Source organism: Trachurus japonicus, chromosome 14, assembly GCF_045865225.1.
Source record: "Trachurus japonicus isolate A0001 chromosome 14, Traja_1.0".
In the NCBI taxonomy this organism is placed as follows: Eukaryota; Metazoa; Chordata; class Actinopteri; order Carangiformes; family Carangidae; genus Trachurus; species Trachurus japonicus.
This window is the reverse complement of record NC_140920.1, coordinates 11,082,582-11,153,647: the sequence shown is the minus strand read 5'-3', so window position 1 is coordinate 11,153,647 and position 71,066 is coordinate 11,082,582. Positions and strand designations below refer to the sequence as shown.

The following is a 71,066-nucleotide window of genomic DNA, read 5'->3' as shown; positions in this document are numbered from 1 at the left end:
TTCTCACCAGTTCACAGTTTTCAAGTATTAAACCAGAGATCTCTTTCATGTCGAGTTCAGTCTTGTCCTGCAGAGCTCGCAGCTCATCTGCCATGTTCTTTTCCTTTCTAGTCGCCTGCTGCAGGGCGTTGGTTTTGGCCTTGCAGTCAGACTTGCATTTCTGCAACTTGGTCCTCATGTCCAGGAGTTCCAGCCTGCACTCCTCGTTCATTGTCACCAGTGCCATGTTTTCACTTCTAACACTGGAGATCTCTTTGTCTTTGTCCTTCATGATGAGTTCAATCTTCTCGTCGTAACTCTCCTTCAGAGCTTGGAGTTCAGCTGCAGCTTTCTCTTCCTTTGCTCTCATTTGGTTCACCCTCTTGGCAAAGAAGTTCTTCAGCTTTTTAATCTTTTTGTCTTTTTTCTCCAACTGGTTGCTGGCCCGTTTGATGCCCGCTTGGTAGTTAAGGAAATCGTTCTCGTAGCGGTGGAGTTTCACCATTGTTACATTGCTTACTCGTTTCATTTCCCGTTCATACCAAGTCTGCATCTTATTCTTTTCCTGCTCTTTGCTGAGCAGCTGTTCCTTCAGAGCAGCGTTTTCTTCCTTCAGAGCAGTGTTTTGTTCCTTCAGAGCAGCGTTTTCTTCCTTCAGAGCAGCGTTTTGATCAGACCACTCTTTTACAAAATTTGGGTTGAGAAGAGGTTTTTTGAGGAACAGCATTTGAGGGGCATTCCCCATTTGCTGGTTCCCATTATTAGGATTTGCTTGTGCGGATGACATTTTGTCACTTTCTGCCAACTTTGCTTAACACAGACAGCACGGTTGGAGAAGGAATACAAGATGTGAATTATAAATTAATTACTTAATTGTATTACTCGTTATTAATAATCACTTGTAATATCTCGTAATTAACTAATTGCGATTAATCATTTGTAACTTAACAGAGAGGTCAGACTTTGTGCCGTTCACTGTGAATATCAAATGAGAAATGTGTCTCTGGAGTCAAGTGCTAGAGATCAAAGGAACTGTATGACATCACACAGGATGATGGAACATTCTGTATGACATCATGTGTGACATCACACAGGATGATGGAACATTCTGTATGACATCATATGTGACATCACACAGGATGATGGAACATTCTGTATGACGTCATGTGTGACATCACACAGACACATATATGTGACATCAGAATGTGATGACATCATTGGAACCCAGTGATGGCTGCATCATGTGACTTTATATTTGAAAACAAACAAAAATCATCAACACATCAGTACTCTTATTTTGAAATTACAGGTTAAAGCTCTTATTTTGAAATTTTTTGTCTGAAGTTACAGTAGGCTACAGACACATTCAGATTACAGTTTTGAGATAAATCTATAAATCATTAAAAAAAAGGGATACTGGAAACTTGCCTTTAAGTATAGCTAACAATTCAACTGCCTTGCTATGCCATGCTATCATTCACGCCCACTTTCAGTAATTTGTAATTAATTTATTCTGTCGAAATTAAAGCAGAAGTAAGTGATATATTTGTGTTAATATAAGTCTTAAATAGTTATATCTTCCGACAGCAATCACTTACATAGAGTGTTTGGTCTGAAACACGGGTCTGTCAGTCGCTCTGCTCTGAGCCAAGGAGAAAACATTTATCGTATCCTACAGTTTTTATCCAATGAGGAGAGAGAACGGCATGCAGGGCTGTGTGTGCAGCCAAGGGACGCCGTGAATGTGGCGACGTAGGGACGAGGACTGTTGGTGGTGCGTTCAAGGAAACTCATATTTTTCCGACCGTGAAGTCGTACCAGTTCGATCTGGTACGAGTTCACGGGTCGGAAGTTACGAGTGGCCGTTATAGTGACTTTCACCGGTAAAACAGGTCGGAAAAACACGAGTGGGTTGCCTGGAGCGCTACAAAGTCGTAAGTTGTGACTTGAAGCTGTAATTTACGATTTCAAAAGCCTGCCTGGAACGCAGCATTAGCTAAAACGACCGGACCACTTACTTCTGCTTTAACATAATACCATGTATTTTTCAAACAAGCAACGAAAAACAGTTTTTCCAAATATTTATGTCAATGGAGAAATAATAAAAAAAATCTGTTAATGAGTTCAAATACCTGGGTGTGATATTAGATCCCACTCTCACATTCAAAAGCCATATCAAAAAAATGAGCCACACATTGAAATATAACTTATCAAACTTTAGAAACATCAGGAATTCATAACAGTTGAAGCCTCTAAAACTTATTTCAATTCCATGATTTTGTCTTATTATAATTATTGTATGTCATGTTGGTCTCAGGCAAGTACATCTGTCTTGAAACCCATCAAGTCACTCCACAAACAAGCCCTGTATCATCACTGTGAAATACTTAAAGGGATAGTTCAACATTTTGGGAAATTGGCCCATTGCCATAATCCCTATAGTCATAGCAGTAGGTTCGTTACCTTTAATTGTCGGTGTAAGCTATTTTTAGAATGGTGGAGCAGTGGCGCGAGCTGCTCAGAGCTACGCTACGGAGGCAAATGGGATTTCTTGGTTTTCCTCATCAAACTCATCAAATAGCTACACAATCCAACAACCCTAAAACGCTCTGGTGGACAAGTTGTGACCTGCACATTCACCACGCTATGAGATAATACCGGAACGTTACGAGATGGAGTTGTTCTCGGGGCAAATGCAGAGACTGCTCTCCGAAAACCTGCCCCTGTAGGCAACGCACATCTGCTGTTTGCATGAATTTACCTTGAAAACAATTCTGACTCGTAACATTCCCTTATTACGCTGTAAGTAACAACTGGAAGGTTCATTGTCTCTTTGAAATCATGCTCATATGTACATTAACATGAACAACATAACCTCAGTATGTTTATCCAGTTGGTTATATGTTTCCCACAAATGTATTTATTGTTGCAAATTATTTGTATATAAACATAATTTATGGGTAACAAATTTTGATGCTGAGACCATAGACTGTAAAAAGAATGGACGTAGCGTCCGTGACGTCACCCATTGGTTTGGGGGAGTCTGTTTTGTGCCGCTACTACGGGGGTTTGAGCCGCGCCATGTTGGATTCTACTTGCCATATTTGGAGCGGTGCGGCCGTTGGCCGGCCGAGAGCCCGCCCACTGGCCTCGTAACAGCGGTCTCCGGACCTGTCACTCAACGGTTCTGCGCCCTAATTGGCCAGAACTTTAAACCTAATAACAGTAAAACGGTAGAGTTTTAAAAAAATTCACCCCCCTCAGAGTGTGTGCGGGGGTAGAAACTATCGGTTGAGACCAAAAAAATGAAATGTACCAGGCTGTAAATATGTTTTTTTAAGCTGTAAAATCGGCTATTTTAACATGGGGCTCAATTGGAGTTGCTCCCTTCTGGAGCCAGCCCCCAGCGACAGCCCAGGGGATTGCAGCTTTTTGAACGCGGAAGTGAGCTTCACTCCTCAGACCGACAACTGCCCCCTTGGCTGAGACATGCCTATTGCCTATCACTGGCTGATTGATTTCCTGAGTTATACTCCAGTTGTTCTCCCATTAAAACCTGCAAAGCTTAAAGGATGTGCTGAAGCTCACCAAACGCTAGAAGAACAGTATGTTTCTATTTGCTGCTGTGTTGGCGTTAATTAGGCCAGATGAATCACATTTTGTATATCTTTATCTCGCTGCTGAGCACTGAACTTGAAAGGAGTTTCTTATCTTGCAAGTACACCAGCGTAGAAGCCAATCTTTGCTTCCAAAAGTAGTTTTGTGTGTATCATTAAAACCAGCCAATACATTTAAATTGGCTTCCAAATGTTTTTAGACATCCTTACTTTTCATTTAAACAGGCAGGGGCCAACCTTCAGAGTGAGACTAAATTAGCTTGAGGTCTTATTATGCTGTTGTTCGAAGTGCGCACTGACTCACCGTCTGGAAATCTGTGTGCCTGATAAAATCAGACCCTCCTATCACCACCCTCGGCCCACTGCTGGATAAGGTTTGATATTCCTTCTCAATAACTCTTTGAGCCTAGTTTTACAAATCACTTCACCACAATTGTTACAGTTGAGCTGACGACAAACAGGAGTAGATCCTATTAGCCGCTTTTATACAGCCTCCTTCTTAATTCAGCCTCACCATTCATTTATACAACGTTGTTCAGCCTTTTAAACCAGCAGCACAGGTAATTCACAGAGTCATTTCAACAATGAACCATGCAGGCATTGGTTTCTGTTGTGTTACTTACGCCTCAGCATGCACATACTGGGACCCTCAATATGCCGGCTTTGTTTGGTTCAGCGTAAACAAACAGAGCCGGCGTAACATCTAAAAGGAGAGATCTCTGTTCAAAGGGGCTATTGATAGCTTTGTAGCCGGGCAGAGAAGATTGCAGGGCACATGATCGGTGAAGTCTGTGGTTTGATGATGTCCAGCAGCTGTTTGTGAGTTAGTGAGACATCTGTGACTTGCATCACCCGGTGGCTCTGGTATAGGCCCAGTTTAACCGAGCGTAAATTGCACTTGACCATTCAATGTCAAAGCACAGTTAACCAACAAAGACATCTGTCATGCTGAAACCCCCTATCACTTGTTAAGGTGCTGTACATCCCTCACCCCCTGTGGTCCTTGACAGGAAGCATCTGAGTGAAGGATGGGAGCTCAAACCATTGTTTTTTTGTGTAAATAATGACAATGATTAGATCAGTGTAATGGATATGTTCAGTCAGAAATGAAGTAACTGAACTATTAAAGTGATGTGTCAGGATCACCTGCCTTTGAGGACTTTGATCAGAATGGCTTTGTCAACAATATCAGAGGGCTGCTCAAATCTCAATTGATTCGAACTGAACGCTCCACCGGATCTGCCTAGGACAGAAAATAACTCTCGATACAAAGATGAGTCGTCACTGCGAATTTGTCATAACAATTTCCCAGACTCAAAGACTGTTCATCTTAAGTGAGACTTTTGAGTTAAAGCTGTTGAGAGGTGGACCGTCATTTTAGATGACATCAAATAAAAAGCTTTTTAAAATGTGAAAGAGGGCAAAGTGTTGTTATTCATTTCTAATTGTAAGCTAATTGCAAAAATCGGTGACCTCTGTCAGACATCCATTAGAGTCTGTCTTTAATGATGAGAGGTGTTGTTTCCTCCACCTGATGTGGAAAGTCCAAAAACAAGAAAACAATTTGCTCTTCATTTAATGAGGCTATTATTCTTTTTGCTGCCTGATAAATGTCGACTGCCACCGTTGTTGTTGCCGCTTCTTTCATTGTTAAGTTTATGTTTTCCCAGTGAGACTGTTTTGCATAAATGAGAAACCCTGACTTATGTGTTAGTGCGAGACGGTGTGGCACACTTTGAATGTAACAAGACAGATGTATGAGAAGGTACGTGTTTATATTTGAGTGTATAATGAGGAGGTGGAGGGGTTATGGGATGGTGTTAACAGCTGGGCTGACATGTAAATGTCTATCACAGGGAAGACACTGCTCGAAGACTGTGACTATAGAAATCAGCGGCTCTTTTACACTCACCCCATGTTTCCTTTTCCAGAATTAATGTGCAAGGGCGAAGCCAAAAGGAAGCATCCTAAATGGTACAATATATTCCCTGCACCTTAAGATTCAAGATAAGGAAATCATAAATCATACAGCAATAGGCTACTAACAAAACAACAGGCGGCTACACTGAATACATGCTGCTATATATGATAATAGGCTGAATAATACATCCACCATTAGAGAAGACAAAGATCTACAGTCAGGCTAAGTAGCCTATTGGTAGGTGTATGAATTTTTTTACCTGATAATGGGGAAAATGGTTGCAAATCTTTGCGAGAGGGACCTGAATGTGGCCAACATCCATTGAGCCACCCAGCTGCTATGACAACAAACTGGCATTTTTGGTGCTGCATATATAAATATATATAAATATATATATATATATATATATATATGTTGGAGTTCATCAGCGAGAAACTGTAAAACTGAATATCAACTAACTAATAAGTACACTCATTTAGAGCCAAACCCATCCTGTCAAGGAGCCAGAATTTGTTTTTTTCAGCTCATAGCACACGTTTAATCACATTGTAGGGAGACATCCTTTCTACCAAATATTTATTTTTCCCCTCAGTGAGTTCAACAAAGGGAGGCATTTACAAAAAACACACACACAAAGGTAGTGGTAAGATAAAAAAGAGACAAAATGATGCTCTACTCTAAGAACTGCTAACCTCTGTCACATGCTAGTTTTGGGTATAAGTCCAAAAAACACTGAGAAAGTTGACATGAGCACTGTTTCCCCAGAAATCTTGACGGACTTCATAGAAGCTGCATGGTCCCTGCTTTGCTTTTTTATTATTATTTCTTTTTCCACACACAAACAGGCAAATGGCCAGATTATGCCATTTGTCCGCGCATGTTAACTGCTGGTTCGGCCCCTGTAACTGTAACAGCAGGAGGTTTTTACAGAAACACAAAGAACTCAAAGTGTCCAAATTGCTCATATTCTGCCAGCATGCATTAAAGTGTTCCCTCATTGGTATTAGTTTTAATAAGTGACTCCCGTAGAATGCATTCACCATCCAAAACAACTGTGTCAGTGACACCCCACTGATCTAATTGTATAACAGCTAAGCTAAATTGGTTTACAAAATGTAATTTTATTCCAGTCTGGAGCACCACCTCAGTAATTTGAGCCACATCACGGTGATTACCAGCGCTTCGGAATAAATAGCACACTTCATACAGATGTTAGGTGAGTACCTACAGTGTATTTGTGCTGCAACAAATTCGCCTTTGAAAAATCTCTGCTTCGATCCACTCCTAGAGAAAATCTCTCACACCCACATGCAAAAATTATGCCTCAGTTTCTCTCCTACATTAAGTCATTAAAACAGAATCCAAGCTTAATGGTTGTAAATCAAGAAAAAAAAATCATATGGCCTCGGCTGCAAGTTAAAGCTGAGCACATGTCTGAGAATTACAGACTGTCTCGGAGACCTTGGAAGAGACGAGAATAAGAGGAGGAGGCTGGTATAATATTACTGTAGGATCACTGTGCATTAATAAAATGTCTGAAAGCAAGAGACCCTGGTTGAGAACTGTTGGGGTATCACATGAATAAAGCAAAGTCATAAGCAGAAATTGAGAATACTGTAAGACCCTTAGAAATGAAAGCTGAGCTGCTAATAGGTCTCTTTCATCTGGGCAAGCGTGCAGTCTTTCTGATAAACCAACATCACATATAGTAATTAGAGCCCAGTTGATTTCAAGTCGGGGTTCAAGAGCATATACTTAAGAATCTCCAGCTAACAAGCTCAGCCATGTCTCTCGTGGACAGGATAAGATGTCAGGCCTCCGATATTCAGTCGTCTATTTGTTCACACACGTCCAGGCTGTTGCTGAGTGGTCAGACCTTCCAGTTACATTGTCATGATTGGTCCTCCTCTTCTCTGCCTGGTCCATTATAATTAGGTTCCTCCTGAGTACCGAGTGTTCTTCAACTCGTATTTCTCATGTATCTGTTTTAACAATAATTTCCAATGTAGCACAGAGGATATTTCTGAGACCTTGGACTGTTGTCTCTATTTATACTGCAGAGCAATCTGACCTCTTACAGTCGATTTTATGATTATAAATGAACCAGCAGGAGAGCAGAAGATCTTTATGTGATACAGCTACAGCTACATATTTGATGTCCAGAATCGCTTCAACTTCTCCAAAAGAAAAACTCAATACATTTGGGTTGACTATGTTGCTCAGTGAGTCACAAGTAGATTTTGTTAAGAGGTTATGTTGCGTCTAGTCAATGCAGTCTTCTCCTCGGGACCTTAAGGGCTTGGACAAAGCATTCCTCCCGAAATCCATGTAGTATCATATTGCATTTACCTAAGATGATCAGATCAGTTTATCAACTCTTCTCTGTAGAAATCCTGCGAAAAAACATTATTAAACCATCTGCGTTCAAAACTAAGCAAACCCATCTGCTGTGAGACTCCTCAACAACTCCCATAGCCAACATCTCCACGATCTCTTCCGCTGCAATATCCCCCCTCCGCAGCCTCATTTCCAATAACGTATTTCTCCTATTTCATTCCCCTGGCCTTTTTTTTTTTGCACTACACAGTGAGATTTACAGGGGACAGCTTTAAATTGTGCAGAAGTGTGGTAAGAAATAGATTAGCGCCCAACCTTCAGGCCACATTTATTTGAGTTGTGATCAAGGTGACCACCACAATAAGACACTTTTTCATCTGTGAGTACAAAAGGTGCAGCATAGATGGGGGAGTGTGCCGCCCCAAAAGACCAGAAGAGACATACTGGCAGTGAAGCCTTCTTTGGTGGCCATGAGGCCCAGAGATGGGGTTTCTCCTCTAGCTGCACTGACCAAAGAATCACCTGTCTTAAGCCTTTCTTCTTAATGCAATCATGATACATATGTACTTGTTCACCTCTCTACCTCCAATTGTTGATCTTACAGATTTCCAATTGAGCCATCTTCGTCTCCAAGGTAACATCGAAATGAGAAAACCATAATCCTAGCTGAGGTTTCTATGACTCAAATTCAACATGCGCAGACTAAAAAAAGGATCAAAATCAATGCAGCACGAACTCTTCATTCGTCTCCTTTGCTCTTCTTTTTGGTGCTCACATTGGCTGCATTGTAATTTGACTGCAGACAGGTCAGAGGGAGATGTGGGCATGTTTTGCTCGAGCAGAGATGAGTATAGCAGGATACAGAAGTCTTGATGATTTTAACGGCCGTTCCCCTTTAGAACCAGGCCAAATTGCTCATAAAGGAGGTGACACATGCTGATTGTAAATGTGTTTGTGCCTTTTATTTATTTAAGTAGGTTTTTATTTCAAACACACCTGGCCTGAGCTGGCACAGTAGAGATACTTTAAGTTGTTTTGCTCCCCCTTGACTTTTCATTCAGAGGTGGACAGAAACAGCAGGCGCAAACCTTATACATTTCAATCATCCGTGAAATTATTTAACTTGCATTGGGTTGACTCACAGCACCAGTATGTTGAGGAGGGGTCTAATTCAATCAATTTCGGTTCCTCTGCATGGAGAATTCAGCTGCCATTGCAAACTGTTCACAATGCTTTGCAACAGCAGTTACAATGTTGATCCGCAGTGATACTCATCAAATCTCTCACAGACTTACCACACTCCCACGGGCTTAGACGGTAAAAAAAAAAAAACAGGCAGCATATTTCATCAAATGTGTGACAGCAAAGAAATTCACATTTTCCGTGAAGGAAAGTAAAACCGAGCACAACAAAACAGTGGCTGTAAAGTAAAACTGGACTTTCAATGTATTGTGCCTCAAGTTTACAATTGGTTGAATGTTTTTTTTTAGCACCCACTTATTCCACGATTCAGATGCTGGGAATAAACTCGACTGCAGATACTGAATTCTCCCAATTCTACACAGTCAGTTTGCAATTATGTAGTGTTAACTTCTTGTGATGCACAGTCGCAAAGAATAATGTTTTTTCAGACACAGTAATTCAGACTGAATTTTTCAATGTCACAGACAAATGTGAGGATTTGGATTGAAGTTTTCTCTGAGTAATTCAACATAAGTCCTGCTTTTGTTCATCGGTGGCCTCAGTTCCCAACTAAATGCAGCGATGTAATGGTGTTTCGAGGTTTCAGGACACCATGGTGTCACTGTAGGTTGTGTTCACAAGTGGAACAGGGCACGCTCCATTGTTTTACTTGACGTTAATTTTTAAAGTCAGCCATTTTTCATTCTTTCCTTGCGATATTGACCTGAATACTCAATGACCCTGATTATGTAAAAAACCCTTCTACACTTGCGTTGTTCGGAAAGTTTCCTTGAGTTATTATTATTCCAATAAAAAAAATGAGCAAAGAAGCTTTTTCTCTCATATACGTGAAAGATGAAATGCAGGAATATGTAAAACATCTCTCATCAGATTGTTGGAAACGGTCAAAATCATTTTCTCTGACGGCATTTTTCAGACGTTTTGAGCCCATTATCTGCGGCAGCCATGATTCTTGGCCATTTGATTTTCTCTGTGCTCCTTCTCTGCAGCAAAGACGTCTGTAGAGGCTGTGAACTATTTTTTTTTCAGTCACAACTGAGTTTGACTGTGGCAACAGGAGGCAAGCTTTCAGAAACTCCCACAGGTTAAACTGACCTAGATGACCAACTCTAAAAGAAACACAGTAAACAGACTTGAAAACACTTATTAGCCTTGAAAAATGGCTAGGCTACAAACAACCCACAATCCAAACAGACCATCGTTTCACTGGTACTCTCTCTTTCTCTCTCATTGAAGAAGAATATCAGATGTTGTAAACGTGCAATTTTCTAGTCTTTGAATATAAGACAACCAACACTTTTTCAAATCTAAAAATAAGTCTAATATTTGGGAAACCATTAAAGTGAACTGAAAATTCACTCCAGGCAGAGGCTGATTGCTCCATTTCATTTAGAGTGTTTGATGAAGTTGTTCATTTGGAGTTGGGCTCAGTCGGCCTAGTGGAGGCCTGGGCTGCATGTAAACACAAAGTCACAGAGGGAAGCAGCCTGTTGACTCCTCTCAGCTCCATCTTATGAGCTTAGCTGGTTCCAAGTGTCTGGCCTCAGGCTGTGGTCGGCCATGCTCCATCCCTGTGTTGCTAATCAAATGAAAACAACATGCAGGTCTAATTTTTTAGCACACTGACTTCTCAGGATAGAAAATTCCTGCCAATTTATCTCCGTCTGAGGTTATTTTCAGTTCAAGAAGTTCGACTGAGTTAGTAAAAGTCAGCCTCATTAGGTGAAATGACAAGTTGCAGTAATAACAAGATTATAAAACTTTTTATTGATCCCCTCTGAAGATGAATTTATAAAGCAATTCCACACATATCTCAGGTTCACATAATTTTTTTACGCAAAGTTATGGCACCATTACTTTCTATATTTTGACCAGAAAAAATATTCATGTGGCTGTGGCCATGGTTTATTTATACAAATGATCAGGAAGTACGTGTATTGAATAGACCCACTAGAAAATACCAATTACACTATATCAACATTCCCCAAAACAGAATTCGCCAGGCCAGTATGATGTTATTTGTTTAAGCCAGTGATTTTGGGTGCAAGATAAAATATACATTCCACTGACATATCGTCTGAGGCCAGTGTATAACGCTGGCGCACAGCACAGTCATGGAAGCACAATTGGTTTCCCTCAAACAACTGATGGACAATATTAAACCCAAGGGGGGAAGCTGAATATAAAAAAAAACATATTTATGCATGAGTGAACTCCTCTGTGCCACAGCCATCTACTCTGTATCGTCGTCAGTGCCTGGAGATGTTTCTTTACCCTCCGTCTCCCCGCACCTTGTCATTACATTTATCCCTGTTCTCTGCTAAGTGCTAATACATTTACATTTTTAGTGCTGCTCAGTAATAAAAGAGGTGGAGTGAGTGGAGGCCTTTTACCTCTGCTAAAACAAACATCAATGAACTCCTCACACTGAGGATTCACTCCTCCTCCAAACTCCCCCCACCAGTCCATCCACCCACCCACCCACAGCTTGGCCGCTGCCCCACAGTGCAGGTCAACAGTGTTGCGGTTTGAGTCTCCTCAGTTGCACTCACAGTTCTCGCCCTCATTTCAAGGTTCACTCACAAGAGTCTGCCTCGCGCAGGAGGCTCCACATTAGTGTTGTGTCCAGTCTGGATTCTCTGTGAACACTGCCATCACTTTACAAATGTGGAGGAAAACATTTTTTATAACCATAAGTCATCAAATGAAGTCACAGGTTAAGCTCACAGGCACAAAATGGGAAAAGAGGGACGGTTTCTATCGTCTCAGTGGGCTGACATGCTAGTCTTTGGGTGGGGTCTAATTTTCAGATTACATATCATAAACAGTCTCAATCAAGAATCCACTCTGCTGCATTTAGGAAATCATGAACCTGGAGGCAGCCATCGGGATATCGTCTTCACGTCTTGTATTTTTCAGTTTAGATGAGCCAAATCCACAGTCTTCATCAAAGCTGGATTTCATAAGTAACGACAAACATGAGAAGTGGGAAAAAAAAAAAAGCCATTTTAGCTGAGACAAAAAACATCACATAAGGAACAAAATAAATAAATAAAGAGAGCTGTGCAGGATTTGATTACTAAACAAACCACTGATAAAAATAGCAAAGCATTTTTCAAACACAGCCCAGTCGGTATCTAAGTAAATTATCTACACGCTTGTGCTGCATCTAATCTGATGCAACACTACAATACTGATCTCAGGTGAATGATCTTGAGAGGTATAACCAAGGCCAACCAGCCCTGATAAGATCTTCAACCTGACAACTAATGAATAAGGTCATAACAAGCTTACTTTAAGACAAGTGGTTATTGGATCGTTGAAATAGAACAATTCACAGCTTTACAAAGCCCTTTCCTTGGATAGCTGGTAGGGCACATCAATATAGTTGAGGCATTTGTAACAATGAGTTGATAAGACTACATACTGTGAATGATCAGTGAGCAGGAAATGAGTACCAAAAATGTCTGTTTGTCATCATTTCTTAATCTATTTAGATTTGACTGCTGTGCCTCCGGTGTGTGGAAGAGGAACTCTACCTGTACCTACGCTGAGTTTGACCTTTCCACAGTGGATACATTCTTTGTTTACATGTCACAAGGGAAAGAGCAGAAAAGAAAACATACAGAGGCCATTACTAAGGTGGTGAAGAAATGGTCAGCTGTGCATTTTCAACCGGGTAGGGGTGGGGTGGGGGGATACTACTGGCTGCTGCTTCCTGCAGTTAACTGTTCCCACACAGTTTCAGCTCCAGTAAATCACATACAGTACTTTCAGTGCACTGAACAGCCGGTAATTTGGAATGGGTGACCAGAAGAAGAAGGCACAGAGGGGTGCTTCAGAAGTGTCCATGCGAAGGGAAATTGTGCATCTATACAGTTTACCAATAACACTGAACAGGATCTGGCACAGTACATCATGTGTAACAGTAGTCTACATCTGGGATTCCTCCTTCTCTATAGCCACGGTTGGTACCATGTCCTGCGTTAGAAACATGGTTGGCACCTTTGTAGAGGCCGGTGCCATTGGAGGGGAATATGGTATGAATGATGTAATCCTCTCGTAGCGGTTTAGGCTGCATTGGCTGGCAGGCCGCCATAGGCGTCATCTGGAACCCCGGCCCACGGATCTCCAAGATGGTATTATCCTTCTTGGTGCCTGACTCAATGTAGTCATCATAGGTTTTGCTCTTTCGAGAACTGTTGCGGGTGTAGTGGTCTCGGGAACACAAATGCCCAGTCCTGTGTCCATACCAACAAAAGATGCCAAAAATTAGAGCCAAAGATACAATGGCAGTAGCCCCACCAATAATCCCTGCCAAGGGCAGTGTTGCCATTTGATGTGAATCTTCATTCTCCTCCTCCTCCAGTGGGCTGGGGTCTGATGTTTCAGCTTTTGCACACACCAGAGCATCATCAGACTCAGCGTCTCCAGAGATCGCCCCTTTGCTCTCTGAACTGGCAGGCAGGGGCACCATGCAGATGATGTAACTCGACCGTGGTTGTAGTGCGGTCAGCAGGTACTCTCGGCGGTCTCCGTGGACCAGCGTCTCTGTGATCGACCCCATGGCATTCCCAGTGCCCAGTCGGAGCCAGCTCAGCCTGAAGGAGGAGCTAGGATGGGACACGCTCCAGGTTACACGGACGCTGTTGTGAGAGAGGGGCTTCACGTTAAGGGCCAGGCTCTTTCCCACACTACTGCTGCTAAGAGTGTAGTCTAATCCAGAGTCTGGAATCCCAAGTCCAGGTCGTTTGGAGCGAAGGGTGAAGAGAGAGCCCTGTGGAGGCGTGTGGGTGGTCGAGCTATCCATCCCACCTCCACCCATTTTGTCCCTGGTCCCTGCTGTCCTCACCAACTCACACTCCTCCATCTCGCTGGTCAGGTCTGTCAAAGCCAAATCTCGCACTCTGTCGGGTCCATGGCAGGTGAGACCTCTGACAGTGATGGAGTTACCGCGGGCATGCAGCCAATCATACAACCAGCGCAGGTTACAGCCACAGTGCCAAGGATTACCTCGCACCAGCAGCTGTGCCAGGCTATCCAGGTCCTTGAACAATCCTCTTGGGAGAGTGGTCAAGTTGTTTCCCGACAGGTCCAGCCTCAAGAGCCTTCGCATGCCATCCAAGGACCCACGTGGCATGTGAGTGATAGCGTTGTCCTGTAGAGACAGGCGCTGCAGATGGGCACTGGGCAGGTTCACCGGTGGGGTCTGGAGGGAGTTACGGACTAGAGATAGCTCAGTCAAGTTGGACAGACGGGCAAATGTGTCGTCGGCAATGCGCTGGTTAGCCAAAAGGTTCCCATCCAGGACGAGACATCTAAGTGAGGTGAGGCCTCGGAAGGCGTGGGTCGGGATGGTGGAGATTCGGTTGTCATCTAGACGGAGTTCTTCCAGCGAGGCAGGAAGTCCTGAGGGGATACTAGACAAGTGGTTGCGTGAAAGGAAGAGCAGGCGCAACCGCGGGTTGTCAGCAAAGGCCTGATCCTCGATGCTGACAGTGGAAATAGAATTATCATCCAAGTGGAGCTTCTCTAACAAGGGCATCCGACCCAGCGCACTCCGAGGAATAGTGCGGATGTTGTTGTCCTGCAAATGCAGTTCACGCACAGATGGTGGCAGGTGCATGGGGAATTCATCCAGTTCATTATCATAGAGGTAGACCACACGCACTGCAAGATGGTGCTCCAAGGAGGTGGGCAAGCCTGGATTGTTTATGTGGTTGTTCTGAAGGTAGAGGACGGATGCAGAAGGAGGCAGTGAAGGGATAGAGTTCAGGCCACGATCATTGCAGTAAATGAAGTCCTCATCGCACCTGCATACAGATGGGCATATCATGTCCCTGTCCCCAATGTACCCTTGTATCGTGGCTGCAGCAAAATGAAGCATGCCAGCGTGTAGTGTGAAGCAAAGAAAAAGGAGGAAGAGCCGAGCCCACAGTTTGGCCACTCTTGCAGGAGCCATTATGACGAACATAAGCACTGTCTCTCTTTTCCAGGTCTACGTTTAATCCTCAAATCCGCGATGTGAGCTGGAATCCTGCGACCTCCACCCTGAGAGAGAGAGAAAGAGAAATTACAGTCAGCACTGATGCACAAACGATTAGTTAATGGTGGCAGGTGTGAGACACCGAAGGTGATTTCAATGGAATACACCAGGTATCAGCAATATTATAATCTAGGCACATGCTACAATTATCATATGAAGAGAACATAAAGAGGCATTTGGCACTCAATAGCACTGCAGTTTTTTCACAATTAATAATCATATCATCAGGGAGATGTGTGCACATGGATTCTTATCACAGCTTCTGACAACATTCTGCCATCTACTCTAAGCCAAAAAGACACAAAGATTAACGCACAGCCAGCCATAATTATGTTGAATTAACAACAGCAATCCAAGATTACAGACTGTTATAAAGCTAAAGTTTGGTGTGTACTGTTCTGAATGTTCAAAGCAGAGTGAATATTTGGTGTTAGGAAAAGCAAGTATGGAATTGACAAATCCAATCCTACATTAAAATTAAGCCTTGTGCACATGAAGTCTTGAGAATACTCTCCACTTCTAAATTATTTAAGAGATCTTGAGAGGCCCCATAACTCCATTAGGAGTTGCCAGCAGATGGCTGCATTAGCCAGACAGAACCGAAGATACTTTTCATTATCAAGAAGGAACAACATGTTTTAGCTCAGAGCCCCATAGTCTTCAAGATCTAAATTCTCATCAGACAATCAGGATGGCACTGAGCACTATAAAACTTCATAAAAACTTCTCCACAAATCATGTCTTCTTAATTTAGTTACATCACAGAAATAAAGAACAATAAATTAGGAGAATAGAATCCGTAGCACAATGCAGATATTGTGACAACTAATTTACAATTTTATGCCACCACAACCGTGCGGTGGGCGTGTACGTGAGCTGTACTCACAGCTTGATTGGCATCATGAGATGCCAAAACAGTATGAATAGTATTGACTATAGGGGTTTGAAAAGTGGCAAATTACAACACTCTGTCAGTGACAACTTGAGCCCATCGTAGTCTTCAATAACCACTGCCATTAGTCAAACCATTAAGGCCCACACAGCAGCAAACATGGTCAGGCTGTAGTATTGATTTCCCCACAAATCCGAAGTGATCTGCCATAGCAAGTTGGCTCTCATGCAGATTACAGGATTCCCAGGAGTGTAAAGTTAGACGGCGCGATAATTAACCGAATGAATGGCAACTCTGCTGGGAGTTGACTTTGCTGAAAATATCATTTGCAAACATTAATCTGCGTGTACTTACTCATTAGCAAAATTCTGAACATTAGGACAACAAACTTCCCTGACATTTCACTTGTTTTTAACTCTAATTTAACACTCCAACAGTTGTTCAGCCACGGCTGGCCAGGAATCACTTGATGAAAAAGTAATTGCAAATAACAATTTGTCAATCCCAATGTTTTGAAAACACAAATGGAGGATAGCATTTATTCTCCACAGATGAGAGGAGGTTAATAATTCACCATAACATTAAATGCAATTTTGACTTTGGGTTGAACTAAACACATTTGTTCAATACGGATAGGATACTAACACTTAACACTTCAAACAATGTGTACATAAGAGCCCTTAAACATATTCAATCCAAAAAAAACCAGAGAGGAAGCACTGAAGGAGGTGACAAATGTATAAAACAATGTTTGTGGAGGCAAAATGGTATCACACATAGGAAAATGGATGTCTGTGGTCAAGGTTGGCTGATAGTAATATATATTTTGTCTGCAGAAGAATGTGCCTCATTGAGAAAAATGTAATTTTAAGGCATTGGAAAGTGTGAAAAAAACAGGTTCAGCCGTCCTCAGTGAAGAATAGAAACACATTTATAATAGCGTCACACTTTTTGGTACTTCAAAGCATTTTCTGTTTCATCCCCCTGTTCGACTCTGATGTTGGTCTGCGCATTTATAATCCTGACAGTGCAGATTATTAAAGAAATCTATACATCAAATCTCTATCATTCATACTGACCCGACTGGGACTTCAAAGTATTAGCGTAAATTATGAATAAAGCCATGTCAGCAATTGCCATGTCCAGTTTTGTAAGGTAAAGCACTATACTTCACTGTATATTACTTTAGTTAAATATCATGCTCTTTCTTAGATTTCTCCAACTCAAAGCTCAGTTATCATGAAACTCAGCCAGATCAGACAAAGTAACATCTGTACATTGTGTCTGCTGCACAAAATCTTCACATTCATCCAGTCTTTAGTAACTACAACTCACTATTCTCTTTTTTTCTTCTTCCACGTCAGTCCTATAGACACACTGAAGTAGTGTCAGTGCACGTCAAGTGGAACCTGGAGAGTAAAATTATTTCTATAATTTAAAGAGCTCATATTGTGTCTTCAAGCAGTTTGATATTGATTCACTTTACGACGAAGGAGACTTACTGGATTCTACTGAAAGGGTTTTGTGTCTACATGTGTGTCTGTGTGTGTGTGTGTACATGAGTAGTGCTAAAGAATGAATGACTTTTGAATCCCATGAGCTTCAGCAGTGAGTCTCTCGAACACTGGAGTATTTGGGTCAGTCCTTTAAAAACAAGAGAGATGTGGTGTGAGATTGAAATGGTGCAGATAGCCAGAGGGATTAATGGAGCATATTGAGCTGTGATTCTCCGGATTAAGCAGGTGCTACAAAGAATGGCAGAAAGACATTTCAGGATTTTTTTTTTTGCCTCATGGTTGCTCATTTTTCTTGCTCTATTAGAGAATGACATAAAAGCACACGGCTGTTCTTTGTGGTATGTATGTGCGAATGTTTCTGCCTCAAAAGTACAGTGTGTTTGTCTATCCATGCACGATCAAATTGCAAACATTAACCCATATGTGGACAATCTATACGACTACAGTCTACATTTCACTTATATGTAGAGAGGGGAGTAAACCAGGGATGTGGGGTAATGTGTAAGCCAGACAGCCCGCCGCCTCAGGCAGAGTACAGCACACACAACAACCCCCAATCTAATACTGGAACCCAAGACTGGATCGATTTACATAAAAAACAGCGAGGGAGTGAGAGTGAGAGTGACAGAAAGCAGCTTTGAGCAAGACCTTTGAATCCCCTCTCTCCATTAAGACCCCCACAGAGGGATAGGACAGAGAAATCTGGAAAACCGGATTTTGGATGACCGAAGGGGCCGCTGATGTATCAGGAAATCCATTTTACTGATAGCAGGGAAAGATAATAGTGGCCCACAGCTTATCTTACATGCCATGTCCATGGATCATATTTTAGATTTACAGATTGGACTTGTGGAAAGGATGACGCAAAACATGATGGTCATGGTGATGACAGAAGTAAATTGAGGGACAGAAGGCAATACAAGGCCAAGAAAGCAAGGCCTATGGATTTTGGATAATCATAAAGATTGTTGAGCCACAAAGAGGCTAAGTCTATGTCTTTGCAAAAAATGTACGATAATCTTCAAGCTATTAAAACATAAAGCTATGAAATGGAATTTAATCCCCAAAAAGCATCAAATAAGGATCCAACATCCAACGGGGCACAGAAAAAAATGGCCAAACAAAAACCCAGAACATTTTTATTTTCTACAGTTTTCTTATTTCATAAATCTTTATTGTCACTTTATGTAAAATAAACAGACCCTTCAGTCATCATCATGAGTGATGTTCAAGTGGTCTGAATAAGGCCATCTACATATTTTCAAACCAAATGAGTCCTCACATTTGTAGTGCATAATAAAACATAATTATAATATTTTTTTTGATGTCTCAATACGGTACAGTGCTTGTAAAACACTTATCATCTTCTCTGCTTTGAAAACATGCTACAGAGGCAGAATGAATAACATGTTAACAACTATATAAGTAATGGATTTGGCTCCATACTAATTCCTTTTTTTGAGGAGGGACTGGATTTGCACTCAGCAGCTTCTCATCTCAGCTGTTGACACAAAGACCCCCAAAATATGTTACATGCGAAAACTGTCACATATGACATGATCAGGATAAATTCATATATTACAAAAAAAAAAATCAAATGTTATGCATCATGCACGTGGAGTTGGATGTGGATCCATGACATTTAACTGAAAGTAGGCCATTTCGATATTCATATTCAGCTGTATGTTTATGACAGTGAACTTTAAGAGACTCAGCGTGTGTGCATGCATCCAATATGCCGTATGATTATGAAGGAAATGGGATAATGAGAAGAAACAAAGAATACAATTCAAATACAGTAGAAACAGCAGCCACAGTTTATGATACATGTTGTAGTAAAGTAATCGACATTGGACTATATGAATCACAGAGGTTTTTGTTTGCTGGTGGGTATGCAGCTCTCAGGACCCTGAAGTGATATGATATGTAGCTGATATATACAGGACAGTATAGGTTCTGTGTTGCCACTGGTCTGATTCCCTGTCCTCTCCCACTGCAGCTGCTGCCGCCACAGAAATCTTTTGACTCTCTTTCTGAAGACAGCCAGATTACAGGTAAATCCTTTCAGCGTTAACAAAAGGGCCACAGCTCCTTGCAGCGCGATGCTTCTGCATTGTGTGCAAAAAGTGAGAACAAAGCTTACATGATGCTCACAGGGTTTTGAGAGGGTTACCTTCAAAATGTGCTCAAAACGCACATGCTAACCCTGATCAATAGTTTCCCAAAGGTATCACAGTGATAGACTGAGTTGTCTTTGCTTTGATATGTTTACTGCTGAGTGTTTAATTTGCTGAATAATCTGAACAGTATTTACTTCTTAGCCACATTAGCAGCATGAAATAGGGAAGTTAATGTCATTATGTTATGTAATATGTCAACAACAGTCAGGTCATAATTTCAGTTTGTCCAGTGTATTGGTTGAATTCCCACCACCCGCAGCTGTAATTTGTGCATAATTGACAAAGCATGCTAACAAGCTAAACTAAACATAGTGATAATGATAATCACTATACCTGCTTATCGTGTCACTGCGAACATGTCGGCATGTACTGTAGACATTAGTCTTTGTTTCAAGATGCATGTGTTGGCCTGGCTGCTGACTGTCTAACCTCAACAGCTAGATCACAGTGGTTAGAGAGTGACGGGTGATAGCCTGCACCCCTGAGAGTTTTCTGAACGTGGTTGACAGTGATGGACATTTCACATTAAAATTAAATGTAACATTTTTTTTCTGCATATACGTATGTCCTGACACCGGTTTCTGGCAGGCAACTGTTACAATGTTGGCATTATGAAAGCTAGTGAACAAGCAAAGTTTTTCTTTTGTCTTGTTTCGTTTATTTCTAGGAAGTATAGGGGAGAGCATTTAACTCCATTGCCCTGAAGTAGCTTAAACCTCACAGAGCTGCTAACATTGCTGTGGACCTGTTCGACCTGTAGGACCATGCGTTCAAATTCAATTTGTACATTGAAACTGATCTTTAAAAAAGCCATTCTTATATCAAATGACTCTAATAATCTGAGGCAAGCATTATCCGCCCTTTGTTTGCTAATTAATCAAAAACACAGCTGAACAACATGCCTCTGGTTTTAAAGCAATTAAAGAAAAGGTCTTGATATTTAATGGGAGATTTGCTGTTCTGCCACAGTGGTGGATGATTCAGTGAGATAGCCCAAGCTTGGCAGACTGGCTGGTAAATAAACTTTAGATGTGTCAGTCTGTGTCAGCGGTCATAATACAGTCTTTGATCAACGCATAACCGGCTTCTGAAATCATGTGTGCTGCCTTTAACGGTGCTGTTTTTTCCAGTAATGTTGGTGTTCCATAAAATAGAGGAAACAGTTTATTCCCAACAAGGGTCTAACTCGTGGGCTTTGAGAAAACACACTTGATCATTTTAAACAGGACTTAGAAAGGCAAATTTATCTTCTGCCTTTAAGTCAAGGAGTCAAGCTGTGGTTGTCACGCTTCAGCTAGAACTCTGATTGGATTTTTGTATTTGTGAGAAAAGGAGAGCAGGGGGTTGGTTAGCTTAATTGGTTAAATTTGAATTCAAGTCTGACAAGTTGCGATATAAATACGGGGCTGTGGGAGGCCAAAGCACAGGAGTTACACGACAACACGGTGCTTTCAGGGCAAAAATTAACCTCCACATCAAAGAATAAACAGAGGCAAAAACAAAAAGATAACATCAGAGGAAATCCTCTCTGTATCCCTGACACCTTTACAGGGCTGTCAGGTTATGTAGGGCAGCCATATTGTAGCCCCAACAGCTATAAACAAACCCAACCAGCATTAAAACCCTCGCCACTGCTAAAAAAAAAAGTGGAAGAGGAGACACTAGTGCTTTTATGTGCGAGCTGTTCGCTGCTGCTGACCATCCCTGTCATGTAGTAAACACACAGCAATTTCTGCACATCAGCTGCAGCTCCTGTGGCCCTTTTATTTGTTTATTCAAATACATTACCATTTTCTGAAAGACGGTTATCACAGTGTTGACAATATAATCATAATCAACAATAAAGACATTTCCGAGCACCATCATGACGGTTATTTTTCTAGTTAAAGTGTAATATTATAAGGCTTTGCCACATACAGATTTTCAAAGCGAAGCTTGATTATATGTTAGAGAGCTAGACAGATAGAACCGACCACAACTGTGTCTCCTAGAAATTGCATTTATGCAACTGTTTTCCCAATTACACCACGGTGATGAATGTAATCGCTGGATTATGTTCAGAATAAATCTTTTTTTTGGTGGCTGAATGTTGTGCTAAATACATCAGATTTTCCAGGAGGTGATTGGGGCGGTTGGTGGACTGGTCCGGACAAAAACATAAAAATAAAAAAAACCTGTAACAATGCAAGGTGGATATTGTGCTGCAACATTAGCTATTTAATGATAAGGTTATAACATCCTACTGACAATATTTTTGCAACTTGAAAAGCCATTTCCTTCGAAATGTGTTTGCTATTGCAAATTCAATACATTTATGCATAATTTCAGTGATGTAAAATAGACAGCACCAATACAAGCTATGATTTAGTGACAATGGCATCAATATATACTATGGGCCGGATTTACTAAAGGTTTGCGTGTATTAAAACGTGTGCAAACGTGATTGCACGCGCAAACACATGTGGAACCTGATCTACTAACCGGACGCACCGAGGATTGCGTCCCTCACACGGGCAGAATAGCACGTGCGATCCATTTAGCGTGTTTGCCTTGATGAATATGTAAATATGGGCGTTTCAGCCAGAACGTGCAGAATACTGGGAGGAGTAGATGCAAATAGATTTATTTAGCGTGTGCAATGTGATTTACCAAACCAGGAAGAGATTGCGGTGGCTGTTTTTGCGTCTTTATTCACCACGTCTGAAAACCATGTACTAACTGATACAACTTGATCAATTGATTTGATACCTGTCAGAGCCCCATGATCTTACATCTCTGCATTTCCTCACGTCTGGGTAATTCTGTAACAGTTTTTCAGCTGTGTTAAAAGTCTTTTACGCGCCGTTACGCACGGGGCACGTCTGTCCTGCAGTGCGCTCCTCTCCTCTCTGCTCACCTGGCTGCTCAGCTCCGTCTCTCAGTCCCGGTCCCGGACTGAGACACGTCACCGCTGCCTTCACCCGTGTTTGATCCCTCTGGTCAGTGGTCAGAGCGTTTAGATCCGTGTGTCCCACTTGAGCTCTCTATTAATTAATCCACTGGATCATGGGCGGCACACACATATTATAGGTGTGTGATTGTCGCTGCAGCTGCTGCCTGTTCGTCACTATATGACGAGTTGGGCCCTGTAGCGATTTGTGTTTATTTATCTAAACAGAGCGCGAGAGAGATGAACACACGTGCTGTCATTATGCATCGGATCAAATGTCATTCTGTCCCTTCGTCCGTCCAGCTCTCTGTCCACTCTCTCTATGGCGGAAACGATTACCACGCGCAAAACCCTCATTTACATATTGCGGTTTGCACGTGTTTTCATTTAGCGGGTTACTCTTAGTAGATCACCTGTTTTGCGTGCACTAACCAAACTCGCAATATTATAGCGGCCGCAAACAATATAGCGCCCGCTATCTGGGATCTTAGTAAATCCGGCCCTATGTCTTATTGTTGCGAGAGAACTGACAAGTTGATTTTTCATCTGTAACAAATACATTCCTAATATATTCAAGACAGTGGTATCAATATTTTTTTTCGGTTGCTATAATAAATTCAGTTTAAATTCACAGATACTGTTAATGTTTGCTGTAGCTCATATGAATATTCACACTGCCTATAATCTTGGCTGCTGTCCAGTTTGTCCTTGGCCATCACAACATCTCACAGCAAAATTCATTATATTCACTAAATCTATACCTAAATAAAATGCGCAGGCAGGAAAATCAACATGTATTTTAATGTTTGTTGACTGTCCCTCGGATGTCGGTGCCATGATGTCAGCCGGACCGACTCTCACTCCTCTGTATCACTCATGTCCCCGTCAGAGACTTTGATCTCCATATTCCCATCTACATCCTCCACAACACAGTTTACACATTAAATCTGATGCTGTACTTTCAGAACATGTTTGTGCACGTCGTCACGCACACAGCCACCAGGACTCAATTTCAATCTGCTTTGATTTAACAAAAGCAGATCAGTGTTGCAGTCAGAGGAAACACATTTTTCTCCTCTCTCTCTCTCTCTGTCACAGTTTCTCCACTCATGCATGTGGCTTATGGGAACAATGAGGCGGCTGACGGAGACCTACTTTTCTTCTGCGTCCTCATCGTGCCTCCCTTTACAATTGTGTCGCCCTTTCACTTTTGCCTGGCCTGTCACCTGTTTGTGTTTCATCTACAAATATCAAATGCGTCTCGGTGTAAATCGTCCGTGTCAACAGGATTTCAAAATGTTTTCATCTTTCTTTTCTTTTTAAGCTATTTAATTTTTTTTCTCTGAATCGTTTTTCTCTTTTGCATTGAGTCTGTAGCAGCTTCTCTCTTTCTCCCTATATCACTGTCTCTTATGCACCCTGTGCTAATCCCATTTTAAACAGCCTTAACATAATCCAACAAGAAATCTTCATCAACACAAAAGAAATACTTTCCTTTCATTTGACTGATTGAGATGATCAGTGGTAGTAAATACCATCCAGTTAAAATCCACATAAAATTTTGTCTAGGAGAAAATTACAGCAGCAATGCAATGTCAAAAATTAAATACGGAGCCACTACATGAATTTAGGAAATAGCTTCATTTGTGATTGAATAAGTAGCAGTTGGTTTAAAAGACACTGGTGTATTCATGCAATAATGAAGTATTATCCTGTTTTGGCGTTTATCTTTCACCATAAGAGAAATCGAAGTGGATAAATAGATACAGGCCGCCTCCGAGCCCAGAAAAGATCTTGTGCGGTGTACACTTGACTTTGACTCCTCAGTGTGTGTGGGATTGTGCAGCGTGAGAGATACCAGCTGTAGGAGTGTTTGCATCTTAAGCAAAAGTTGCTTTGAATCCCGAGACGCCTCACACAGTCCTCCAAAACTCTTGGCTCTCTTATGACAACGTGGCCCCGCGCTCACCCCTGAAATCTGGTCAGGCTGGGTTCAAAACACAGGACATATTGTACTTTCCCTGACTTACCCTGAGGATAAATCTATGAAAATTATACACTCCGGTGTTATTTTTTCAAATGTAATCTCTCAGACAGAATCATGCCGTCATTTTTGGAAATGAAAAAAACAGGAAAAAACAAGCCTTAGCAGTCATGTTGTGGTGAGATACAGTCCACCTCGAAGCACTGACCGATAGCAGCGAGTTAGTATATTTGTTAATGGGTGCTGCCTTTTAGAGCAACCTTTACTGATTGCTTTCTTTGGCCTGCTGCCCAATAGGAGAAAATGAGGGGGATAATCGAGCTTTATTGCTCACTGTTTAACCATTGATAAGTGTTAGTTTGTCTAATGGCTTCTTTTATTTCTTATTTAATTACTTCCACCGTTTGAAGAAGAGGTACAGTTAAGGTGGTCCTCTCACTTGGTTTCTATTTGCAGTGGCTTTAGGGCTTTACCTGTCGATGCTGAGGGGAACTAAACTAATACGCACATACACAGTTTTCGGCATTGCGTTGTGTATCTGGTTGAATTGAGTCTCTTTTAAATTAATGTGGAGTTAAAGCAGCTCTGGTCCAGGATTCATATTTATTACAATCACAGCGCTATAAGCTCTCATTTCTCAGACAAATAATTACTTACTGATCTTTGAAAAAGCCCAGAACAGCTGAGGATTGTCTGAGGGCCTAGGAAGTCTGAAAACTGTCTTCTGTCCATGTGGATGAAAATATATTTCTTTTTAAAGTTAGAAAAAGATTTCCAAGTTGTATTTCCTAATTACTTCCTTGCTCTTTTTATAAAACATGAGCTACATTTTAAAATGTTAATTTGCATGAAAATATGCTTGTATAAAATTTTGGATTCTTGGTCATGCAACAAATTCCTCTTAAGTTGGACTGTGAAACAGAGACACAGCCGAAGGGAAAGATTAAACTTTTTTTTTTTTTTTTTTTTACAGTATGCAGTGGGCAGAATAATAATCTTAATGTTTCCAAAATATTTACTTGTTGGATATGTGAATACTGAGATATGTATTGATAAGACATGGATCCATTAGCGGCAGGAGACACGAAGCACAGGTAAGCACCGTCTGCTAGCTATAACCTATCCTTTAAAGGTGGCTGACATTGTCACCAGTTTATCACAGGACTGACATAGAGAAACAAACACCCACTCACATTCACACCTAGAGGCTCCTTAGAGCAAATTAACCTAATGTGCTGTCTTTGGACTCGGAGGAAGCTGGAGAGAGCCCAAGCAGGCGCAGGGAGAACATGCAAACTCCACACAGAGGTAAATACTTTGATTATACTACAGTTTCATCACATGGTAAAGAATAGAAAAAATGTTTAAAAAAACAAAAACTTCTCAAATATTTCTTATAAATTGACCAAATCAGGAGCTTACTTCTTGAAGTGGGGCTGACAGGGGAGGATGTCCTGCGGCACCATTGGTGCTACTCCTCCCCACAGTGTCTTTCTTCTTCAGTGTCTGCAGACGCTGTCCTCTCCGGCTCCTGTCGACACGTCGTCTGTAAACTATGAGGCCGTCTGCTGTGTTTTTTATTCTGCACTTGGATGTGGATTAGTTGTCACCTCTGGCTTCAGATTTATTTTCTGTGGAGAAACAGAGAGAGGGACAAAATCGTGAGGGATCAAAGGCGACTGTCAGTGTCAATAAGATTCACCATTTCTGATGAAAGTGTAATGGTTTTATAAGTGTTTCTGTATGACGGCCATGTGTGTAGCTGCTGTCACTGTTGTCATGTACATTTCTTAATCTAGTCTTGGTTAAAGGATTAAGTGATTTATCCCTCGTAGACCAAACTTTAATAACACTTTTTTTCCCCCCAAATAACGATGTCAGATGTGCATTTGCAATAACTTTGGCTTCATTTAGTTAAAAAATGACAGAATGACTGACTGAACTTTCCCTTTAAGTGGTTTTAACGCCAATTATAAAACTATAAAGTCTGTAAGCTTTTGAACCCTGCTACTTTCCTCTTGATTTTCCATCAAATCTAATGCAGTATTCCTTACCACCCAATTGATGATTGCATCACTACGATTTTCATGAGGTTGTTAAAATCAAAGTGAGTTCAAAGCAAGTGTTCAAAACAAGTTATCAATCTTCACTAAAATGTTCAAACGCTCAAAAGTGAAAGTTTTCCACCAAAGCAACCGTAGTCAGAGTCTTTGCTGCCATCATCCCTTGTCCTCCTCCTCCTCCTCCACCTCCCTCACACCTGCCCTCACAGGGTTTTGTCACATACTTGGAAAAGAAAATGATTAATGACATCTGAAGTTCCCAACCACCAACCACCTCTCTTGTTTCCCCAGATGAGGCTCTGCAGCTCTGCCAGCAGCAGCCCCCTCCGCCCAGCTCTCGCTGTCTTTCCTTCCCCATGCATCAATGCTGATCAGGTCTCTTTCACACAGCTAACATCAACCGCTTTGTGACATGAGACAGCACGCCATCTTCCTTCAGTCACTTCAGCTTACTGCTCTTGTCATGAGTCCAAACCTCATCTGATCAGACATCCAAAACTACAGAGCAGTATTGCTCCTTTAACATTTGTTTTTCTTAAATTCTTGAGCGTGCCATCCCGAATAAGCTCTGCAAAAATCTTCAATCCAGAACAACCAAAATAGAAAGGTCAAGGTTGTCTTTTTTTTAAAGACCTCGTTCCTGACAGCTCGTCTCAAAGTACTTGTCTTAATTATTGCAGGTTCATGCTAAATTAGGACTTAACAGCATTGATCATACACGTTCTGAGGAGAGGCAGAGGCCAAATTTTCTCTGGCTTTTCATATAATTACAAAATTTTAAAAAGAAAAAAATACTAAAGAACGTAAGATCTGCCATATATAGATTGTCAAAGTCTGGCACTGTGATCTCCCTAAAAATCCAGACGACTGCATCCCCCCTCCCCCACTGCCTTGCTGCCAAATTGGCGCCATTCAAAGTATGACAAATTAGTTATTAGCAGCTCCAGTTTGCAATGGGTGTATGGAAATCTATGACTGGGGTTCTTTGAGGCAAAACTTAACTATCATTTTTTCACAAAATAATGGATATTCACTTGTGATTCACTTTCAAGACAATGACAGCTTTAGGATGTCTAAGCTATTCTTCTAAAAATGTATATGATGTTATAAGAAATGTGGCAATGTGGTGCATAAAGGTGCCTTATTGTATAAAAGTAGATGTACAGTACTGTACATGTCTTCTTTGGTTATAAAGCAGATCTAGGGTCTATATTAATGCTAATATATTAGTATGAAAGTCCAAAGAGAAATACAGGCTGTATTGAGAAACTGAGCATTTACAGTAAATGAACCGTCAGGACTTCTGTGAAACACTAACCACACTCAGCCATTGTCCAAGACCAGTTCACACACACCCAATGTCCAACCTTGCAGGATTTGGTCTTGTTTCATTTAATTCATTGTTTGATTTCACAGGATTTGTTTCCAGATTTACCTGATATCTGCTGTATTTTCATTTCGTCAGATAAAATAAACCTGTTTTCACTGGAGCTCCAGAGAGAAGTCTGAGAGAGAGGAAATACAAAACTAAACTGATGGTTTTTGGTTCCTAAAACTATAAATATATCTTGTTATGGATCAACACTTCAAATAAAACACAGGAAAGGTGTAAAATAATGTGACCTTAGATGCACCTGGGTTGTTCAGCCAGGCAACTACACAAGCCAACCTGTTGTTTTCAGCACCTGCTCACCTTAAACAGTATCTCTGTGCAACTCCTTCACTGTGGTGGGAGGCATCACAGGCCGCACAGTTTGAAAACTGAAGCCCAGATACACCCAACATAGATGTCTAGCATGAATAAAATGAAAGTTTGGAGTGAAGAAAATAATCCTCTCATTAAAGTGGAACTGAGACAAATACAACAGTTTTCAATGCTGACATGTCGGACACACAGCGGCTGTATGCCATCGGTTATATGGCTGAGTTATAATTAAACAATTTTCCGTGCCAGGTGTCAGAGCAGCATACTGAGTCAAATCAAAGTGACACAGACAATAAGAGAACCTGGTTAGTACCAGATAGAAGAGAAGGACTTCACAGCTGTTTCTATTTGTGACGGCCAGAAAAAGGGAGCAACAGTTTTATTATCACAATAACTGTCATAATTTGCCCTGGCTATGAGAGGAGCATCTCTAAGTTTATGACCACCAAACAAACACAGTGGCATATTGTTGGAAGACACAGCTACAGTGGTGATTGTGAAGCCAGATATACAAAACAGTTCAGCTAATTGTATTGCATTTCCTAAAGTGCTAAACTGTTTTGTTGAAATTAGAAGAAATCGCACAAAAAAAGGTGTGTTTTATGCTGTTTATTTTCTCTACACTGTGAATGGGAGACGTGCTGTTTAAAACGTTGCTGCCATTTAAGTCAAACGTTGTCATATCCAGCCGATGGTCAGTGCTTTTAGAAAATGATGGTTCACATCTTCCTCTCCAAGGACGTCCAACAGGGCCAAACCCTCTTCCTTCTCTGAAACCGAGACCATTGGCTCTGTCACCACGTCCCATAATTCCTCCCATCATTGCCATGACACTTTTGACCTTTTGACTTCCGACCCTGATACACAGGTTCGGTTGCATATCTCCAATTTTCTCGTTGAAAATCTCCACTTGGGCTCCTGCCAAACACCTCCTGATTGACCTTGACAAGACTGAGCTGCTGTTCTCCTCTCAGAAATCCTGCATTTAACAAGAGCCGTCAATCACAATGACACCGGCACAGTCGCTCTGGCCCAGACCGACGTTTAGTTTGATCTCTAGACAACCAACTGCTACAGCTGCTATTGCAGATTTGCTCCGTGTAAAATCTGCTGACTCAGACCCAGTTGCCTGTATAAACACTCTTTGTCTCCCATCTGGACTGCTGCAGCTCCGATCTGGCTGAGCGACCTGAAAGTAACTGCAGAGAGACACTCGTCAGACTAATACTTCAACGTTCATACTTTGGCTTGTTCTCCATTACTTTAATAGGAATTTGGTAATGCACTGGCTGCAGGGTTGATTGTTTGGATGTAGCTACTGTCCTGATGTCATCATCAATATCACATCAGGCATCTTGTTAGGGTGCATGTCATGTGGGTGCAAAGCAGTGAGTCCTTGGTTCAATTCCCTCTTTGCTCCAAGTGTTACCTGTCCTCTGTGTCTGTTTTCCTTTCCCAACATTCCCTTTTATTCACTAACTCATTGGATAATTTGGGTAATAAGGGTAAAATGACTTAAGAAATAATTTAACATTTCAAATTCTGACTTGGAAATTTTGCACTACTTTTATGTTTTGTTCATAAAACTCTCTGCTTCACACAGCAGCTGGATAGAGTATCCTGACATAAGGGCAGCTAACAGGGGAAAACAGCTAACCTAGCTAAATAATAATAATAATATACATTTAGTATCATGTATCTTGTTTGTTTAAACCATGAAAATACATAAATAGTGTATTTGTACTGTAAAGACAGGTACAGATAATTAAATCCCAAATAATTCACCATGATGGTAGAAAGTGAAATGCAGAAAGAAAAAAAGACAGTATCTACATACTACTGTACTACTCAGTCTGCTGTAGTGGGCTATATGCACCAACCTCCTCCTTTACACACCGCGCTGTGTAAAATTTCAAGGGAACGTGCTCAAAAACGACTCCTTTTCCACCTTTTTCATGTTGAAGTGACTTTTCAAATGATAATTTCCATGAAATGTAAAGAAGAACTCAGTGAGAAATCCATCTTATTACAGTTACACTTCAACATAGAGTCATGAGATGTCAATTTCAATTCTCAGGTTACTTTAGGAAAGAGAGCAAATAGGCATAAATATTGGATTATTTGTCTTTCTCTGGAAATGCCTCCAACATTTCCGACGTCCATGTTGAGGTTCAGGCTCTGTTACATATCTCTGTTGCTTTTCATGAATCCATACGTTGCTGCTTCCGTGTGGGTACAGATAAAAGATTCAAATGAGTGTGTCAGTGTGTTTTAAATAGTTTATACCTTTCTGTGATTTAATAGTGATAGACAGCAGAGGTGCAGAACCTGAGGCTGAAATAATTTGACACACACACACACACACACGCATACACGCCACTCTCACACACAGATACCCTGCTATGTGATCAGACTTTCAATGCAGCTGCACATAGTGTCTATTCACTGACAGGGCGGTGGCAGGGAGCAGCGTAGACTTGGATGACAAAGATGACAGATAATTGAGACAAAATGCGCTAAGTGAGATGATTTCACATGAGCGGTTAGCTCGGACCTATCTTTATCATTGTCCCAAAGTTGTTCTCGCTCTTTCCCATTCAGTGCTTTGCTATTTCACTTTTTCCTTTGAGGCCCATCTCAATGACAACTGAAAGAGCATTCTCTCTTCCCTCGTTAACTGAGGAGTGCATCAGTCCTAATAAGAAAGCTTTTACACGCTTAATTAAGAGACACTGTAATGCAGTATGTAATGCTCAATTTACTCTATCTCATTCTCCTCCTCGTCCTCTTTAATTTCATTCAGAATCAATCTGTCCAACTCTCTTTTTTTCCCCCCATTATGTGGACTTTTCTACATCAAAGCCCGCTTCTGTCCTTATAACTGTCCAATTTGCTCGTACCCGCTCCATTTTGAGTCTTTCCAATAGTTTCCTCTTCCGCTGTGCTCTCTAATCGGCCATTTCTTTTAATTCTCAGCCTTGATGTTGCTAATTCTGGGCAGGGGATGGTGAGACAAGGGAGAGGACAGAAAAAAAAGGGATATAGGAAAATAAATGAGCTGTTTGGGAGAGATATTAGGATGATAAAATGCTGGAAATAGAGGGCAGCATTCACCATAACACAAATACTGGCAGGGGCTGAGCTGCAACGACTTGCCAGGGAAACTAATTCAAACATGGAGGGAATATAGAGTGGAGTGGAAAAAGGAAGCTGGGAAAATAGAGTGGGATAGTGTTGAAGCGAAAGTGTATGAGTAAATAGATGACCCTCACTTTACAGACAAGGAAGGTAAAGAAGAGGAAGAGGTGTAACCGTCAGGAGAGAAAACAAACAGAGCGGACACTCAGGAGAGCGAGCGAGCTGAGGTTGCCGTTTTAAAGGTCCGCAGGTTTGAACATTAATTAAAAGTTATCCGTTGATGAATTGCCCTGTGATGAATTGTTTCCCTTACCATAAAAACTGTGTATCCCGGAGGGATAGAGGCAGGGCACTAAATCTGTCATCCATGTTTTTCATGCTCTTTGCTTTTGACAGTAATGAGCGAGGCCAGTATGATTGGCTGTTCAGCGGCTGATTAAAAGTAGTTTCCTCTAATACGAGGATTTACTTTGACATTTCCCACACAGGAAACCAAATGGCTTCATAACACTGATGAAAGTAATACAGTAATTATTTTCATTAGCAATTCATCTATCAGTTGTTGTTTTGATGAAGAAGTAAATCATTTTATTTTTAAAACATTTTCACCAAATATGAAACATCACAGGTTCCAGAGCCCAAAGTTAAAGGTCCCATGTTGTACTATTGGAAAGAATAGTTAAATTTCCATGGTATTTCTGATTATAGAGCAGGTCCAGGTAGAGTTGTCACGATACCAAAATGAGTAACCACGGTACTATACCAGACAAAGTATCACGGTTCCGGGTAATATCACGATACTGCAACCTTTTTTTATTATTATTATTTTTATGAACTGCAATGTATTTGTACAAGTTATAAATACTTATTAATTAGGCTACTTATAATGTTGTTTGGTGCATGATAAACATAATACTGGTGAAGTAGGAATTAGACTGAAACAAATATTTTTAAATAAGCAAAAAAAAAACAAATAAATTAAGTTTATATGGTTGAAAATAAATAACCATTCAGTCTCTTGCACATTAATTTATGTTTAACAAATGTAATCAACTTAGGATAAAAAACAAATCCACTGTCGTTAAAAAAAAAAAAACTATTTGACAATAATACTTCTTCTCCAACATAATAAATCATAGAGGACAAAATACAATGAACAGGAACTGATTCCCTGTGAAAACTATATTTTTATGCATTTTCTAGGTGCTTTATACTTGGACATCCTTTAACTCTTTATTCCTCAGCCTGTACACGGAGCATATAGCCTGATATTAGCCAATGAGAAAATAAACAGAGCTAAATTAATTAAGTGCCACTGACGACGACACCGCGGCAGACTCGCCGCTCGCGCCCGGTGCTTCTGCCGTGGTGATGTGTTGTCTCGTGTTTGTGAAGCCGTGTGCGCGTCTGGGCGAGACAGAACTTTAGCTCGTTGTTTGTTTTGAAGCGAGTTTCTATCGAAGCGGAGCTGTCTCAGCTGTCTTCATGGAGTCCGTTCTTGCCGGCATGAACACACGAACAGCCAATCAGATAACAGACGGGCGGACCCAGCGTGTGGAAACAGCCTATCATATCCCCGGACATCACCAGTAACAGGCAAACAGCCAATCATTCAGCAGCTGTGTAGTTAGGTTGCAGTGGGTGCATGTGGGTTTTGTTTACAAGGGAGTAGCATGCAGGGAGAAGCCGGGAGGAGAGGAGAGGCGGCCGCTATGTAGCGGAAACTGGCACCGTAGTAGTAATCCACGGTAGTACCGTCGTGTAGAATTTCTAGTATAGTAGGAACCGTTACGTTTTGGCACCGCGGGGCACCGTGGCTACCGTGGGTATCGTGCAACTCTAGGTCCAGGTCTTATATATTACTGTAATACTGTGAAAGTACTGAAACTGAGCTTTAATACAAGCTGCCAGGACTTCTGTTACTTTGTGATGTCACAAGCCCCACCCATCCAACTTCACACAACACACACACAAAGAAACTGACATTGCAAAATGTTTACTCAATCAAATATGTATTTGCCCATGTATGTTCATAAAATGTTACAAGAAATAATGGCACGTTCAAATCTTTGTTTGTACGCAACGCATGAACCATTGCTCCACCCTTTCTTTAATTCATATCTCATTGTAATGTGTTTAATTTAGCTCCTGAATTTATGGCTTGAACATGTTTCTCACAGCTCATCCAAGAGCTTTTGTGCCTTATGAATGTTAGGATTGATTACAGATTGTTCTTATTAGCCAATCCCAGCTGTTACTTACAATTGAGTTCTTCTTTAAAAGGACCTGGGGCCGTATTCACAAAGCCTTTTATCTTACCACTAGGAGTACTCCTAACTCGCACTAAAAGTTTTTACGTAGGAGTTTTTTCTTAAAAGCTATTCACAAAGCCGCTGAGACCTACTCTTACTAAGGATAAATCACTAAGAGCAAAGTAAGAGTGACGCCCTGGTGACGCCCCGTTGCTATGGATTACGTCAATTCTCGTGCACGAATTCGAGGCGCTCAACACGGTGATTGGTTGTTGAGTGCCGGCGGCGCCCCCCTCCCCTCCCCTCCCCTCCCCTCCCTCCTCCTTCTCCTCCTCCTCGCCGCCGGCCGCTCCGCTCCACTTTTTTTTTTTTCTTGACGTCAGGTCCGACGGGGCTTTTTAGACAGCTTCGAGTCCAAACCACTCTCTCTGCTGCCGAGTTGGGCTCTGAACTTTCTGTCTTTCGCTCTGCCATCTGCATCTTTCTGCTACAGTTTTTGTCGCGTCTCACTTTCAGCATTGTGACGCTGTGCAAATGCAATGAGGGTCAGTGCGTCCACTCGCAAAGCAGCCGCTGGTTTTTTTTTCTTCCCACATTTTAATATTAATTTTCACATTCGTTGACAGCCCTAATATTATATGGTGATCATAATAATGATGAGAAAAGAAAATGCATTACCCACATTTGTGGCCTATAGCAGGATTTGAACCCACACTGACAATAAGTTTAGTTTATTGGAGGAGCTGCCCTATCACGTGAGCTATTACTACTAACTGATATGTGTCTAGCTCACCCACCAACCTTTTAAAAATATTTTTGGCTCACATCAGCACGACTGCATCGCAGTGGTCGCATTTACCTCGGTCCGACCGTTGTGACGCCTATATTGGACAGTCGGTCACCGTCACTACTCCCGTTTTATAGCGAAAATGTTGGTGATGACAAAAAAAAAAAAAAAAAACACCGACAAAAAGGCACGTTGGGCATCAAAGGGCAAAGGGGCAGGTGCTCCAGCACCCCCCTCTGCAGCAATTCGCAGTCCTCCATACATTTGCCTGGCTGCAGCCATTTGCGATTCTTTGTGAATAGGTCTTACTGAGTTAGGAGTCCTCACGAGGACTTTTAAGCTCTCCCAGACTTAGGAGCTACTTTTAGGCATAAAATACTTTGTGAATTACTCTTATTTTAAAAAACTAGGAGTCCTAAATTTAAGACTGACACGCCCACTTTTTTTTGGGAGTTGCTCCTAAATTCGGCCCTTAGGAGCTACTTTTAACCTTAAGATTCTTTGTGAATACGGCCCCTGATTTCATTATTTCACTTTGGGATACATTTTCACCTACAATGACAAAACTGTTAAAAAATAGATGACACATTACCACTGAAATTTGAAGATAATATCTGCTAAATGTGTCAGATGAAAGTGTTTTTAATGCTCTGACATTTAAAATGTTGTGAAACTGTGAATAGTTTCTGCTTCAGATTTGGCACTGTTACAGTATCTGAAGCTCTGCCTCTACCTGATGTTACTGCTATATGCAAAGATTTGCCTCCATTTCAGAGGGAGAACGAATGGTATTCCACTAAATTAATGCAAAAATAGATGGAAGCCCAAAAAAATGAATATATTTTCCATCCATCTTCATGATTCAGATTCAGATGCAGAAGAACATATGACTAACAGAACAGATGTTTATGCTGCACATCTGCTTTTTTGCTCCAGAACCAACAGTTAAGAACGAACATTCATTTCAAAATGAATAACAGATAGAAGCTGGCAGAAGTGATTCACTGCCAATCAAATGTGTGTGTGTGTGTGTGTTTTTGTTGTTGTAGTTTCTGTCAACAAATCAATTAATCAACTGTTCTTTGCTGCACTTCATAATGATGTCTTTGCTGGAGGAGACAGATCTCCAGAGAAGTCTATTTTCACAAACAAGCTTTGAACGCAACATGAATTTAAAGCTAAATCATACATTTACTGAAGTAACCAGCAATTTGATTGTATTCACAGCATTATGGCTCCCTTATGTAAAAGGCCTCCTGGTGCAAACATGCAATTTGCGAACACCTTGCCGCCATTCATCGTTTCAGATACACCTCGCCATCTGAGGTATATTTAGAAATGCACAAGGCGAGGCAAACGTGCATACTGAAAACGTGCAGACGCAAGCCGCATAGATGCTGTTATATGACGCAAAGTGGGAGACAAATTGCAGCGTTGCAGGCCGAAATGGTTCATGGCCTTGGCTGAGTCTGATAAATTCTGCCCGCTGAGCTCCACTAATCACTGCAGCCTGTCACAGACACGCCCCTCTTCCCCAGAGAGCCGACGATCACGCTCCTGATCTCAGGGCAGCCACTGGCTGACCCCACAAAACACACACTCACGGACACACCCATGCAGCCTGCACACATGCACACATGCACACACGCACACACACACACACTTCATGCATGAATTCACTGATTGTCAAACGGATCACAATGATAATACAGTATGAGTTGCTCCACTCTTCTCCCTGGTAACAGAACAAAAGGATATCATTTTTTCTGCCCCATGTGTGTTTTTTTTTACTCGTGTGAGGCCATAAACTGCCTACTACAGCACAAAAATTTCCATATCTATCAGTCTTAATTGTTTCTCTATTCCACCCCCATCACCCACATACACATAAACACACTCAGTGCACTCGTTTGTAAGCTGTATCAGTGTAATTGATGCAATGACTGGAAATAAACAGGCAATTTAAGTGCTGGACACCTCACTGCTCTCTCTCTTTCTCCTTCTCTCTCCGCCCCCCTCTCTTTCCCACCTCTATGGTTCCTCTTTGTCCGCTCACACACACACACACAGTCACACAGACACACACACACACAGTCAGAGTCACACATACATTGTGGACTATCTCACAATTGAACAAGGTGGAATAAGGGACAAGGTCAACATGCTGTGGAAAAAAATGTGTGAGACAGAGAGGAAATTAGGCAGGATGAGAATAAAGGGGAACAGAGGGCAGGAAGAAAACAAAGACTCTTCTCCCAGATGAGTCATCTCTGGATAATCTGTTTAATGACAAATTTGCAGCCACATGAGAGAGAGCAAAAGACCATGGTAATGCCAACCACAACTCCATTTTTAATCATTTTCTGTTTTTACAGCTTTGACCACTGTGTTTGCTCATTCATGTCGTTCAGGGGCCTACAGCTCGGAGGAAGTGCAGTTCACCGAGCAGCTTTCCGCCCTTCCAAAATGTTTCCTCTGAAAAGTCTTCCCCGTTTGCGTGATGGGTCGCCCTGGCTCGGCCACTCAGCCGAGCGGACAGTGTTCCAACCTCTCCTGCCTGCAGCGAGCTCTGAACAGAAAAGACAGAAATAGCGCAAGCTGATCCAGCCGGCCACGTCAATCTGACCAGGCTGCTGCACGCAGCAACAGACTTTAATCTCATGACCCTTCTGAAGATCCCCGACGTGCGAATTCACACTTTTTCCACCATATAAGTACACCGCATCTATATCCTGACCCTTTACAGCACTAATTATTGAGAGGCCACTTGTCAAAATGTCCGCTCACTTGTCTTAGTGTGTGTGACGGCATTAATGTGATCCCTCTTGGTCCTGTTAGCATCAGTTGGGAACAGTCATGCTGCATGAATATTAAAAGGTTGCAGCTAGTTGTGTATGCTACAGAGTTAATAATAAACGAGGTCTAATAATTTAATGGGTCTGCATGTTGACATATCCCATGGGCTGCCATACTGTCTGTACATGAGGTAATAGGAAAAGAGAGTGAGGCATAAAATGATACAGCAGGACTTGACAAATGGAGTGCAGCACAAACCAAGAACATGAAGAGAAGAGGAGGAACTACAAGTTTCCTTTTCTCTCTCTCTCTCGAGGCTTTGTCTGTCCTCATTAGAAAACGCCTCTCTCTGGAGTATCCTCGAGTGGCTCTGGGGACCCTCATCAACAAGAGACTCAACTAAAGAAAAACGGATAATAACAATATCTGACATCTGTTGTATAGCATATTGTTTTGTTTTTGGAGGTTTGGTCATTTTTTGCTTCATGAGGACTTGGTTTTTGAGGAGGTCATTCTGCCGACTAGACAACACCAGTCGACAGCAGCGACACTGACTTGGTCTCTAGAGTTTCACATTGTCCCCCTGAGGCCGCCTGGCAGGTCAGCCAGGTTTTTATCCCTGTCATTACACCTGTTGTCCTCCATCACCATCATTAGGTTTCTGAGAGGATAAGAAACATCTCTCTCTTATGACCCTTGACCACTGCGCTGCTCGGCCATATTTTCACAACTGATGACATTTGCTCTCCTGGTGAGGAAAATATAGTTGTCATCCTTCAAACTGTATGTCCTTGACTCAGGACTTGACTCATGCCCCTATCACACTTTTTTTTCCAGAACTAAATACACATTGATACAGATTACTCACACATACATTCAGCAACACCATTCCCAAATTTAGCTTAAAATATAAACTACCATAATAGTAAATATTATAGTACAGTGCACTGCTACATAGCTTTAAAACCACTGTCTTTGTCATGTTTGTCTTGTTTTTACAATTAAAAGTCAATAAATAGAAATTACTACAAAGTCACCCTGCTGAGTCCAAGAAAATATTTTTCACACAAAGCGATATCAGTGTTCTGGCAACCATGCCAATTTAAATCCAATATTCATTCTCTTTTTAGTTCTGTTTTTGGTCTGATATTTCCTGAGGGAAATATCTCACTCCTAAGCATTTAAATACCCCACCAGCAGCTAGTCACAAGCCTCTGTCTATCGCTGGGTGCTGAGCAGGTAGTGTGGTGCTCTCAGCTGCCTGCTGAGAACATTGAGGGAAACAACAAAACAAAACAATAAACTAAAAAAAAACAATTAAAAAAGTGGGTTGTCAACAGACCACTCACTGTGGGATTGTCATGTTGTGACAGTTTTAAGACAAGAACCCATGTGAACAATTTTTTCGATAAAATACAGTGCCACAACTTCGCCACTTAATGTTTAAATGCTAGAAAGCTAACATGCTAAAATAAGACAAAGAACTGGTAAATATTGCAGCTAAGTATCACCAGCATGTTGTCAGTGTTAGCATGCCTTTATAATATAACTTTATTAATCCTTTGCAGGAAATTATTGTGTCATAGCAGCTCCAAGAATAAAAATAAAGATAGGATAACTTAGAAGAATAAAATAACTTAGGCCAGCAATATATACATAGCAATAATATGAAGGAAATAATAATAAAATCTGTATAAAATTATAAGGATACATAAAACATTTACAGTAACTAGTGCAGGATGGACAGTTGTGCAATATAATGTACAAAGTGCAGGTGTGCAACTCTTTAATAATAATACATTTTATTTACTTTATTCTTTTATTTGCATCCAGTTCAAAGCACTGCTGTGCCTGCCTACAGCTGTTAAAAGGGGCATAGTACTGTACTACTAGTACTACTATGGCTGTATAATTTCGATATTACAATGCTATATGGGAAATTAATGGAAACAAGCAGCTGCCTCTATTTTCTCTTCTTTAAAAAAAGAAAGCGATATGGTCTTTAAACTGGATAATAGAGACTCCTCTCATCTATTGCTTTGTCTCACTGCACTTCTATTCCTAATTTCCCTTCTCTTGATTCTCCCTGTTCCACTGAAATCGCACCTTTCTCTCTCGCCCTCTCTCTGACGTACATGCTCACTCTCCCTTGAAAGACTTCACTTCTTGATGGCAGCATTATCACTGCAACCTCCTGACAAACAAACCCCCACTCACGCAACAAAAGCACACAAGACGTGTGGTGTGCACACACACTGTACGAGCACACAAGACATACACACTGCGTAGGCTCTCTGCAGTACCTCTACCTCATTGACCACAGTATAATACTTCATTAGCTATATGGCAGATTTTACCATTATAAGTGAGATTAGCTTCCTTTGTCTCCTCTTAGCCCCGGTGACGCTCCCCGCCATAAACCTCTCCAGTCACAAAGCCAATAACTTCAATGTCAAGAAATTTTATGTTTTCCTGGCATTTTTTAATATTTGCAATGCATTCCTTTATTCTCAGGAAGTGTGCACGCTGGAAATAATCCATGGCCATATGAATGATTGTGGCTCTGTCACTGCAAACTGTGCCACAGTAAAAATACAAATGAAGGACTCGCAGAAGGGTCAAAAAGCTCCTGTTTTATAGTTTCAAAAAATACAGAAACCAGATACTTGTAGAACAAAAGAGCAATGCTGCAATTTTCTAAAAAGCTCATAAATTATAAAATGCATTGAAATGTGTTTGTATATTCAACTACTCTCTTCTGTAATATTAAACAAAGTATTAGCAATCAAACTGCTTAAGGCCGTTTCCATAAAGGGCAGTCATTTGTCTTTCTGCACACAGGAAAGTTAAAAAATTCAAGAGGCAGTCCGGGGCCACGGAGCTCCATTTTAAACCTTCCGAGAAATTTTCAGCGCAATTGATCATCACACTTGACTTCACAAACCACAAAGCCTAAAGTGCGGGGGACAGGGCTGCGCGACGGCAGGAGAAGGGGAGGAAATCAGAAACAGTAAACCTGTCCATCTGGGCCTCGTCCGTAGGGGCTGGTGGTTATTGCGCCCTGACAGGGATGTCCACACTGCGAGCGGCTGATGTGTCACTGTAATCTGACCTAGTGTGGGCGTTGCAACAGGCTCTGATTGCTCCGACGCCTTGGTCTTGTGCAGATACAAAGTTTAGAAGAGACAGATTATTACAGTTTTTCTTCCTTTACCATAGCAATTTTCATAGCTGACTGCACAGAATGGGAGGCATCTATCTATCTATCTATCTATCTATCTATCTATCTATCTATCTATCTATCTATCTATCTATCTATCTATCTATCTATCTATCTATGTTTGAACCAGGTAATGAAGGTCTGCTGGCTGCAGCTCTCCATACAGGATCTCAACCTGAACCTAACCATGATCATTCTTCCCTCTCCCCTTTACTGTAATTTTGGCCTTTTCAGAGTAAATGTCACTGCATATTACTGCCCGAGCGACTGGTTGCCGTCCACAAGAAAAGCACAACAACTGGCAATTCAGCAGGATTTACAGGTACAGCCTGGTCTCACATCTCCGTTATTTCATTATCCACCTTTTCTACTTTCGGTTGTTTAATTTAAAGCCTCCAAAAGCCTGAGATATTAAGTATCTCTCCATAAAATTAAATATTCACAATGAGTCACTTATCAAGAGTTCAACACTTGAAAACTCCAAAACTAATCTGCTTCAGGGCTCAGGGTCTGATTGTGGGTTTGATTGTGAGTGCCAGATTTAACTGGTATTACAGTTTTTCCTCTGTCGCTTTGGTGCATTTCTCACATCACTATTAACATTTGCACAACAATTAGTGCATTTCTCAAAACAATTAGTGCATTTCTCAAAACAATTAGTACAAACTGCAAAACCGAGTGATGCAAAAGCCAGTCACTTGCTCAAAATGGATAGTTCATCCCTCAAAAGCAAGTACTCATGTCAATGAAACTGTCAGTGTCATCACAATGAGAAGCCCTGACACCATTGTTTATGAACAAGATAGTCAAATGACATGTTTTCATTATGACAGTTTATTCTCTAAGTGTTTTCCAATGCAAAAAAGTCAGGTCTTGGTGACACTACCCGAAAATGCTCACAACAGCACTATACACTACTTGTACAGCCATGTGAAAACTACAAGTTACACATTACTGTATTTAGTGGAGTAACTGACACTGAATACGTAAGTATCACATTTTTACTGCATATGCTCGTTGTAATTCTAATTTGTTCACAGCGTTGTGCAAAAGAAAAATACAGTCATTTATTTACAACAAACATAAGAAACACCCTTTGGGTAGAGCTGTGCACAACTGTAAACAATATTGCAGTAGCTACATATTGTAACTGAACCTACAGAGTACTGTAAATCATTCCTGCACATCCAGACGTTCCTGTCTGTCTGGCCACAAATTTTCATCTACATCACTTATCAATTATAACGATTGAAAGGGATCCTCGCCTTGCAACTCTCTAAACCTCATGGCACTGTTTGCAATCACCATTGCACAAATCTTGTCCCACTGTAAGTTTAATGTCTGACACAATGACAGTAGTGCAATGCAGATTGTTTAGTGCCGAATTACTGTCCAATACTATACATACCTGTTCTCCCTATGAAATGTTTGAATAATTGAATTCACAGTGGCTCTCCCAACATTTAAAATTAGTTTGACATAGTTTAACAACTAGTTCAACAATGTTGTATGTAATGACTCAAGCAATGAAATGAGGACTATTAGTTTTATAGGGAACGACTATTCAGCATTCATAAGTATAGTTCATTTTGACTGACATGACATAAACAAATGATAATGTTAAAAAACAGCAGAGAATTGTATGAGAGCAACTGATACATGTCCAAAAGCATTTGCAATTTGTTCAAAGGAGAAATTGTACACAAATGACTAAATGTTGTGGAGGTTGAACTAATATGAGAATTTTCATTGTGATCTGAGAAATGCACCAAAGCAACTGAGAAAAACTGTAATAAAGCAACACACCAACGTATTAAACAATAGGCTAGCTAAACTGTGATTGGTGCAGGGCACACAAGTATTTTTCTTACTGACCCCTCCCAACTAACCCTACTACCCCCTGCAGGAGGAAGAGAAAAACATACAAGTCATAAATATACTGTATAACAACCAAATCTGCCCTAAGTCAAAGTCAAACACAACATACTATAAACATGTACGTAGGATTCTGTAACAAAACGTATTTCTATTTTATGGCAAATAAAGCAGTGACATCTATTTGTCCTTTGAAACTTTATAGCAGAGCTGAAATGAATGAAAGCGATTGTTCTGCAGGCATTTACTGCTGAAGCTTTAGAAAATGGCGAATGACTATAATCAGCTTCTCATCCATTTTTCATATTGATCATAGTTTGAAATCACACCAGTATGCAAATCACCTTGGCTGCTGACCAGCTGAGGGCTATTCACATTGGCCAAATAAATAGATTTCTGTTGGTGACAGTGATGCACAAATGTTCACTTTCTTTTTATACATCTTTGCCGTGTCTAGTTTTATTTTGGATTGATTCCATTCTGGTCTCCTCGCAGTATCGGGGCAGCGCCTCGCTCGTGAGCCATTTCACTGAGCTTTCTGTGACGGTTCGTGAATTATTCATTTAAACATGATTGACCGCGGGATTGAATTACGGGACTGATTGATCAGTGGGCTCGTAAAAAGGAGTCCCAATGACCACTGAAACCTAAGTGTGAGTTAAATGACTGGTGGGCGGAGCAGCAAACGTGCCACTAAACCAGTGCAGGATTGAAAAGCATCAGTCTTGGTTAAACACTGTTGCAATTTTTATTTTTGTCTGTATAAAGTCACATACTGTATGTGGTGCATTTAGCTCAGGGCTGGACTAATGGGAGATAAGAGCGGACAAATGGAAATGTGAGTGTACACTCTCAATATTTCTAATTCAATTCAATTAAAGCAATAGCACATTGTTTCATTGACGAACACATTAATTGTTTAGTCGGATAAAAATTCCAGCAAATGTGCATCACAGTCTTCAAATGACTTTGTTCGGCAATCGTTCCAAAACTCAAAGATACTCAGCAGACAGCAAAGAAACTAGAACATATTCACATTTGTGAAGCTGGAACCTGTGAATTTTCCTATTTGAAAAATGGCTCAGCGATTTATCAGTCATCAGAATATGTGCATATTAATTTCATGGTGATCACCCAAATGATTAATTGAGAAATCATTGCAGAGGGAGGCCACTGCAAGAGCGGCGCTGTCTCTTTGTCATGTGCCACCAACCGCCACCGATCTCTCTCTTTACGTGTCATAAAGCAGTTTATCAGATTTCCAGCAAAAAAAAAAAAAAAAAACGCAGCGACACGTGATCCTGTAAAAGGTTTCGAGGTGGCTGCCCCGTTTGTTTAGTTAATTAAACAAATGTCTCAGCTAATGGAAGAAATCAGTGTTACCCCGTGAACACAACTGCCGCAAATGGCAGGAACAACATTCACACAAATATACCAGATTTATATAGAAATGTCTGTGAACCTGCCTCGTGTTTCCAGGGGATTTTTGCCTCTCTCTCTCTCTCTCTCTCTTTCTCTCTCTCTCTGTCCTCCATCAAAGCAAAACAACAAATCTCTGTATCCCTGATTTTTCATTACTGCCTGTCTTGCTTTATCCCTCAAGGTTCAAGTCTGATCCTTGTGTTTTGTCTGTTTCTTTTTTTTTTTTTGCTATTTATGCATGAAGTGCTGGACATGCCTTCCTTATGTACTAATCCCTGATTACACATAGATATTCAGTGTGTGTGTAGATATTTCCTCGTTCTTTCACTCTCTATGTATGTTCGATGTAATCTCGGTTCTTGTAATTTCCTCTTTGCAACCACTGACCTCTGCACCCTGTTAAATTGTTGTAAAATTCAGCAATCCAGCCTCAACAAAACACTAATCAGATCTTGAATTTTCAGTGCTGCTGCTCAGTCTGCATCAACGAGAGAACCTGACCCAAATGTCACTTCCCATTTAGGGTGAGGGAAAGAAGAAAAAAAAGCTTGTCTGCCATTGGGGAATTTTTGAAACTGAAAAAAAAAAAGGTTGGAATTATGAAAGAATAATCATGGTTACTGCTGCTCCTGTTTCATGCCTGCTCCTCCTGTTTTCAACACCACTTATCAGCCTGAAATTTCTCATATTCAAGACTCAAGGCTCAGCACCGGCTGTGCTGCATGCAGCGTGAAGCTGAATGTTTATATATGTCCGCGAGTCTTTTCTGCACAGGTGAGAGCGGGACACCACACGCTGTTTGTAAAATAAAAGGTGTTGTTTGCATATTGCAGAGTCATTACAGGATGTGTCTTCCTTTTGCTGTGTGCGGCAAAGCTCCTGAATTTAAAGGCAAACCACCCGGCACTTTTTGTTTTTAGGAGAAATAAAAAGGAAGGGGAAAAAAATTCACAAGAGCAACAAAGCAGACCTTAATTATTGCTCCAGCTGAGACAAGAAAGAAAATAACCAAGAAGCTTTAGAAGCAGTGAGTGGAAACATCTTCATAGGAATATGCTAAAATATGATTTCATAATATTACTTTTTTTTTTAATCACCCCCAAATCTTTCTCCAGGTTCTGTCGTTTCAGTGGCTGATTTTAAGGCAGCTGCCTCCCGTCCGTCCCACTGGATTCTGACATACATACTGTTGCATGTTTAGATGACCACAAAGGTCTGTGGGCAGCAGAGAAGAGGGGGGGGGGGGATGTAACATGTGCTGCATGTGTCTGAGCTAAAAAAAAAAAAAAAGAGAGAGCGCAAAAAAAAAAAAAAGAGCAGCCATAAGAGGTACAGAGCTACAGCACACATGACTCAGTCACGTTCAAATGTGTATTCTCTCAAGTCAGTTGGCAAAAATCTGCACTTGGGTTGGCATGCCCAATGTACCCTACTGGCTGCCAGCTGTCACTCAGGAAGACAGAAAGATGGAGGATAGAGAATAAGAGGAGAGGGGGGGGGTAAAGGGAGTGGTGGTGATGATGTGAGGACACGAGCCCCGAGGCTTTCTCTCTCTCTTGTTTCTCATTTGTCTCTCTGATGATAACAAAAAACATGGCAGCGAGGTCGAAAAAAAAAAACCAAGAGGAAAAGGGAAGAGAAAAGAGGAGAGAGTAGTGCTGAAGGAAAAGAGGGAGACAGTGATATGGGACCATTTTTCTTGCTGATGGAATAATTATCAAATATGCCACAACATAGTGATTCTGAATGCATTACTCCAAATGAGTGCAACCCATGACCCATTAACCATCTATGAAAATGTGGTGTTTTATGCATAGTTTGAATTGCCTTGTTTGCAGAGGAGTACAGGTTTACCCACAGCCTGTTGCAGTATTCATTACAGTACTCCTCAAACTAATTAGGACAGACTAGGGAAAAATAAAGCTTCTCTGTACAAAGACCAGCTCCTCATATGAGAAACAAAAGAGGCACATTTTGGCCTGAACAAAAAAAGAAAAACAACACACATCCTTTGGGCGTAGATTTTTTTTTTTCCTCTAATAGGCACAGGTCCAGTTTATTATGCCAGCAATAAAAAAACAGACTCCAGAACATGATGAAAATACAAATTCATCAATATGAGTGAAAATGTGATGTCTAAGGCTTGTTCTCTGTGCCATGTTCGCCATGAAGTGCACCCCAGTGAAGAACACAAGCTGCGGTATAGCAGGTTCATAACAGGTAAATGGACTCATTGAGATTTTTAGAGCTGAGCTGTTCAGTTCCCATTACAAGTAGAATACAATTACTACTAAACAGCAAAAAAAAAAAAAAAAAATGAACAGCCCATTTTTCGAGAAAAGCTTGTTTTCCACTCAGGTATGATGAATGGTGCCTGTTGTGAACCCCTAATGGGGCCCGCTGCACTAACAACCCACTGTAAAAAATCTGATGTCATGACTTTTCTCTATGACTTTGGGGCCATCAATCAACAGACTGTACAGTCAATGTGCAGCACAGAGAGAATTTCAGCTTAGTTACTCTTAAAAAAAAATGTGTCAAGAGCACGTGCACAGAGGCTTGGTTTTGAAAATACTGTATATCAGCACATGCCGTATGTTGGATTTGACGGGAAGTTACTTGATATAGTCTTTGCTCATGCTGCAGAGGATTTACAGATTAATAGATTTCTTCAAGCCTTTCATGTTACATGACTGATCATGACACATGGAGATACAACTCGCTCATGTTCCACCTCATGGGAAACATTAATATTTAATTCCTTTGGCCCATATATGTGGTTTTTAACTTCTTGGTGCTCTGAATCTTCTCTGATTCTGACCATTCATATGTGTGTGTATTTTGTCAGTAAATGTCAGATACAGTTCGGTTCCTAATAAAACAAAACATACCACGAACACTGACTGTAGACTTTTCATAACACACACTGATTTCAGTGATTTGCACAGAATACGGGATAAGTAAATCATTACAAGACACATTTAGTGACATCAGCTGGATTTAATCGCTTTACTGTTGCCAAATGTCAATACACTGGTTCCTCAGCAAGCTCCCTTCATTTCTCATTCAGAGCCTCATCATCATAAAGGTAAACCACCATTAACTGTGGCTGTTTTGCATTTTACATTTGAAAGCTCTCAGCTTCTTAAATGCCTCAGTTTTTAAAAGAAAAAGCACAAAATCATTAGTGCAAATAATAATTACCAACATATAAGCCTCACTTTAGGCCTGAAACTGCAGCAGGATCTGTTGGAGCAACAACATGGACAATACTGTACAAATCCACCGAACTTCACAACTAGGTTTAATAAAACAAACTCTAAAGTAGTATTTTAACGTGCAGTGGTTGAGTTACACGTTGTATAAAAAGAAGTTATGGGCTGCATGTTGTATTGGTATACAACTATTTGACCAAACCAGTGTTTTGTTTGGTATAAAAAACGTAAATAAAAAAGAGCGGACAGCAGAAAATCACCATCACATGTAATAAAAACACATTTCCGGTGGGAAACTGTGTTCTGACAATAATGCTATAATAAAAGTTTGAATTTTTCATTATTGCACTCAAGATTATCAACATTGTATCTGCTGGATATGTGTTCCCAGGGCCTCATACCAAAATGAAGGAGGAGCTGAGAACGGATGTAGTTTACTTTCCAGTCTCTCAACATCTCAATATAACATAACATTGCCTCTGGTAGAGTAACAGAGGCTCTTTTGAGACAGATGAATTTTGTGATTTTATTCCAGCTCAGTACGCTCTCACAGGCAGCTTCAAGCTATTGATGTCTGCTCTCGCAACTATTGTTATTCAACATTCAATTTAGGGACTCAAGGATACCACTTTTAAAAGTAAAGCCAGATACTGAACAACAGCAAAGCAGATGACCTCCACATCCCCACACTGTTTTTTTTTTATCTGCACAGAGCTTTCATGTGGACCAACTGGTCATTCTGCACACACGTCCTTTGTACAACAGTTGTGGTATTTGCAGCATTGAAGCCGCTTTCTGCTTTGTAAAGACTGACGCATCAAGAGGTTTGATTCCTGTCAAAATGGTAGAAACACAAAGTATTAAAAGAGACAAAAAATTAATGGGAGAAGCAGTTTCTTTGGCCTTCAACCACAGTAAAATGGTTATATCAGCATCATAGCTGATGTAATCAGGGAAATATATGCACTGCACACATACAGCAGGACTGAAGCATAGCAGGGGAGGGAGAGCAGCTCCTGCCTGGTCGTTTTCGTGATATCATGAAATTGTCAATCTCTCATCTTTGCACCTGCACTGGCTGTGATTCAATTTCATAATGTGGGCTTAACCTGCACTTCTTCTTTTGCATATTTACAAAGGCTCATAACCTGATAGGCTGAGTTCTTATGTGCAGCAGAACTGGCTGTCATAGGCCACAAAACTGGTGGTTAGCACTTCCCAGGCATTTTTCAGATGTAGACCCACAGACTCTCTCACTCCTATCATGGCCCATGTGATTATGCAAAGAAAAGGAAGAAGTGAACATTTCATTTCCATTCATCCATTACTTTTCGCTTCCTATTCTGATCAGTTAATCAGTGATCTTAGCAATCTATGACAACAATCAACTATCCATATCAGACAATCATTAATAACTATCAACTACTGTAATCCATCACTGTTTCACAGTTTCAAGCCATTGTGACACCTGCAGTAGCCCATTTACATCCATTTAAAACAAATGATAATGTGTTTTTTTCCCACACAGCTCACAGCAGATGCAGAAATCCTCATTTTGCTCAGCTGCAGACTGAAAACACCTCCATGGATGCCTAATGTGAGTTATGCCATTCCAGTGCAGCCATCACCATCAGTCTTTGCACAAGACTGAGGAAGAAACAGCCAAACCATCTGACTTCAAACAATCTGATCTCTTAAAACAGCTGGAAAAACCACATCAGCCGACGATTTGAGACAATAAAGAGGAATGAGCTCGTGGCACTGAGTAAAGAGTGCTGTCCACTCTCAGATGTCGTACAACCCATCATGCCATTGCTGCGTGAGAATGTGGAGCCATGTATATCATCATTTTATTGCTCGTAATACCTTGACAAGCTTGGAGTTCCTGCTGTTCACGCTGACATCTTAATGAACTAATATCCTGTTTATCCATTCTGCCTTGAGTCAGTCAATTCAAATTAAGATGGACTTGTGCGTGTGCGAGATACGTGACGAGACAGAATACACTGACGTGAAAGCTTTCGATTCAAAAGCTAAGATACAAAACTGCCTGGATTTACATCAGCGCTGATGAACAAATGAATTGTGTCACAGGTAGACTACGATAATTTATGGTCATAACAGTCTTTTTTCATGCTCTGCTTGACTTCATCGCATTGTGATTCCTGGGAGCGACATGTGAAATGCAACATTTGAACGTCCATTTCATGCATAACAGCACCTAAAAGGAGTAATTTTCTTAGGTGGCTGTTAAATTACATGCTAGGTCGCAAAAATAGAGCCGTGGAGGGGTGTCTTTAACTGCTGCGCATGATTGTGTTTAAGTAGCTGTTGTACAAAATTCTTTCTTATTTTTACTCAGTCTGCTATTATATGAATACCTTTCACATAATTGATTCTCACAGTGAAGACCGCATACTGTGAAAAGTATTCATAACATTTTAATTGTTAATATAGATTCATTAGTGCATTATATTTCCCACTCATTTGCAATCAACATTACAACAATCAGCAGCAATTAGGGAACAATTGGAAATGTTTTCATGTCCATTTGTATTTTATTTGCCTTGGAAGGATTTCGGTCTGGAGAGCATGTGCTGATATCGCCACTCCCGCTCTGCCAAATAAATAGCACTCATAAAACTCCGGCGTCTGCTGCAGAGGATGGCAGGAAGTTTACAATAAATGTCTGGATAAATCCATGAAAGTCAGTGTTGCCAACTCCTCTCCATTGAAATACGCTAATAGCTGCTCAGAAAGTCACACAAAGAAAATGATGCAATAGCATAATTAACATGTAAATGAAGACAATAATTTATTTATTAATTTAATGGAGGAAGATGGATGTTGCGAGTGGAGCTTGGACTAAGACCGGGGCTGTGCTGTGGAGATGCAGTTGTTCCGTTCGCTGGAAGTAGAGACACAAATCCTGTCACAAGCTGCCCCTCTCTTGTCTCCCAGCCAGCTGACTAACACTGATCCAATGAACCTCAGTTTTGTCAGCAGTAGTTCAACGTGCTGTTTACCCTGCAAATGTACAACTAATTAATCTGTGGTCATGGCCAAAGATAGAGTCCGTCCAGCTCAGCACAGGCCTGTGGCAAGGGCACCGAGGGCCACACTGGTTCCAGAAAACCCTCCCCTTTCTCCCCCCTCACCCTTCCTTCACCTCCTTTCTTCCCCTCCCCACCCTCCTTCCAACTAACGCTTTCGCCAAAGAAGAGAGGGACTGTGTTTCTGTTCCTGCTGCTGCAAATAGCAAGTGGCTCTACTGTGGCCTTCATTAAAACAGTAAGAACATTGGATGTAAAAACGTGTTTTCCGCTATGTCTTCATATAGGATGAAAATATCCAAAAGCACTTATTTTGTATTGCACCAGATAAATGCAACTCTCTCTCCTCTCCTTGATGAAAAACAGTCCTCTTTATACTCAACCTCTGAATACCTGCTCATAAATTTTCCATTTTGTTAGAGAGTAGGACTAATTGGTACTCATGCATTTCCTTAATCAGCATTGTTTACCACTATGGCACTGAAAATAACACTATGGGGTTCTTGAGATGACTTACCTTGCAATTAACATTATGAGTCAATATTGACTGTAGGTGCTTTCCATCAAAATTAACCAGAACTTATTTTTAGGGGCTGATTTAATCCTGTTTCTCAGTCCACCTCCAGTCTGTTCTGACAGGTTTCCACTGCCCACCACAGACCAGGCAAACCATCAATTTTTCAGCTGTAATAGCAACAATGGGAAGGAAGGAAGGCTGTCATTCCTGTAATGACTGTGCTGTCATGAATATAATGGCTATGCTGTTATGTTTTATAGACAAGAAGTTCACATATTCCTCCTCGTGTGAGTTAGGAGTATACTAAAGGCAGCTAAGTTGGCTGCACTGGAACTGCATCATGTGGAAGCTGAGGCGTTACAGATCTGAGCTCTTAGTTTCTCTCCTGCCTGCCGGGTATGATTTCTGCATGAGAAAGTCGTGTTGATGCTATGTGATGTGTTGAAACTATAATCTGTCAAAGATCAGGACAAAATTTTATGAACATCAGTCAAATGTCAATAACATCAATAATCCAAATGCCAGTGAGTAATATTAGCTCATATTCACAGCCAAGTGAAATGAGCACTAACGATTTGGGACTGCCTTCTCACTGGCAGCACCAGCCCCAGTGCCTGATCCGCTACAGGTTGCCAAGTAAGGCACACTTACAGCAAGCTGGTCATTATTGAATGTATGCCCTGAGGTGGAATTCAACATTGAATGACTCCCTATACATTATCCATCTTATTACATAGCTGCTTAAGAAATGCATTAATCACCTAACACAGTATACTGATTTTAAATGTTTTTTTCCTCATTGCACTAAAGTGATTAAACGCAAGAAAGGTATAGTTCACTATTAAAAATGCTAGTGTGTGTTTTATTGAAAGCGAGGCTGGGTGAAAATGCTACAGTGGGGCTTATATGCAGCGGTCTGTAGGACCAGCTTAGAAACATCAGCGACACATTATCACCTTCATTTATCTCTGATCAATAGGTGTGCTTGTGGATACTTCACTCAAGTAGGCTACAGCCCTGCCCCCCACAGAACTTCACACAGCTGTTCAGTCATCTTTGAAAAACCGGTTCTTACAGTAGCTACCTCTCCTCACACTTTTCATAAGCCGGAGGACAAAACTGTAGGCTTCATTGTTTCGTTTCATTTCGTTAAGTGAAAATCATCTCTGAATTATGGAACTAAAAATAAAATAGGCTTATCTTAAAAAAAAAAAAGATCCTATGATATTTAGCCTAATTGCATTATTTTTATTCAAATGTGACTGAGACCTTTATCTACCTAAACAGATGGTAACATGAATAAATATCCTGTTTTGTGAATTGGGCATATTATGATAAATATAACTGATGAAAACAATAATTGAAGAAAAAATAAGCTATTGTCGGCCCGAGGTAGGCTATAAATGCCCAGAAATCGAATGTTTCATTTGTGTAAGTCGTAAGCTTCAGAAACCAGACAAATAACCAAGTCCAGTTGCATTCGATTTAAATTTCCTTGAGATAACTATGACCGGGAGTCCGGGACAAACGATAATATTCACAGGTTTAGTGCACGTGCACACGCCGGCCGGAGTCAACTCGCAACAATGTAGCTTTCCCTCGATTAAAGTAGTTCTGTCATCTCCCACTTTGTACCGGATAAGAGACAGCACCCGACAGATACAGTATGCTAAATGTTTGGATGCAGGTTGAAGTGTCAGTAGTCGCTGCAGGGACGATTGATACAGCTGTTTCAAATGTCCCTCACGCCACCGTGCGTAGTGATTGTGGTCACACTGCGCGATCAAAATATGTATATAAATCACCGAATTAATACCCTATTGTTTTGCAATGAACAACAACCGATTTGAATGAACAACATATTTTTAATAAACACCAGATATTTTTAATGAACAAAACGTGTTTATGACATGAATCAACAGATATTCAGCAAAGTGAGGGGAAAATGAAATGAAATGAAAATGAAAATGAAAATGAAAATGCAGTCGTCCAACAACTCGTACAAAAGAAGAAAGGCGAGTTTAATCGAAATGCGGATCCTGACAATTACGCACGGGACAAAAATATTTATGTGACCTATTTATATTGTGAGAAATTATGTGACATTTACACTAGTATGTTGTCTGATATGCTGCATAAAAACGAGAGTAATGACAGTAGTTTCTGTTTAAAACATGCTGTTTCAACCGTCCCTCCTCTGTGTCTCTAACGACCCGCATAGGTGGGGCGTTTGAGACAAATGTCAACTTATGTTCAAAGTTATCATCGCGATCATCCAATATGTGTTAAATTACACTTGTAACTAAGAGAATACACATGTGAGTTGTTGATCACATGATACAAATGTTTGTGTACATAACATCATCTTTGAAAAAGACGTTTAATGAAAAGTGTATCAATCGACCCGGCGCTCCTCAAACTTGGAGCCACAGCCAGGCTACAGGAGAGATCAAAGATATGCAGGAAAAGGCTGAGAACCACTGATCCTGTTGAACGTAGGCTACTGTAACCACTGTGAAACAATAAAAACAACAACATTGATCTGATTGACCGGCGTAGCGGTCCCTCTCTCCATCCACTCTCTAGCTCTCTCGACCACAGCTGCAAATGAAGTACCTATGGCCTATGAACAGCGCCACTCTCCATTGCAGCTACGTTGTGGTCAAACGTGGAATTACCCCAAAATCTTTTGAGCTGCATCTCAGTACGATGCTTCCACCTAGTGGCTACAGTGTGACCTACAATTTCACGCAACGCGTGAATCACGCGTTACGTGAGGGAAACGTCCAAATGAAACTAGTACCCACTGTAACCAGGCCGCAAGGCTGCAGCCACAGAAACATTTGCAGCTAGCCTCCGTGGCTACAAGGCGAATGATCACAAACAAGCCCAGTAAGACCTCTGTTCAATCTCTGACAGGCAATAATAACATTTTAGAAAAACAAATTGCGTTCTCCAGATAAATGAAAAATAATCTAGTTTTTGCAGCATTTTCTAATACAGCCCCAAAATAAGTAGGCCCCTACAGAACAAGTACACTGTGGTCCTGTCTACAAATGAACGAGTTCAACGGCCACACTATTCAATAACCATGTTAATGACCAGACATCTAATAGTGCTGGGAGAGGCTGAGCTGGTCATCCAATTGCAAATCTGAATTGCTTGCATCTCTATTGATGTATGATGAAACCATGCAAATCAATTCAGCAACACTCTGCGGCATCAGCATCACAGCTACAGAGCTACGGTACTGGAAGGATGTTGGGGTGAATTTCTTTATTCATTTATTTTTTGTTAAAGGTGAAGGTAAGTCAGAGGACTGATCCGATGTAATTAGGCCATTCACCATGACTGCCATCATTACCGCCAGAAGCAGGCCTCGGTGCCAGGGAGTCAGAGGGTAGCCCATCCAAGAATACCTCGTCCAACTTTCACAAGATGAATTGCCATCTGTTTGTCTACCGCCTGTGTGCCACGGGCTGCAGGTTAGATCAAGTTATTGCAGCAGGCATGTCTCAAGCCTCTGCAGCCCCTCACTCACCAGTCATCACTTTGCCGTTCTTCACCTCTCAGGGCTTTTGCCGGAGGTTACTTGAGCCAGATCAACTTTCAGTCTGGCATTCAACACATGGGATTATTCAGTGAGCTGCACTGAGCCGAGTGTGGCTGCATGGGTGAGGTTATGGACTTGGGTTGGTCAACATCATCTCCGAAAATGCCTCCATGATCTGACATAAGTGCTTGAATCGTGGTTTTGACGTTGCTCTGCCCAACAAAAAACTGATGACATGATACACAACAAGATGCTGCAGAAGCATTCGTATCTGACTCATTCTGCTTATCGGTTGCATTATTTCCCTTTTTCTTTCTTTTTTTTTTTGGTCGAGATCAGATCAGCGAGTGCACAAAGCAGGCTGTGGACACTGGAGCTGCTCCCCTGCTAATGTGATCCTCTGCTTCACAATATATCCATTTTACATGCTTAGACTGTGGCATGTTATACGTTCAGCTGTTTTACCAACTTAATGACAATTTAATGAGCATGCATGCTAGGGAGATGCTGTTGCAGGAGTAATGTATGCAGTGATTCTGTCCACAAGTCTTTGTCAGATAAGTCAATAGGCAGCATGCAGTGGGGGAGGGGGTGGGGTCTGAGAGGCTGCAGGTTGTCCACAACTCACCTGACTAACTTGAGCCTACAATTTTCACTCACCCCCCTATACACCCAGCATGGTGGTTGATATTGTATGTATTTAAGCAGATACAGTCTGTTGCTTGAAAGCCTTTCTCTCTCTTAAATCATACTATTCTTCACCTACCTGTAACATAAATGCAGACCTGTCCCTGTTAATAACACAGTGCAAATATGTTGGGGATATAATTCTGCTGCTTCAACGTGCTGTGTGCTCTTCTGGCATTATTACCTGGGCAAATCATTTCCTAATCCCTCTATCTATCTATCTTTTGTGTTGTGTCTTCTCCTTTGTTTGAATTTATATCCAGACCGGGCCTTCGAACCAGAGTCCACCAGCTTATATAACTGACTGCCAGCTATTCACTGAAACCCGCATCCTCAATCAAGTGGTTTGGCATTTGCACAGAGTCGATTGTATTGTTTCACGCAGACAGACCCAATTGTTTCTTGAACCGTGCCACAAACACTAAAATAAATGTGTCAAATACTTGTTGGGCTTTAAAACGCTATTAGAAAAAACACTGATGTGACGATTTTTTTTGGTAATTTTTTGCAGAAAAAGCACATTCCCGGGTGATGAAAAGCATATTTGTCAGTCCGTGCACATCAATCAAGGCTCACCTACCGGATGGTGCTTCGGATGCCACACTCTTTCTCTCGGCTGTGTCCCCTCAGATTTTGGCCGCCCTTTTCCCGTACCGGTCCTCCGCTGTCCTCCAGAACCAGGTGTGACCACAATCTCGCCTTGTTGTTATTCCCATATGTTGTCGCCAGTGCAATTACGAATGCTCCAGTAGATCAGTGACTGGATAGCCAGTGTGATCATGTGCTGCCAGCTCCTTTCTCTCTCTCTGTGTGTGTCTCCTCTCTGTAACTGCTCCCTCCGCCCGATTATCTCCCCGCTGCGGCACTGGCTACATGGTAATACGGAGACATAAAACGTGCCTGACTCGCTGGCGAACTTGTGCGCCTTATTATGGTAATTAGTCGCCGGACTGGTCCGTGCTTGTTCATCCGTGCACCTTTTGCAAAATATGCTGGCTTGGAGCTATATCCGCTATTTGCACTGAATAAATTGGCCCCCGAGACGACGAAACGAAACGAAACGTGTAGGTTTTTTTTTATTATTTTGGAGAAGAAGAAGAAAAAAAAGAAAGAAAAAAAAAACCTCCAATCTGCCGGTTGAGGCTGAAGTATAGAGGAGCAGAGGAGAGAAAGACTGAGGCGTAAAGGATGGAGAGGATTAAAGCAGGAGGAGGAGAATGAGGAGGAGGCTGGAGCACATTTGTGAGAGCCTTTCCTCTATATGTCCTTTGGATAACAGCGAGCTATAAGGAGCATATTTCCCAAATGTCTCTCGATCCCTCTTTCTCTCTCTCTCTTTCTCTCTCTCTCTCTCTCTCTCTCTCTCTTTCTCTCTCTCCTTTTCTCCCTCTCCATATCTTTCACACAACTGTTCCCATTTTTTTGTATTCTTTTGTGAACTTGTCAGTCAGACCATCTATCTATCTATCTATCTATCTATCTATCTATCTATCTATCTATCTATCTATCTATCTATCTCCTGCCTTTACCACTGGCTGCCTGTACTGAAGCCCGCAATGAATAATATTACATTACCAAAAGTCTCGGTGCAGTTTCATTCTGAAAAACAAATTTCCCACAGATTTTGTTCTGGCTGGTCACAGTCAGCCCTCCTTCATCAGACTGATGGATGTTTTTTTTTTGTTTTTAATTAGAGCGCCACTCAGCTCTGCGCAGCATGTTGGGCAGGTTATGATTCTGTCCCATCATGGCACTGTTAGTCCGAGGGCTGACAGAGAGTGTTTTCAAAGCGCTCCTCAAATTGGTTGGGCATCTGGTCCAGTCCCCAGAGTGATGTGGACCCCGGTTTGCAGTGGGAGGAATGGAGCCGTGTGAGGACTGAGTGTTGTGAATCCCACCGGTGGGGCTGAGATCAGACCAGCTGCTTGCATTTCAGTTGTGCATCAAAAACCAATATTTGCCAGCTTGAGAGCTCGTGATTAGGCGTGGCACGGCTCCAGCCTCTTTTCCCCTACCTACATGTCAGCGTACTGAATGTGCTGTTTCTACAGTTTTGATATTGTTTCAAGTCCCTCGATCATATTCTCTGAAAAGCCAGGTTTGAGATTTGTGTGGAAAAGCTACATTTTATACATGTACTGTAAGGCAAAATTGTATAAGCAATGATCAGTGAGTGGCTCCTGTGATTACAATGCAGAGCATCACCATATAGCATTAATGATTCAGCAGGACCTTGAAAAATGAAAAGTGCAGCGACTCATAGTTTTCTATGCCATCATGCACTCCTGTGCTTGCAGTGCATTTGATGTAATTTTGGGCACCTCAAATTTATGTCACTGTTTCTCCGAGCACAGTCATTGACTGTAAGATCAGAGAGTGCTGCAGAATGGCAGGAAGTACAGACGATAACCTTAGCCCAATATGAAGAAAGAGAGTAAGTGTGGCCCTCCTCACTGAGAGGTGATTGACAGAGAGGCAAGGAGGTCCGTTTGATGTGCTGCTTCAGTCTCCACCACTGATCTCGAGTGCATGGGAATGTGCAGCCTCATAACCCTAATCTGAACGAGGATGGCATTTAGAAAGTGCAGACCCCAGCCAAGACCAGTGCTGAACAACATACACCAGACTTCAGAGGAAGAAAATTCAAATTCAGAAATAGTAAATGATCCAGATCGGTCCCTAAAATTGAATGGCTTCCTCTCTGGTCTATGTCCCATCCCTCCATCAAGTTTGGTGCAAATAGGTTCAGTACTTTAGGTGTAATCCTTCTGACAAATGAACAGACACGGGGGTAAACAGAGGTAATGATGTGCTCTGTGGTGTCACCCAACTCCCACATCGTGCATTAACTTCATGACACGATTCCATAAAAATATTGTGACAGGTGATTTTCAAATATTGGTTGGTGAGAAAAAAGGGGCTTGTTTGTAGATGTCAGTTGCTCATGAAAGGTGGGAGCCTCTGGCAAACTGTGACATTAGTGTTAAGCTGAATATGCACACAACTTAGACACTTCCTTTTATACAGCACCATCATAGGAGACATCTGACATTACCGTGCGTGTGTGTGCAAGTCACCGATGGCTCCAATCACAGCTGGCCTCGGGCTGGCGGGTCCAGACGTTGACAGTCGTGGGCCTCTGTTGATTTCCTTTACAACAGCTATATGCAATCAAATGATAAGATGAGCTGAGCTTTATGTATTCTGCCCTTCATTTATTTGACTGAATGCTCGAGCTGCAAATTGAAACAGTGAGTGGACTATTACGCCAGATGTGTTGTATTGGCTAATGTCAACAGTCTTGTTTGAGTGCATGTCTCACTGTCAGCAATTGATGTGGGTGTAACAGAAGTGTGCGCATTTTCAAACATGTTAATTAAATTTGCCTGCTTCTCACAACACAAGCGAACTGTGATTTGTTATTTACGCAAAGACGGATGACGTCGCTCTCTCTGACGCCCGTGTGTGTATCTGACTCTTGTAACCAGCTGTTAAGATCCTTTTGTGATTAAGTGGCTCTTAAAGCCCATTCGGTGAACTACTGTACTGCTGAATGTGATTCGCCATTAAAATGCCCGTGCACACTGCAACAACTACACAACAGGCCGAGTGAGAGCTTGACTGTTATGTGATGTTGTTGAACATGTTTTTCTTTCAGTAGAAAATGCACCACGTGAAGAATCCATTAAGACTTTCTGAAGTACTGAGATGCAACTCCGGTGTTTGCCTTGTATCATTAAGGTGTAATGAACAACATAGTGATTGAGCTCATGATGTTCAAAGTCACCTTTCCCCCCCTAATCTGTAGGAGTGCCCAGCCAGCATCCAGGACTCAACGCTGGACTGAATCTAATATCTGACCCCCCCCTCCCCATGACACTTTGTTCATCTTCTCTGTCTCCCACTGCCACTGCTCTCCATCTATGCTGCATTTCCCTCCTTATCCTCCCTCTCCATGGCGTCTCAGTGGGAGTGGGAGTATAATTACGCAGTCAGACGGTGTTTACAGACGCAAAAGCGCCTTAATTTATTCCAACAGTTAGCAGTAATTCCCCACTTTAATTTATAGCTCCTCCACCCAGTGGGAAAAGGAGAGAAGCAAGATAGTGAGAACGAGGGTGGAGGGGAGGGGGAGAGGGAGCATATGGACTTTATATTACAGAATACAGTCATATACAACTTCTACATGTAAAAGCCATCACCGCTGGTTTTACTGCACATTGAAGTAGTTTCTTTCCAATCAGTGTTGGGTTTCATCTTGGCCTGTGATTGGAGGAATGGAAACAAAGAAATATGTTGGTGGCTGTATTACTTGTAACTGAAAACCTTTTGCAGCGTCACTGTTGAGCAATCATTACTGTATCTTCCTGGTCTCGAGCAGACAGACAGCACTGACACTCATGTCAGGTTAGGCTGTAAAGCACAAGAGTTTTCATTTAATCAACACTGTCATGGGCAGTAATTCAGGAGGAGCAGTGTGTTACACTTCTGAAGGGCTGCCTGTTTTGCGTGTGATATAATCACACAAACAGGGAATCTCTCCAAAAGTGCTTTCATTCCTCTGTTTTCCTAACTTATAAGCATCTTAAGCCGTGGACACTGGTGAGAAAAATTGCATTTTACATTCATACCGCTGCCTCACAACAGCTACAGTGGTTATTATTGACTTCTTTCAAACCATGCGAGGTAAGGTACAAAATCTTAATGACCGCACCAAAAGACTTATATCAAGGTACCTCGTATGAAAAACAGCTACTCACCTGTAGCAGCTGGTGCGGAAACACGCCTCTACAGTACATTGCCGGCATGAAAGTGCAGTATTGACACAGCTGTTGACAGTAATTTGAAGCAGGAACTGATCAAAATGGAAAATAAAAGCGTGGTGAAATTTCAAAAACAGAAACGTTACAGAAAATCTTGTTGTGACACTGATTCTGCTTAAGGAAATTCTACATTGATAGAAGCACTAAATGCAGTGTCATCTTCCTGGACTGTATCCTCTGCTGCATGCTTCTCACTAACATCATCATCATCACGCAGGAAATAAATATTGATGAACCCAAACGCTTCTCCATTTTGGACAGTCCTGATTTACAGTTACTCACTGAGCTTAAGTCCTAATACAGAAGGCAAAATTCATTTAGGGTAAAGCTAGATTGAGCTTTAAGTCCTGGACAGCCAACATTAGAGCTAAGAAAAAATAAGACCATTAGTAGGAGTGCAAGAGTCAAAACCACAGGGCCCTGACAATGAATGTAACAAATCTCTCTGTGTAGCTAGAATCATCATTTATAATGGAGAAACACTAATTAAAGAAACAAGGAATTTTGAGTGCAAGAGGGAGAAAGGAGATTTATTATGTACAGCAGAATGGGAGGAGGAGGAGGAGGAGGAGGAGGGATGCTTCAGCAGAAAGAGGACTGTGGTGGAGGAGAGGACATGAAGATATTAGATTTAAGGTGAGAGTAGAGACTCCACCAATGATCGACCACTAATGAAGAGTTGATGCAGTGCCGGGAGAACAGAGCAAAAAAACCTGCATCAAAATAAACGAGTGCTCTTCAGCAAATATGTCGCATCTGTCACAGTGAAAGTTGGCAAAGAGTTGACTCATCTGGCAAGTTTCTTTAGTGATTACTGTTGACTAAATGGTATCGCTGGGTCGTCCTGATGAGCCAGAAGTCAGCGCTGTGTATACCATGCCATGACTGTGTCCTGGTTTGAGGGTTATGTGTGAACGTGTCAAATGTCATCTGTCTCTTCCAGGGACCAGGCAGAGGAGAACGAAATGTGTTCGTTTAACTTTGCAGCAATGAAAGATTTTTATAAAGAGATATAAGATCAATTTCGTATGTGAAAATGATGTTTATGGACAGAATCCGACAGTCTGTAATAGCAATGTCTGCATCTTTGTGAGAGTTAAATTGCAGGTAAATTTTGTTAAAACATTTTAAATGCAAAACAATAATTAGGAACTGATTTGCAACAACCTCCATCTATCATCTCAAAACGATTTAAATCTACTGATCAAGCATCATCCTCCGCACAAACATGTACAGTGTGTGTGTGTGTGTGTGTGTGTGTGTGTGTGTGTGTGTGTGTGTGTGTGTGTCCTTTCCATATCTTTCCCCTGCACCAGTTATCCTCATACAGTCTCTGAGGTCTGACTTTCATTGCAGCCAACGCTTTGACAACCTCCACATAACCACACGACTTCTGTCACCAAAATCTTTCTGCCCATTTGAATGAATCATTGCAGATTTCAATTAAAAGTGCTATTTTTCACATGATTTAGAAATGAGACCTAATGGAACAAACACACAGCAGCAGCCATTACTTTCTCATTTCAGTGCAGAGTTTCTACCCCTGTGGTCGATTCAGCTCAAAATCTTCTGTTCATCTGATGAAGAATTACATGACATAAGTCAATGGCTCGACATGACACATTTTCAATTTCAGAGAAGACACAGTGGCGATTAAGCGGGGTCAGTCATGTGTCCGAGATTTAGATTCATGACGGCATAAAGCTAATTTTTGGATACTGTGTTTCTTAAAACTTTTCGCAGCCTTTCACATAAACCTAGGAATCGGATTAAAAAAACAGGTATAAATCATTGCAGTAAATTTCAAAAGAAAAAAACCCCTCAAGACCCAATGTAAGTAGCTCATAAAACACAATCATGGAATAATTTGTGGATAATAAATTTAGCGTACTCTGTGAAACTTGCAGTAGTAGGCCGATTCAGAGCTGGTTTTACTATAAATGGCTCAAAGCCCTCTTCATCATTTGCATTTTTAGAATTGCTACAGTATAAAGATTAAAGTACTGAAGTTGCAATTTCCTTACCTGTCACATCATCCAATTTTAGAAAGTGTGATAAAAGTGAGGGAAGCATGTAACGTTCAAAGGACTCCTAATAACCGCTGGAAAATTCTCATTCAAGTGAAAGCAAATGGGTTTTGTGAGAACCATAACAATGTCAGCTTTCCATCCGTATCACCTTTCTATGGTGCCTCAGACTATAAACACAATCACACTTTCAGTCTCCCTCATCTGCACAGAACATTTCAGTGTCCCTTCTGCCTCTTACCCATTCATCTGGCTGCATTTGCTCTTAAGAGACACACAAAGTAAGCAATAGATGGGTAAAACCATGTCAATCAGCCATTCAAGTGGGAGGGAGAGAGTTATGTGGGAAAACAGATGCTGAAGGGAAAAAAGAAGGCGAGAAGAGTTAAAATGTTCAATTTAGACTTTAATATTGCCTGTTTTCTCTCCATGCAATCAACAAACCATCTAAGCGCACTGCAAAGGGTAGTGATCCATTTCAAGATGATAAGAGCCATTTTGACTAGATGAACTGAGGCAGACCACTCAACTAAACCCAGAGCAGCTGTCAAATTCAAGTAAAGTGACATGAACTGCAACCTAATAAATCCTAACTGATCCGTATATTTTGTCTGTCCTTGTGGGCAATTTAATTATGTTTTTTTAAAATTGATGTTGGTCTCATCTACTATGTGTGTCCTTGTTTCTCCCCCCCTGCTGCACTAAATACTCCTGGGATCTTCCTTCTTTCTGCTGGTGCTGCCGGGGGGGTTGGGAGGGGGTAGTTACTGTCACGCTGGACTTCAGATTGCGGTGGGAGCTAGCAATTCAGTTATTTTGCCAAACAGACCAGCAATTTCTCTCTCTCCCCCCAGGCACTCACCATGGCACAACCAAATATTTACGGAGGCACAAATTCTTAAATCCACTTTGCAGCCTTCATTTGTAGCTTGCAGAGGCAGATGTGAGGCTCTGAGCAGGTTGGCACAGCAGGCGAGCAACTTACAAAGAAAATGAAAGGAAGAGTGACACGAGCTAGAAATTCAGTACCTGTTATAAATCTGAAGAATTTTTTTACATGGTTAAATCTCATGAAACGACTCAAATCACAGACATGCAACCGGAAATGATATGATCAAACAACAAGTATTATCTGTATCTCCAAAGACTGATTTGCATTATTCCTTTGTGTCAGAGCTCCATTGTTTCCCAAAAGCTAATAAAACACATCAGGAGCCACATTATTGCTCTGGCTGACATGTTTCTTCATTAATATGAACATGGGCACTGTATTTTATCTTGATCCCGCATACACTAGTGCCCTATGGCTGTAAAATGTCACTCACAAGAGCTCCAAATGTGTATTAATCCACAGCTGAAAAGAGTCCCTAAGGAAGGCACCGTTTCCTCTTGTTTGAGCACCCAGATGTTTTAGAATAGGGTTAAAAAGAAAAGGAAAAATAATTTAACCCTCTGTTGGAGTGGATTGGGCTTTGAAGAAAACTCAGAAAATTGATTTTGCTTTGTTTAAATGTGGTTTGACTGGGACAAAAATATAGAAAAGTGCCGGCCTCGTCCTTTAATAGACTGTAGAGGATGAGTAAAGCTCATCCACCACAACTGAAGACTCACTAAATTACTTATCAGAGATACCTTGTTGATGACTCCCAATTAATGATCTAATTTTCCACACCGCTGGACTGACTTACTGTGTCCCACAGCATAAGGGACAGAAATATTGGAGGCAGGGAAGGGAGACAAAATCACTACAGATGCATATTGCTGATGGGCGTGGGAGGGGGTGAATTAGTATTATGGGGGAATCCTCTATCCTCACATATCACCAGCACAGCACCTCCCTCACACATATACAGTATAGTATGGCATGTATCATGGCCTGTCACTGCATTAACAGAAGAGACCAGTCGTACAACCACACAGAATTATCTTTGCTCACACACATGAAGCCTCCAGACTTTTTGGTTTGTTAACTCACAGTTACAGTGGAGCTTCTTTCATTTCAGAGGTAAAGTCGCTGCTTCCAGTTCCCACAACTTTATATATTCATCTATCCAGCAGGGGCACATCTGGTGAGACCATTGATCTATTATTCGATTCAAGAATAAAATTGTATTCATTCAGATTTTATATTTTTTGATGAATATCTAATATTAACCAGTAACACCTGCATTCATGCAAAGTGTGGGCTGCTTTTCTCTTTTGTATTATTCAAAACTGAATATGTGGAGGGTTATACCTGCAGTGACAAACCTTTTGCAAAGAGCTTGCAATGAGCATCTGTTTGAGTTTTTGTCATTTTGTACATGCAATGATTAATGGATTTCAGCAGATCATTTAATCAGCAACAAACACAGATAATCTTTTTGAAACTCCTTTTTGGTCTAAAGTCCAGAGTCTGGAAAAAAAAAAGCTTCACTAACCACATGTCACAGGAAAAGAAAAAAGCTCCTTTTTTAACTAAAGAGAATAGATCTAATTAAGGCACACAGGTGGAAACATCTACAATATCATATCCCACATGCCCTACGGGTGAAACAGTAACAGAGATCAGCATAACAGCCATGATTTGAACACATCCATTTATTTAATGAGATGTTATTCTCTGTCTTTTTCTTTTGCACAGCACATGGATTAGCTCATATTTCTAAGTTACAACGTGGCTCTGTTGCACTTTTCATCTTCTCTAAGCCTGTAGTTTACTGTCAGTGCTGAACATCTCTCTGCCCTTTGCAGATGAATAAGAGGCAGCAGAGAAACATGCAGGTTATATTGATACAAATTAAGAAGTGGTGTTTGACTGAAGTGATAACTGACCAGCAGGAAATAAATACTGTAGGTGGTTAATGAGTCAACCTGGAAGAAACAGGAGGGACCATGTATGGCATGATGCTTTACTGTAAGTCAACAGGGAAAATTGGCCGGCGAAGATAGAAACGTCTGGCACCTTTGAAAGTGCTTTATTTGAAGGAAGAGTTTCAGTGACAGCCCTCGCTCTCCCAGCAGCAGCCACAGGGGAGAGAAGCCGAGGGCAGCTATTGATCCGGTGATCTGCTCTGCATGTGGGCTGAGAGTCACGGGTGCAATACAGTCCTTTAATTCCACTAACCTACATAAAATGGTTTTATGGTAGAAGGAGGGAGAAAAAGCCTCCGAGTCTGCAAGGAGGTCAGAGCTGCATCCAGCTCCCTGGTGCAGTAAATGGCGTCACGCCAAGCTGCGAGATCGGCTCTGGATGTTGCTGCTGTTGATTTTCTGTCACACCTCTCTCATCTGTTCTGCCCAGTGCAACATCTGCCAGAACTTCAACAGGATCAAAGGGGTCAACAGGGACAGATGTTCCCCCCTTTTATACCTGAACGTTTACGGTAAATGACCTCTTGCAAAAATTGGTGACTTTGCTAACTGGACTTTTTTTTTTAATTAAATTGAAAATGACTTAATTTGAATCAGTGACATTGGCAATCATTCCCACAGCGATAAAGGATAAGGCTGTTGGCCAGTGATTTTCATGCTCTCAACAAAAGACCAAAATCACCAATGTCTAAAATTGATTTTTGACTTTTATTTTAAATACATTTATTTTCACTGAAGACACAATTTTCAAAAACTGCTCATAAACAAATACTTTAATTTAAAAAAGCCAGCACTTTTCTAAAACAGTATTAACAGGCACTATGCAAACACAAGTAAATAGTGTATTCTGGGACGATTCAGCTGTGGATTAAAACACAGTTGGCATCTTAAATGTATTTCAGTAGATTGAAAATAAATTGCAGTGCCCTGTTGACTATAATGAAACAGTGACCAGCCTGGCTTATTTGTGTGTTTTTACTCATTTATGGACAATAATAGAACAGGATGGTACAGGAACAAGCCGTATCGGGTTGGGTTTGAATCTTTACAATAAGAAAAATACATCATCAGATATATTATGAATACATAGCATTACTCATTTTACCTTTAACGTATACTGAATAGCTACTACATATACACAATGGCCTCAACCCCCAAAGTGGGGAAGTTGACCTCACATGAGGAGTGTGTGTCGTCTTGTGTGCTGGAACGATACATGAAAATAACTGTGAGGTCGTGCATGAGGAGGAGCGAAATGGATAATAGAGCTACCACAATACAGATTTATTTAGATCTATCCTTCCCTCCATTGTATTCATTATGCCTTACTGCTTGTGCACAAGGACAGGGATGCACTTCATGACTCCTTTAGTAGACTGTGCCAGTTGCAGCACATGCACGGCCCGTGAGTGTGTCGCCACTGCGAGGCTTGAATGATAGCTGTAGGCGCTCTGATAGCTGCTGTAAACTGTACACATCAGCTAAGAGCCATTTAGAGGCTGTTAATCAGAGCAGCACATAGTCCACAATACATTTGATTGTGTTTCCTCTGAAACGGTGGTTCTGTGTGTTGCGCCGGGGTCTTGTGTGTCCCTGTAAAATGCACTCATGCATTACAAGGGCTTGACCCAGATCACAGATAGACGTAATAATGCATGACAGGTTGTCCTTTTGAAAGCTCTGTGTCCTAAAAGGCAGACTGGCCACTTACAGCTTCCGTGTCTGATACCCTGATGGCAAAGGAAATGATCTGATATATATACTGTATATAAAAAACAACAACACTGAGTTTCACTTTATGTTATGTTATGAATAAATCATCATTATATCAGAGTATCTATATATTCAGAATATATTTTTTATACTTGGGATCCCTGCTAGTTGGGGAGACTGAGAATGGTTGTGAAGTGGGTCAGTTGTAACACTTCCAGAAAAAGTTATCAATCACCTGCTTCATTCTGCACACTGAATGTATTACTTATTCCACGTGTGAGGAAGTAGCACCCTGTGGCAGACACAGACATGTTTAGACAGAAGAAACATTTTTTTTACTTTTTACATTTTCAGGCACTGCCTGTTGTGTATTTAAACTCTACAAACCTAAATCATATTTATTGTGCGTCTGTGCAGATACCTTTCATGCAAATTTCATACTTTTTTTCCCACCATGATCTTTAAATCATGATGTTATATTAAACTGCAAGATATGGCTGAATATCAATTGTAACATTTCCCCCTTTGTATTTGATATTAAACCATGAATTCTATGTTGTGTGAGATAACACATATACATCATTTAATAGCAGACATGTGTAAGTAGGTTGTATTACATTTTTTATGTACTGGCTTCAAAGAGTTTCAAGATATAGATAATAATAATAAAAAAAATCAATATGAATAAAATAAGGTAAACTTGCATTAAGTTTGGCTGAACATGATGCACGTTTTAGGTGAGATTGGAAAATGTCCTAATATTTAACACTCACATGAAATGTACAAGACATGAGGCTTTGACTTTGAACATGTAAACTTGATATTCACAAAAAGCCCAACCAAGATCTCATTCCACGCACAAGAGGCTCTAAAAATACTCCTGGTACATGTTCACATACCAGGATGTCAACTTAAGAACAGTTTCCATGGCATCTGTGAGCACATCCCGATTATGTTTATTCATTATACATGGGGACGTGCGAGCGTGCCATTAAAGATGCATACAAACAGCTCATACCTTGGACCTTAAAGGCGCTCCTCTACAAACAAACAAAGATAATGATTTATTCAGGCCATCTCATGTTGTGAAACTGTACCACGAAATTCCTCGGCTTTGAGTTAGCCGGAGTTAATGAGGCTGAATTTATCCTCTGAGTGGTGTCATCTGAAGGACACACACTCAACATGTAGAGGAGGGAGGAAGGGGGGTGACAGTTCACCCTGTTTAAACATTTACTTTTTTTATTTCACATAACTCCATGTGACCTGGTGAAGTGTAATCCAGCAATTTGACTGCGCTGATGATCTGTAGTCAAGGATTTGGATTTTAATTTTTCATTTTGTGTAGTTATTACTGTGTCCAGCAGCGACAGCAAAGCCCTGCGGGGCGTTTGACACTGGAGGCTGCTCCCCGGCTTCTCCAGTGGTATTATATGGAGAGTGTGCTAAACAGAGAAAAACATTATTCTCATTTCAAGTCCATCTCTGTGAAAAATTACACCTGCCGATACTGTACATTACAAAGAGGTTTTGTAATTACATTCTGACAGTGCAAAGAGGCTCAGTAACATGAGTGCTTTGAACCGCAGACATATTATTGGGCTGTTCATCTCTGGAAGACTTGGTGCATGTAAACAAACCAAATCTAGCCATGTTGGTGTCTAATGCAGCAGCTGGGTGTGCAGCACGTGCTGGTTAGTGTTCATCTCTCTCCATGATTCAGTCTGTTAACGTTTCTGGCTGTCTCCTCGAGCGTTTAACCTTGTCAGAGATAGGCTGGGATCCATTAAGATTTCCTGAAAGGGTTGAGCATTACGGGCTCATTTAGAATGACTTCCATTTTTAATAAACTGCTCACAGCCCTGCAGATCAGATACCGAGGAGGTGCACTTAACAATGCCGGAGAGATAGATATGCCTCATAATTTATCTTATGCAAAAGCTGAAGAAATCACAGCAGTGCACCCTGCATAATTTTTTACCCCTTTCCTTCCTGATCCTTCCTCCTCTTTGTGGAAGCTCTTTTCACGGCGCACGCTCATAGTTGTGTGACATATTCAACATGTTTAAAAGCTGCCTCGTCATCTTTTCAGGTTTTCCCTGCTGAAGCTCCGGTGTGGATTTTTTTTTATGGGTGTTTACCTTTTTTTTAACAGACTTGGATTATTTGTTTGTACATGGCATCACTGCTGCCAACTGAATCTATAACGGTCTGAACAGCCTTGTTAAAGTGGATCACTGGCAGGGAAACTGTCCTGTGGATATTAACACTGACGATTTTACATTTTTACTGCACACTTAAAATTACAGTGGAATTTGTACCACTGCACAATCATGCCTAAAGACGGACGTGAGCAGAAAGGTAATGACATCAGCTGAGGCAGAAATGATGAGATGAGAATGGGGCGTACAGGGTTAACGGACAGAGAGGGGTGATGGGTGCCCGAGGGGAGGGTGAGGTTAATGGAATTGGAGGAGTAAAAAGTGTAGTGAAGGCTGTTTCAATGGTATGTGAATTGAAAATGCCTTTTTAGCTGCTGAATCAATACGCAGTTTCTTTGTTCTGAGGACCTGTTGGTTAGTGGAGGCTGTTTTACTCCAATGGTGAGAGAGTGTGGATCGGAGACAAATAGAAAGCAAAGACCTTTCCATCTCCGACATGTCTCTATTTACGCTCATAACACAAATCCCATCGTGTTAACATATTCATACGGTGTCTTAAGTTCACCCTTTTTCTATTCAGAAATCAAAATATGTCTGCGCCGTTGCTATCCAACCAGCATATTTCTTCAGCAAGAGAAATATCCTGCTATGCCTTTATCCTGCCTATATTTCTTAGATGACCTACATGATTAAGTGGGAGCAGCTCGGTGTGAGCCGCATGAGTCAGTTCTTTTAGATCTATTCACAGATGTTAGGTGTTGCAAAATTAAAGTTGCTTGTGTAAATGCCACTGAGTCAGAACAGGACGAAGGTACGAGGACAGGAGCAGACATGACGCAACACAAAGGAGCATTCTTACTCATCCACCAGCACAAGGCGTTAGGCCGGTGGTGCACTTGGAGGCTCATGGTGCAATTTCATAAAGTGCACCATTGCTTTCACCCACTCAACACGAAAAGAAAGAAGGATTCACAAATTAATTTACTTACCGCTGTTAATTTGGAAACTGTCACAGTGGCAGGTGGAAACCTTTTAACTGGTTATTCTTAATTTCTAACTCCAATTAAAGCTGTGGACTACGGGAATGTATTGACCCCAAGGTTAATGATGCCTCTTCAAACCAACAACAAGTTCAACTAAAAAAATAATGCAGCTCAAAACACTGTCCCTGACGTTTCCAGATCAACAGACAACAGCGACAGTAAACAAAGACTGCAGTGTTTCACATTTCATGTTTCTCCTTGCTTTGTTGTTAAGTCGTCCATTTCAAAAAAAAAAGAAAAAAGAAAAGAGGATGGGTTTTTACTGAAAGGCTTATCCCAGCAAGTTGATATTGCACATGCATAAAGTTAGAGCTAAAATAAGAATCATCAGAGCTGGCAGATGCAGTATGCTGACTTTTAGTCCACAGAATAGATTTTTAAAAAATCTTCAAAAGGGCTGGATCCTACAGCTCCCACAATGCAACTCAATGGCATCTTGTCTAAGATGCTCCCTGCCTGTTAATGCTCTGATCAGGTTTTCTGTCTGATATCACAAGTCTCAACATCAGGGTTATGTTTCAGGGTTATTTTTGATCAGATCTCCCGCCCAAAGCTTCATTATCCAACTGGTCAGTAAACCAAGTAAACTGTACAACCCCTTTAAATATCTACTTTTCCCATGAACCTTATATTTTAATCTAATTTTTCTCACTGCACTGTTTGCTTCATATAGCAGGAGTCAGCATATTGTCTTGATACCACTTGTTTCCCCTTGGAGAACCAACCCAAATGCATTCTGCTTCCACTGAAGTGTTACTTAACAGACCTCAGCTCTATGTGGGATCTGCTATGAAAACTCATCAATAAGTGAATCCCTGCAGCGTGATGGTGCTCCCAGTAAATATTTCCCCCTTTTGTCTGCGCATGCTGCTGACTGGTGGAAGAGCACTCTGTTCTTGGGCCACATCCAGCCTTGTACCGATTGTAATTGATGATACTGAGCAAGTGTTCCTTCCAGATCTGTCTTTGTCATGCTCGATATATTACATTTATTCTGCGCAAATCATTCACCCTGGGACTGATTTGATTAATGACTCAATGACACATTATATTCATGTTACCCATCGGTTCTCGATTGCTCATTTTAGCCCTTGTGCTGTGGGTGCCAAGCACCCTACTGACCCCCGGTGGTGTGGGATTTATGGTGCAGCACTCAGGACCACGGACAGCGTCAGAGTTCATGAAGCTCATCGGTGAACTAATAGACCACTGTGGGTTCTTGATAGGCAACATTTTGTGACATACACCACACATTATCATGAGTCACATATTTTAATACTCTGTTAAATATTTCATTAAGCACTCTCATTAGTCAAACACTTAATGCACAGTTTTAACTTAAAGCTGCAGCTGCACAGAAGCTGCTAATCTCCCTGCTTGTTCTTTTAAAGCTGCAAGGTGTCAGACAACGAAGGGAATTAGCCCATTATAAAGAAATGTTGCTCAAAACAGTAAATAGATCACATCTAGAAGGACTTTATTTTTTAAAACATTTTGTTTGCTCGTTACCAGAGAGCTAACAACAGCTTTTATGGCACTTTCATAGGTGTCTGTGGA

The 71,066-nt window shown here is 41.2% G+C and overlaps 2 protein-coding genes across 3 annotated transcripts in view; both read right to left on the bottom strand.

The window, feature by feature from the left end:
* Positions 1-766, bottom strand: part of LOC146974308 (uncharacterized) — a 1,464-nt gene extending 698 nt beyond the window's left edge. Inside the window, exon 1 of the mRNA XM_085798941.1 lies at positions 1-766. This exon is cut by the window's left edge and continues 698 nt beyond it. Within this exon, the coding sequence (XP_085655067.1) occupies positions 1-766 (766 nt within the window).
* A 10,035-nt stretch (positions 767-10,801) lies between these two features.
* On the bottom strand, positions 10,802-56,034 carry flrt1a (fibronectin leucine rich transmembrane protein 1a). 2 transcript variants are annotated; one of them, XM_085797479.1, is made up of 3 exons: positions 55,469-56,034; positions 26,028-26,236; positions 10,802-15,108 (listed from the first exon to the last, which is right to left on the bottom strand). In XM_085797479.1, exon 3 carries the CDS (start codon positions 15,029-15,031, stop codon positions 12,974-12,976), a length of 2,058 nt encoding a protein of 685 aa, XP_085653605.1. In that variant the 5' UTR covers positions 15,032-15,108; positions 26,028-26,236; positions 55,469-56,034; the 3' UTR covers positions 10,802-12,973. The 2 variants fall into 2 exon arrangements, with proteins under 2 accessions (XP_085653605.1, XP_085653604.1); XM_085797478.1 differs by having other exon boundaries at positions 55,465-55,972.
* Between the last annotated feature and the right edge of the window lie 15,032 nt (positions 56,035-71,066).

Bases quoted from the DNA above. Each gene is read 5' to 3' on its own strand.
- flrt1a (XM_085797479.1), bottom strand. From the start codon at position 15,031: ATGTTCGTCATAATGGCTCCTGCAAGAGTGGCCAAACTGTGGGCTCGG.